Genomic DNA, 72,089 nt, shown 5'->3' with positions numbered 1-72,089 from the left:
GACCGGTTGCCTGTGACCCACGGTCCGGACATTACCGGTTCGTTTGGGGGTTTGGGTAATGGATGTGGGTCTTTGTTTTTTTTTTTGCTTACTGCAGGGTAACATCTGGCACTAGCACCGCACCGGTTGCGTTTGCCATGGTTTTAGTGTGCGGACTTCTGTTATTATTCCAGCCCAGCCCCTAAAGGTGGCTGGCAATAAATTATGCGATTATTTCTCACTTTTACACCCGACTCCTACGGTTCAGTGACCCTTTGTCGTTTGCGCATGAATAATGTACAAGTCAGTGGTAGTGTGACACTACAAGGGATCTGATTGATGGGTCGGCGAACTGTTTAGTGTAAAATGGGAACTGTCGGTTGGAAGTATGAAAATCGCCCAACGCTTTCTTACGACGGCGAAGCAGTCGGTCCTTCTGATGTGCGTCGGTTTACAACGGTTCGAAAGCCCTCTTTCTAACGCCCCGGTCAGGTTTAGTAAGTGAACAGCCTGAGATCATCAGCCTCCAGCATGTTACGCAAGCGATTCCGAGCGAAAACCGTTCGTTTTGCATCGAACCGGGCAAGCTTATCCGTGTCCGTATCTTCAGTAAATCGTCTGCGAAATTGGTGGCCTGATGATGGCTTTCATATCTTGGCGTTAGGTAAGATCGCATAATGAGTTTCAGTGGGTCGATTTTACACGGAGCCCAATCGTCGTGATTTGGAGAAGTTGGTAAGTTGGTTGATAGGATTATTTTTACCTCGCGCCTACCAAACAGCACCACAGATCCAGCTTTTTAGTGAATGGAGAGTTGACTCTCTGCTGATGCTCACTTGTATCATAATACCGAGAGCGCAGGTGATGGTGATGAGGCTGAAGATCGGATAGTGAAAGTAAAGGGTCATTAAACAATCTGGATGAGAGGGCAAGTTACGATTGTGGGTCATTTTGTAGACATAACGTTCTTTCTTAGACAAATGATATCATAGCACAGTAAAGGTAGTTTATTACTTTAATATAAAATATGAATTATTAAATATGCATGAACTTTAAATTGCATTACAAAAGCATGAAAGATTGCTAAACCTTTACCGCAAATTGCAAATGCATTTAAACGTTATTGGTGCTTCATGAGAGTGTTCAAATACAAGACATTGTGGAATTATTCTTGAGAATTAGGGATCTTTCTTTAGCCGTTGTGTTCGATTGTATTGAGGTTTGAAGTCAATAACTTAACAGCTATTTTTGTGCGTTCAACGTATACTTTTCATTTAAACAAATTCTTAAATAGGGCATTACTATTCGTAGGATAAAAAAAACCTTCAGATGATGGTGTTTTTAACTGATATCCTCAATAGGTTTTGTATTAGAATGTTGACTAAAATGAGCATCAATGGGTGGAACCCGGACGATTTAGTAACAATAATTTCTTTGTTTACTTTAAAAAATGGTTAAGAGATACATTCTGATCAGTTTGTCGTATTATAAACTGAAAGGAATCGCATATTTATTTTAAATATCGGCGTCTATTTTAACAGGCATTTATAGTCATTGACTTCTTTGAAAACCATTTGAAGATGATTCTGTTTTAGTACACATTTTGACTCGTGGATCAAGAAATTTGCCGACCACTGTTCTATCCAGTAAACAGTTAAAGCCAGGGAAAGGCTAAAATAGTACAAAATGTTAAGATCTTCTTTCTTCCCTATTGCGAAAAACAATACGAAACGCAACAAAACACACCTGCTAAACTGGCAAGTCATGATATTTTCCTGCTGTGAAAGAGCTAATTTATTTCGCGGTGAAAACAAATTGATCAAATAGCTCTTTGTACTGCAACGTGGTTGTAAAAATGCGTCAACGTACAACTGCGACGTCATTGCGACTACGTACGCCCGTGTTTCTAGTTTATTTGCATCATTGGGGTTTTTTTTTAGCCCGCAAAGAAGCCAAATGATACCAGCCCAAACAGGAGGAACTAATCGAAATCAAGCGGCAGTGTCGCACCAGACCATACCAGCTCGGGCCGCAAGCAACGCCACAGCCTTAACCAGATTACGAGCTGGCCGGTGAGGCCACGCAGCCAATGGTGCACATTTTAGCATTCCTTCAGCATTCACGTGATGTTGTGCACCGGAAAATGCTCATTCCTGGGCAGGCGGAAATCTCTCCCATACCATCGAATGCACAAACACACACACACACACGGTTGCAGGCGGGTGTTGGACGCGGTGATAAATAATAAGACTGTATCTCTCCTGAAACCTTGTTTCGATTGTCCTGCCCCATTCCCTGGCGTTGGGAGTGAAGAAGAGACGCGATTAGGCAAGGCGAAAAAGAAATACAAAACGTGACCATCCTTAAGCTAGCGATGTGGTTCGTCTCTGTATATCACGGTTGGGTCGTATCGCTATAGGAAGTGAACCGGGTGGGTGGTTCGTGTGCGCCGTACACCGGAAGGGAAAACCAGGAGGCAAATCAGTGGTATTCGATTCCACCGTTTCGTGCTTTATCGTTGCAACATTTCAACGGTGGTTGCAAGATTGTTAATAAGCGGACGGTTGGTACCGAAAACTGTAGAAGCAGACCGATCGCCAGGAGAAATCGCTCCATCTATTCGCGCTTGGCTCACTGTAGCTTCGTTTGAATCGTACGCCCTTCTTCTTCTGTCCGATTGAGGAGTAGAAGGGTGGATGTATTATGGGTGGAAGAGATGCAGGGGGTATTGGTCACGCAATGAGTAGCGCCAGGCCGTGGTTGGCAACGCAATGCACCACGCAATGCGGATTGCATATAAAAAATTCCCCCACGATATTTAAAGATTTGGTCATTTAATCCCGACCATGGTTTATGTACGAACAAAAGATTCCTTTTGTCGACTGTGTATTGATAACTTTTCAAGGATATGCATGAAATTCCACACAGAGCAAATGTTCAATTTCGACTTCTCGGCGCAAAATTAGCATTTTATGAGCTTGGGCGTCACAAAACCGCATCCTCCCGATCGTAGGCATTCATTTCAATTAGCGATCGATGAGAATCTTCCGAATGAAGAAACAGGTTTTCCATTAAATGCTACAAAACGCTTCATTTGCATTACGGCAGCTTATTTGTAAAGCCACAGTTTGCCACCCAACGAAACCGGGCCGCTGACATTTAGCTGCGCTTTGGGTTCCGGTTCTGCCATAAAGTCAACCGTGAAGGTTAGGTTCTGCAACTGTCGAAAATATTTAGCAGTTTTGTTGTACAGCCACTCTTCGGCTGGTGCTCAGTAATGTGCGAGAAGGGCACTCTTTAATAACCCATTATTGTTCGCCTGCTAGAACGGCACGAGTTGCGCTGTACATGAGGGCAAATTGGTATGAAAACGAAGAGTGAATGGCACATGTTTTGATATACTAGCCCCCGGATGCTTTACGACTTTACGATGCATCCACTAACAATCTGAACCTATTATACGACAGTACGGTACTTATCTTGCGCTAAGTGCCTTTAATTCACTGTAGTACCGGTACCAGTTTGTTCCATTTCTTTTACTGGCTTAGGCGCTTGGAGCTCTTTTCTTTTGAAGTATTTTCTAACGATTATTGCCAATAAACACGGCAAAACACCACATTCCATAGAATTTGAGCAGCATTCGTATGGTGCTGTGGGTGTGTGTGTGGTGTGTGGTGTTTTAGACGAAGATAGGAAGTGGCGAAAAATCAATCTACTGATGAGTCATGGTTTTGATACAAAATTAATGTCAAACAGATACGGAATAAAACTTCAATCCTGTCAAACAATGTCATGTACATTGTTAGAAAAAAAGGATTAAAAATCAATAAACCAATTAGTTTAAAATTCAAACGGGAATAATGCATTCAGAAGTTTTCCTAAAACAACGGTTGATATAAGAAATCTTGTACTACAATTTTACTTGCTCTATTACCAGCTTTGTTGTACAATAAATGAATGATTGTTTTCTATATGTGTGCAATTATGGTAAATTTTGATTTCTTCTATGTTCGTTCTGTTTGCGCCTAAATTTAGATTACCTGCTACACATAACTTCGAGTTACAATTTTAGCAGCATGAAATAAATGATCAAATGAACTATTGAACCTGTCATTATAATTAATTCTTTCATCAATCGTTTGCCATGAAGGAAAAGTGCAAGGAAAGAGAATAAGCTGTATTGTGGAAAACAATGAGCTGTACGAAGGAGCTTTGAATACGTTCAAAAATCTATACAATAAAAGTTAAATCACACTTGTAGTCGAACAACTGCTGATAGTAATTGTAATTTTGGAGGCGTAGAACTGAAGTCTTCTCTATCGCAGAAAGTAGTTCCCCAGATACGAAAAAATATTTTGATGTCAGGTCTGAATTTGCAGTCCATACAATGGCCTTGCCTGGAAGTCCAAATATTCCAATCGATGTGATGTTTTTTTATATATGAAATGAAGTTTATTTTAAAGGAAACTCTCGTTACAATAGATTTCAAGGGCAATGTGTAAATAATTGTAAAAATAAATCAATTAGGGTTTTCTTTTTCGTTGTTTGTTGATACCGAAGAGAGTTTAAATCGACTACAATATACGTCATCGCTTCCACACGCTCTCCTGTGTTAGACGATTACGGTGCAGTAAGCAACCTGCAATTAGTTACATAGTTCACCTACATACAGCCCAACCAAATGTGTGTGCATTCGACAGCTTTTCTGCTTTGTAAGGTGTACCATTAGCAGTTACCAGTTGAATGTGTGTGTTTTTTTTCAATTTGTGCACACACTTTAGGTTTTTCGTTCCGTTCTCCATTTTGCGCGAGTGGTGAAAACAATATAAGGGTTGTTGCAGTTCATTAATTTTTTATGACAATTTTTAACTTTCTTCAACTCATATTTTGCTGTGAGCTTAGCGTCAAATCGTTTGCTCGTTGGATTAGAGTGGAGATAAATGTTGTCTCCAGTTAGCAATCACCTACTTTAAGATGTGTTTCATGAAGCAAGGAAATGGAGAATCTTGTACGTCTTCCACAAATGATTCATCAGAACACGAGGAGGTCGTACGAGCAACACAATGTAACCGGCTGGCTGGACTTATCAATCGCCATGCCGCCATGGAGATAAAAACGCCCACGTTTGTTAGCGAAAACGTTAGCCCATCGTCTTAGATCCCGACACCCGGGGAGTGTGAGCGATCGGCACAAAGTGTAACAGCAAACACCATTTCACAACCCTGCGTAGTCCATTGAAAAGGCCTTCCCCACGGTCAACCGATTCGATCGAGCAGGGGGTAAGGTGTCCATTTTATTTGCCGAAGAAAAGACCAAAGCCACACATAGTTTATCGGCTCAGCTGAGCAGCAATATTGCCATCAAACGTGTCTCTTTGGAACCGCTCAACTGCATGCTAAATGTGCGCAGCGCTCCATGGCCTGCGGACCGGTGGTTCGGTGTGTAATTTCGCCGAGAGTGGAATCAATAATTAGCTAATTGGATAATAATTGGGCCTGACCGTGTGTGCAGCGCGCTTGCACGTACCGGCAACCACCTTCGCACTATTAGCATTGCCGCTGCACGAACCAACGCTGAGCCGTTGTTGCCGTCGATCGCCGGACAGTTGATTTCATTTACCAAACTTTCGATAGTTGCGGGCTAGCAGTTGAAGTTGCTGAAGTTGATATCCTGTTTGTTGCGACGTACTGGTTGATTGACGCCGCAAATTCAACCGCAGCGAAATGCTACATCCTTATCAGATCCGTGTCCGTGCAGGCGTGTTGACCTTGGGGGGGAAATATTGTGATTGATGGCTGTTGGTGGACATGATGCTTTCGAGCGAAACATGCACAAAATTGCACCCCGTCTGTCAAGTCATTCAACGGACAGAAAATACATGAATTCTCATTTATTTCCATCAGATCTTCTACGTTGTAGGGGGTGGGGTTGATCGGATGGGATTTCGCGACGTTTGCAGAATGGCGCACCTTTTAAGAAATGCATAAAATTGGCGCATATTCCCGCATCCGCAGCATTACAGAACGCGTACAAACAGCATGACATTGGATTTATGTCAATAGCCGTTAAACATGACGCGAACACATATTCCACCATTTCATCCACCAGGCATGGTGTTGGGTGGTTCGGTGGAGCAGCAAAGCAAGAAAAAAATAACATAACCACTTTAAATGTTAATAGCACTGCGGTTGAGTGTGGTCAAATTTTACGCTTCCTCTTCGGTTGGATCGTTCACGCAGATGAACAGCGAGTTCAATCGAGATCGTGGAACGAGTTCTAGCCGGTGTGCATTAACTGTCAGATCAAATCGCACTTGCATTCTGTGTGCACGCAACATTATGGGTTCTTTTATTGCTATGCGTTCAGCTTTGCAGTTGCACTATCAGATCGACAGCTGCATGCCTGTGTGAAGCGGTAAATGGAGCAGCTTGTTCTATTTTATTATTTGCAACTTTGCAGTCTGCTCATAAGCAGCCCCGTTTGGGTTCTAACATGTGCGTGCGAAATTCGGTACTTGATTGAATCGCTACCTGTGGTGCTCAACTTCAGTATCTAGCGGTGTGTTCCGAGTTAATTGAAAGCGGGACATGCGAAGCTGAATGTTCCTTCCATCCTTCTTCCGCACACACAATCGAACGGAACGGAACGATGATAATGAGCAATGGAGAGAGTGAGAGATAGCGTGGCATAGCGCACGTTTCCGCCACGACGTCCGCGTGTGTCACGCTCCCGGATCGCGTACCGACACGGTTGCGGTTCACGTGTTCCGACGATGAGCTTTCCTCGCTGCACTTTTCCGCACTTTCACCGGCTTGTGAAGGGAGAGCGCACAAGTCTCGAGGGAGATCGAGGGGGAAGGGAAGGTGGGGTAGGGGGTGGTTATTCGGTTGCTCTGTCAATATTGATTTGCGGCACGTATGGTTTCGGTACACCCCGGGTGCAATTAACGTGGTGCACCGAGAACGCGCGAGGAAGCGATATTTTAATGGGTGTTTTTCACCTTTTTAGCGCTGCACCGTAAACACTTGACCTGCACTTTGGTGAACTGGCGCCACGTATACGGTCGGAACAAAGTCGAGCGCAACAAAAGCGAGCTTTTTTGGGGGAAAAAATTGGTTACCTTCAATAATTCGGCAGTCATTCTTAGCGAGTGTAAATCAACTAGTGCGTAATAATGTACCAGAAAGCAATGTGCATTTGTCAGTTGAAAATAAGTGGTTATAGTGTTGTATTTTTTTTACCAAATATCTAGCCGTACGCCATTGTTTTGACATACATATTTGAAATGGGATTTTAACTGATCATCTGTTAAGTGCTATTTGTAATGAAAAGTAAGGAAAAAAGCATTAAATTGAATTTCTCGAAACTCGAAAAAAACATTAAATTTTCGGTTTCATTCCTTAAGAGAAATGTGTAAGTAATTTCGTCACGTTACGCCAGTTGTTCAATCGTGGGAAATTCCGCACCAAGCTTCCTACGTCTGTAATCAACATCGGATGATTGTTGATAAAAACGCAAACAGGCGATAAAAAGGCCGGATAGGTAAAACAATAACAACCCCCTTCGGTGTTTTAGCTTTTCGTAAGCTGTTGGTAAAGATTATGACACTCGAGCTTGTTTTGCTGCTTCAAGCAATCAACCAGCAGCATTCTTTTTATCGCCACACATTGCTTCCTGAAAGGGCAATGGGTTAATTGATTTTCAAAGCAAAACCAAAACAAACCCCATAACCGTTCAGTAAAAAAAGTCGTTAGTTAATTTCACGAGACGCACATAAAAAGGTAAACAATATCTATGAGACCACAAAAAAACGGAGAAGAACTCATAACTTGGTTGGTGAAAAATAAGAAATGGTTCAATAAGCACTATGGAGTAGCGTATACAATGCTTGTAAATTGCGTGCAAATTAAAACTCACCACAAGGTAAGTGACCACCAGGTGGCTAGGAGAGGCTAGGAGACGTAGAACACACACTTGGAGTACACTATCGGCCTTTCATTCTTAAACTTTTTTGCGCATCGGGCATGTTGTTAGATTTTATCGTCGTTAGTATGACTACCTTTTCGATAAAACACATTCCTTGTCGTACACCGTCACCGAGTATTTGGGAAAGCCAGACGGGCTGCTTTATCGTCCGATCGGCGTAAGAACGATGTACACGACGCTCTGCGACGGAAAAGTGTCGTCGGACATGTAGTGTCAGCAACAAGATACAGCCGTTACATTACATTACTTTACACCGCAGGCTGCTGGTCCACTAGTGGAAGCTTTTCTATCATCGTGTGACAGGAAGATTGAAATTTTAAGAGAGTAACGAACAAGGTTCATTTGCTTCACCGTACAACACCGTTTTACGGCGATTGATAAGCGAACGGTACCAGTAATTATCGAACCGTTGTGTCATGGTACATTGGAACTGTGTCTGGTTTCGTATCCTGTAACGAGGTGATTTGCTAGGCGTTTATCGTTCATTGCCGTGTGATTGGGGAGCGTGTTTAGTGTTTTATTCGAAATCGGTGATTCGTTCTGTTTGTGTAAAACTAACAACTTTCACATCTTTTCACTGTGCAAGAAAGTTTTTTAATTGTGTAAGTATTTCATAAGATTGGCAAGTGTTTTGTTAGATATGTATAAATATATAAATAACAGCATTTGCAATTGCACAAGAAACTCAACCAACCAAGAACCAAGCTTAAGCATTTTATCCCGCAATCAGCAGAAAAATAGGTGATGCCGTGACCAGGATACGCAACACATTTTCGCTTATACCCCAGATTGCCACGAATAGTACTTCTAATAAATATGGTTTAAAACGTTATCTTTATTTATCCTGATCATGGCACCATGCGTTCTCGATCGTTATGGGAAAAACCGTCTAGGTCATCCTTATTGAAACACCAAGACTTATCTTTACTTAGTGGTAGTTGAATAGTAACAACCTCCGAGTGAATCTACAATCTGAATAGGATTTGGTACCCATCTTGGTGTTAGACGACCGACGCCACCGCTAAACGTCTTATCAATTCTTCAAACTATTTGTACCCTTTTGGAAACAAAATGAGATTTTATCATTACTTTAGAGCTTCCCTCGTAGCTTGCACCTGTTCTGTCGTACTTTCATTGATCTGTGAAGTTGTTTCGAAAAAAAAGGGTAATTAGTGACATGAACCGAGACAAGACCTTGAATCTTGTACCGTCCGGTTATCTTGCTTTTTCTTTCATTTTTGTTCTGCGTCGCTTGCTTCGGTTTGTTGCAATGCAAACCAGTAGACTATCAAGGCTATCCAGAGCGGTTATGTGTATGGTTCCCAGCCAAACGCATCAGGGGCGGGCACTGCTACTCGCCGAATTGGGAAGGGGTGTTTAATTTCATTTGCTACTGCATCCACTTTCGTTTGCACTATTTTTTCTTCTTCTACGGTTTGCTTCCCTTTGTTCACGTTCTTTGGCAGTGTTTCTTCTGATGCATCCCACAAAAGGCATGCAAGCGGGCCTGTTAGTGCGGTGGCCTGTGCCGGTTCCTTTTATGTAGTGCTGCGTGCTTCCGAACTGGCATGACTTACCCTTAAATGTAGGCTACCACTGTTTGTAGATTTGAGATCGCTGCCCGACCAATTAGGCCTTTCGTGTAGAAAGAAGCATTTAAAAAATCGAGGTCATATTGTTGATGGTGGCTGAGCCTTTCGGAACCGTGTTTGCGATTTTGTTTTAATATTTTCCCAGTGAAAAAAACATTACATTTCATTTTGGGAACTAAACCGTGACATGTTGTCGGAGATGGAAATTATTTCACGTCTTAACATTGTCGTTACACACTATGTTTACAGAATCTCATTTAGAACTATCATCGTGCAGGGGAAAATATACCGAACGGCTCACAGCAAAGCGCGCACAAGACACCACAACTAACAGCGTCTCAAAGACTACGAGATCGATAAATTATTTTGCCCTTGCTCGACCTTGTCTACTGATCACCATGCGGTTTTGATCGATCGCCCCTGCCTGGTACAGCAATAATTGCATAATGTCCTGCAGCTGTGCGGTTTGCTCCCCTATCCTTAGCGAGGGGTGTAAATTCGCCTAAGCCCGTCCAAACTATTATTAATTTTCTCCCTGAACCCCTCTCCTTCCCACCCTCTCCTTTGACTACCATTCGGAGTGCCCTACCATTTTTCTTCCTGGCTGTGTACCAGCACGGCTATACACGGTCCTTCAAGGCTCTCATCGAGGTCGGACCAGGTGAGTGGAAAAAATATATAGGTTAGATTAGAACGCACACCGCCACACATATCTTTCGATCCGGGGCCGCCGACCTTCGAGCGTTTGAGGCCTGTTTTAGTTTGTCGTAATATGTTTGTTATTATTAATCTTTCACTTGAATTTATCGAACTGCCCAGAAGTGTGGGCAGGCCGGTGTTGTGGCGCACGCTCCCATCGCCCTCGAAACAAACGCTCGGTCACCCGATTGGCTCCTTGCGAACGGCGGAACTGGTTTGGTTTGGCCGCGGTACTTGCACCGGTTCGCAATGGTTAACGCGGTTAAGTCCGGTCCGAAGGCAACCTTCACGCATTTGATTGGGTTTTTCCCTCCCTCTCCTCCTCCCCTCCCCTTCTCTTCGCTCTTCTCTCCGGGTTGGTTAAAAGCTTCACTAGGTCACATACGCTCCTTGGGGTAGTATGACGTGTTGCTGCACGCCCGGTCATAGTGGTAGCGAACTAGTGAACAGGCATAAAAAACATAGACTAAAAGAGAACTGGTGCCTTGCTCCATGTTGTCCAGGTTCGATATTTAAGGAGGCTTGGTTCTTGAGAGACTTATGCAACCAGATCGATGAAATCACTTATTATAACATCCGGCTTTTTCGATCTGGTCACGTTTCGCCCGGAGGGGCACAACACACGCATACTAACAGAAAACTGTTTAAATGAACGTGAACGCAGCGCAGCGCGGCTTATCAGATTTAGAGACCACATGAGACGGTTTGATTCGCCTGTAAGTTGGGTAGCATTCGTGAAAATTGGCTAGCACCCGACGAACACTCTTAAAGCAGCATGAAGAATTTACCAACACGAGCTATGAAAGCAAAACTATCTTCGCTAATTTTCATAGTTCATCACGCACCTTCTTCCTTCTTCGCAACCTTCGCAACCGGATCCGGCTCGTTTAGTGCTCCACTTCCGATCGCCGAAAATAAACACCGCCGAAGATGCCGCCAAAACCCAGCGTTCCTGCTACATTCATGCGAATAAGTGAGCGCTCATCTTGCCTCGCTCTTGACATTGACCTAGTGTGCATAGATGTCGGGTAGATGGACCCATGGAGTAGGGATGTCGTGGTAACCACCCGAAAACGAAAACCTCACTAATCGCGCGATCGAAACACCGTCACCGAAACAACCCGTCCAAAGAGGCCTCGAGTTGTCCTAATGGCCCAAACGCATGGTTTGCCGTCCCACGTCAAGGTTTACCACCTCGAGCACCTCGTTTCGTGCGTTCGTGCACGTACGTCTCACGCAGTTTTTGGTGAACAGAAGAAAAAACAGCGAGATCGCTACCGATCGCTGCAGCGAAGCCCTTGGGAGCGGCCCTGCGTGTGACGTCCGTCGCGGAGATCACTTGATCTTGTCTTGGATCAGTTAACTGGCTAGTGTTGCACCTTTGGCTGTAGATGTATCTGACGATTCACCCCAACTGGTGATGACTTTCTGATCCTTGAGCGTCTAAGTACATCAGTTTCAGACGCAAGAAGATATGATCTTTCCGAGCGTTCCATTATCTCGGACGGGTTTCACGCAAAACAAAACTTAACTGCGAACGAGAGTGCAAGTCTAAAGCGTACCGCTCTGCTATGTTGAGGTGCGGGAGTGGTATTTTTTTTTTGTTTGGTTTGTTTGGTTCGCGACGTCGATACGGGTCCCGAGGACGTTGCACTGGAGGTCGAATTGAAATGCAAAAAGGCCCCGGTCTGGGGTGGTGTAACTGCACCAGATACGCAATTGCTGGCGCACGACTCGACCTCCAGGATACTGCCTGTCGGGGTTGGGCCACGGTAAGTATGCAGAGCCGTAACTCACCGTCAGACGACGAACCGGGCGGGCGCCCTCCGCCGAAGTGAGGCTACCATTCTAGTCAGGTAACTGTGCGGCGCTGCCTCGGCAAAGCTTTGCCTGCAATTCCAATTGGCAGCCAATCCTCCGACAATGGTGTGCGGGCATCAGAGGTGAACCCACCGTCACCGTCGTCACTGTCAAGCTTTTTGCATATCTCCACCGGTATTATGTCAGACGGGAGGGGTGCCTGTATTTCTTTTCTTGTGCCTTTATCCAACACGGTGCTGCTGCATTTTATAACACACGGCTTCGTCTCGATGTTGCGTTGTTGTTGCACCCTTGAAGAATGTTATTAATCGATTACATTACTGTTGATCGCTCCATTTCAGTCGCTGTGCAGGCATATTTTTGTAGCTGTTTTGCAATCTGTTTCAGGTGTATTTTAAGCAAACGTTTAACATGAAAACTACCCGAAAAGAGGATTATTTGCGCAGCAAACAAAACTATGGGCGATTGAATCGAGGTTGAAACAAACTGACAGCTACAGGCACTATAGTTGGAAACTAGTGCTCCCATCTGTGTGCTCGAGAGTGTCCAAATAAAACGAATGTCTGCGCTGCTGTTCAAACAGCATCATTCGAAGAAAACGCCTTTCTGTTGGGATAGCAGCGCGACCGCGCAGAATAAGCTGTACAAACTCTGGCTACGTGTGATTATCTGATTATTTTATCTCCCAAAGTTGCGAATTCTCAGAAAAAATCTGCACGCTTCGCCGTGTCGTTGACTGGATGGTTTGTTTTCGTCGGGAAATTCCTTGAAAAAAACAATACGATCTAGACTAAGCAGCCATAATGTTTGAGAAACATTTGCGAGTGAGCTACTGCAGTGGCGGAATAGGAAATGTCGAGAAATTTAACCAATTTTTGAATTTCTCCAGTTCGTGCATATCGGTGGTTAGCTGATCAATTTTGACTGTATTGAGTGATGCTTCTCTCCTTGGTGTTACACATGAAACGCGAGTCCGAGTAGTTATTTCTGCACGCAAATTAGCACGTTTCTGGTCGCCCGAAACTCGCGCCACAAGCCAAAGGGAAACAAATGCGTCAACAAGCTGCAGCTGTGTAGTGCGGTCTAAACTGTCTAATTGATGAGCAATGGTTGGTTTTAGCACAGCAGCCGCATCTGTGTTACGGGGCTTTTTTTTCTCTCCACGCTTTACGCCCGGAAGGAGGTAGTCGGACAGTGTCCATAGAGTAACACCACAGCAGTAAACAACACAACACTCTGATGGGCTGCTCGTAACAGGTATCGGTCGAGGTGGTACGCATGAAACTAATTTTAGTTATTGATGTTTTTTTGTCGATATTCTCCCTCTTTTTCGATTCCTTTTCATGTTGTCTTGGTTTTGAACATGGTCCCGGAATTACCCTACAGTAGAAAACATTCAATATATAGCAAACCGGGATGATGTATCTTCGATGGTGGTTTCACATTAGCATCAAGGTGTATGCGGTTTGGTAGTGGAACCAAACGCACACCAAACAACAAAAAAGGCAAAAAAGTGCCCAAACTAAACGAACAATATACCAAGCGGCACAACAATACCGCCATCAACGCGTAGCATTAATAGTTGGTTGGGCCTGCAGGGGGGTGTGCTGCGTTCGAGTAGAAGAGGGTTGGCTAAATAAGGGGCAACAACAACAACTCAAAAAACACTCAGCCACACATACAAAAAAAAATAACACACACACACACATACAAGATCTTTGAGGGCCGCTCACGAAACGCAATTATCAGGTTTTTGCCGGGAAAGACCAGTCGTGGGAGGTCGTAGTGGTGCGGTAACTGGGGTGCAGGGTGGGGAGTCCGCGGGATGTGCGACCGAACGAGACGGTATGGTGCGCGCGACAAGTGGCGACGTTGTTTTGTTGTGCAGCACTACTGCTAAACGAACGTCTCTGTGGTGTAGCAGTATGGGGGATGGTTCGTTTTAGGGGATTTTTGTCTCCATCATTGTAACGTCTGGTCACTGGTGGCGCGGTGGTGTAGTGGGGGCTGCGGATAGCCGCTGCGATCACTCGCGAGTTCCATCCACGCGTGGTGAGCGCATATATATAAACGTCGAAGAGAACCTATTTGCGGCAATGACTTGTAGGGGAGGATGGGGGGGGGGGGGGGGGGAGGGGGCAGGAAACAAAGAGCCCCGGATCTCTTCCAACCCTTATCCAACCACCCCAAGGGGTACTGCGGTGTATTGGTGTGTTGACTCTACATTCTTCGAGAGCAGTCCCCGGACAATCGGAACTCTCCCCCTCCTTCCTCCGTCCCCCTCTTGGTTCTAGTATTTTGTTAAATTGCAATGTCGACCACCGACGCGAACCACGCCGACAAGCGCTCTGCTCAGTGTCGTTTCGAACGACGACGCGAGGTGGTGCGTTTCGCGAACTCTCTATTCCAGACACAGCCGTTTTGCGCGCTGTATACGCACGGTGTGAAACGATTAGTGGACAGTCTGGCACTTATGCTGCCCGATGTTCTAGTTTGCCATACAAAACGTACCGAAACATTCTAGGCGCACGTGGGAAAGTGACCTTTGGTGTGTGCGCGTGTGCTTTTCGTGTAGTACAGCAGTACAACGCGACCGGAACCGATTCACGTGTATCCGCGTCCACGTCGAACATTGATCGGTTTAGCTGCAGACGCAGCGGAAGTGTCACGGTGACCGGTCAAAATTTATACCGCTCGACCACACTACGCAAGGTATGCAATCGCAGGTTGTGAGTTTACGTCGTTATGGTGGATAGTTTTGGGAAATCGGCTACGCTACGATCTCGTTGTAAGATCACATCAAGGGTGAAAAACTGGAGCAATAGGCCAAGATGGAGTGATGAACCCTGCTAGGATATTCAGTAGTAAACAAAAAGACACAGCCAAAGCAAACCCAACCTAAAAGTGAAAAGAAGTTCAAGTGCATATTTGCGGAAGCACTGAATGAAGGAAAAAAGAGTTGTGTAAAGAGGCGAACGAATGCGCATAACCAATGTAAGCAATTGAATTATAAAGCCTGACACATGAACTTTTCTCCGCTCGGTCTGATGGTTTCAATGGGGGTAATGATAACCGTCGGCCGGCGCATGCCTGGCTGTGTGTGTGTGTGTATGTGTTCGTGTGCACTATGCTTAGTAACGTCGTACAATTGGCGATCGTGGCCGAAACGTGTGTGCCGACGTCATGTTGTTTGTTGCAGCTGGTTTTGAAATTACCGGAAGGAACCAAACCACGATAAAGTGGTTAGGTGATGCTTATGTGTGTTTGCGTGTGTTTGTGTGTGTGTGTGTGTGTGTCTATAATCCCGATCTGTAAGCGACGTGTCTGTTTGCTAGTTGTATGGCCACTAAGCAAGTGTACTAGTAGGGGGCTCCAGTGTAGTGATGAGAAAACTCTAGCTCCCGAAGTGAGATTCGACCGATCTGGATCCGCCTTGGGAGATAATGGCTGCTTGAAGGATTTACTAAAATCGGGACTTGGGATCTAGACGATGCTAGATTTAAGATTGAAACCGGATCTATTCCAGTGCCGGTTATAAGCAGTATGGAAACGGATTCGATGAACGTTTTAAATATTTTAACAAACCGGTACAATCGCAACTTAGTGAGCTAATTGTGACAATATAATCAGCTGCTTGCGGCGATTAGTGCAAGTAGTGTGGTAGTGCAACGTGGTTGGCTATACGTACGTCAGCTAATTTGTTTTGCCCTCTATCACCCCCGAGCCGATCCAACTGTGTAAAGAATTTCTGGGATTTTCTGTCCTCTTTCCAGCGTTAGCTGTGAGATAACCTACACTCTGTGGTACTTGACATTGCTTGAGTACATGCTGTTTTACTCCTACATGCATGAATTATATGGCCGTTTTATTCATCCTGCCTTTGTGTCTATTTTCATTGCAGTGCGGAACTTTAAAAGTTCCCGACTCTTACTCCCAACGGATCATGGACAGCTATCATGTACAGACGCATCAGCAGAACAGTTACGGCAGCAACTGCTCTAATGCCACCAGCCGGCATGGTGCCGGTACCGGAGCAACGACGACGACGCTCTATACCACACCACACGCCTACCCGGTGGCCACGTTCAACTATGCCACGATGAGCTACGCTCACTCGGAGGGTGGCTCCGTATCGCCACCACCATCACCCCGTTCGAACAGCTCCAACTCATCGGCGTACTCGTCGGCGTCGTCTACGGCCGCCTCCCTGTCCGTCTCGTCCGGTTCGTCATCGTCGTCGTCGTCCGCTTCCTCGACCTCATCGTCCTCGTCCTGTATCTCATCGGCTGGTTCGGAGACGGGCGCATCGTACGAGCATCTGGACATATCCGCCCAACGGTTGGCGGTGCTGTCCTTCGAACAGGTGATGAAGCTGAACGACGTCATGAACGAACCGGTCTCGATACACGGCCGCGGCAACTTCCCAACGCTCGAGGTGAAGCTGAAGGATCTGGTGAACATTGTGCGGGAAAAGCTCGAGACGGACGTGGTCGCCGGTGGTGCTGGTATGACGGTAAAGGACATTCGTCTGAACGGCGGTGCAGCTAGTCATGTGTTGGCGTCCGAGCCGCAGCCATACAACGATCTCGATCTGATCTTTGCCGTCGACTTCAGCACCAGCCGGAGTTACGATCGCGTCAAGTCGGCGGTACTGTCGTCCCTGCTCGACCTGATGCCGGAGGGTGTCGTCAGGCGCAAGATAACGCAGTGCTCGCTGAAGGAAGCGTACGTCGGCAAGATGGTGAAGGTGAACAGCGATGGCGATCGCTGGAGTCTCATCTCGCTCGGCAACTCGCCCGGTCACAAGAATGTGGAGCTGAAGTTTGTCGATACGATGCGCCGTCAGTTTGAGTTCAGCGTGGACTCGTTCCAGATCGTGCTCGATTCGCTGCTGCTGTTTTACGACTGCGCCGAGATGCCGATGATCACGGAGAACTTTTATCCGACCGTCGTCGGTGAGTCGGTGTACGGCGACTTCCAGGAGGCGCTCTACCATCTGCAGAAGAAGCTGATCTCGACGCGCCAACCGGAGGAGATCCGCGGTGGCGGTCTGCTCAAATACTGTAACCTGCTGGTGCGGAACTACATGCCGGTCGATCCGCAGCGCATCAAGACGCTCGAACGGTACATGTGCTCGCGGTTCTTCATCGACTTCCCGGACATCGGGCAGCAGCGCAGCAAGCTGGAATCGTACTTGAAGAACCATTTCTTCGACGAGGGCGAGGAACACCTGCAGCACCAGTACCTGATGCATTTATTCGAGGTAGTCGAACAGTCAACCGTGTGTCTGATGGGGCACGAGCGTCGCCAAACGCTCATGCTGATCGAGTCCCTCGCAATGGAGATCTTCTACCGCGACCAGCAGCAGCAGCAACATTCGGCCGGTCTGATCAGCACGGCCACCGCAGCGGCCAATGTACAGTCGGCGGCCGCTCACACTCAGCAGCAACAGCATACAACGCTTCAGCTCCAGACGCAAATGTCCCATCTGTCGCTGTCACCGCAGCAGCTCTCCCCGCAGTCACCCACGCTGATGGCCCATTCGCCGAACCATCACCATCAACACCAGGCGCAATCCCAACAGCAGCAACAGCAGCAGCAGCAACAAACACAACAAGCATCTCCACAGTGTCCGACATCGGCACAGCAAGTACAATCCCAGCAGTCGCAGCAGCAGACGCAACAGTCGGCGGCGATCACCCAGACGCAGGCAATCGCGCTGGCCCCGCAGCCGGGACTGCTGTACGCGAACGGAATCTACTACGCACCGCTCATTCCCTACACCCAGTGTACGTGTAACAGCTGGATAACGACGTGATTGGTGAGCCCGCTGCCGTCGGTGGCAGGCCCGGGTAGCATTATCAGCATTGCAGGCACCGACCATTCGCCGGAGTTAGCCGCCGAAACATCACCATCCCCACCATCCACCCAGCCAGCACCGTCGCCGTTACCATCGCTACTAGCTCCACCGTCAACAACTGGTGGCGCACCCATCGCACCGGAGTGTCCGTACGCGTGTCGTCTTTCAGCGCCACTACTTCCACAGTCGTCCTGCGTGGTGAACGATGGGACATCTTCCGGAAGACAGCAACCCATCCCGACCCCAACCCTATCGATTTCTGCGGCCGATTTGCAACCAACCGCGACAGCATCCCTGTCACCAGCCTCACCTACACCATCATACGTGTACGCTGTCGCTGGAGATCTTTGTTACTATTACTACCCGTGTCAGCCAGGACTGCTGCTGGAAGAGGGCGTCGAGCGATGATCATTAATAGCGTAAGTTGCTGAACCCTTCGGTGGCTGTGACTGTGAAACGCGAAGAAATGAGAGATCATGCATAAGCCACAAATCGATAACAAATCATTAGACAAGGATGCATTACAGGTCGAAAATTGGAGAGAATCTTTCGCAAGTTTGTTTGTTGTTCTTTTACATTCTGATGAAATGCCGTCGCTCATCGATGGCATAATTAACACACGTAACGGATGGGGGTCACGTTCAGAGTAACGATTCTCAATGCGTGCTTGCAGTGCTGCAACTGCGTCTTGAACGCCGTCGTTCAATACCACCCAAAACGTGCAGTGTTTCACTCATTATGAAACCCTTTAAACCAACGCAGAAAACGCTAAAATAGCCAATTGGCGATGAGAAGGATTTTAACAATATTTACGGAAGGTTAAAATGATAAACTAATGATACAGAAAAAAAAACTTACAAACACAAATCATAAAATCTAACGGAAGTGGAAGCAAACATTTGAAAGAGAAGGAAGGAGGCACTTAAAAGGAAGAGGAAAAACTTGTAGTACAAGAAAAGAATTATATTGCGTAGCGTGCAAATTTCAAATATCTGTATGTTTATAAAACCGTGGAAATATAAATTGGAAGTATTTTACGAAAATGCATCAATCAGGCAAGCGAACAATAATATTTGAAAAAAATGAACGAAAAACAAAAACAAAAAAAGTACACAAGAAGATCGTGAAAAAAAAACCACACACAACATTCGCAAACGGTTCCCTCCCCAGGTTCACCAAGTGTTAGCACGTGGACAAAGCATGTTCAGTTTATGTGATCGAGTTCAATGTTTGCACCTTGGGAGCAGTGTCTTTTGCACTCTGCTCTTAAAGTAGCGTGATTTGTGTTTTTCATTTCATGTTTTTATTAAAAATTAAACACTCCAGAACCCACAGTTTCTTGTCGTGTTTCGACACTCGAGTGATATTTGCACGACGCTCGCGTTTGCAGTGTCTGCAATGTGATGGGCAATTGGGGATCTTTTGCTGCTTCAATTACGAACGCATCGCCAATCGACATCATCCTTAGCAAAAGTTTATTTCGGGGATTTCCCTGATTTGTTTAACGCGGGAGGAAACAGGTCCGCCTCCAGTACAGGGGGCGGTAATGATCACTGTGATTGTAGCGAGCGTGAACAGGAGTGAACAATTTTGTGTGCATTTGTTTTGTGTGTCGCACACCGAGCACGGGACAATCGAACCGGGCAAACCACTTAACGACAACAAGCAATTCATCCCGCCAGACACTTGCGCGGGAACGTGTTCATTTCGATGTAACTGATGGTGTATGTCCGTGCGTGCGTGACTGTGTAGTGTCTACTTCCGGTGTGCTAGTCTTTCCTTTCAATGTGTATTTTTGCTTTGCATCTGCGCTTGCACTTAACAATCGCCGGGTTCACATCACCAGGACCGCGCAAGGCGCCAGATAATCCAAGATGCAAATTATCCTCGTGCTGGTGCTGGTTTGTGCCATGCCTGTCCGTATCACTAAAGCAACCATCCCATAGACAAAGTCTACCCCAACACTCCCAAAAACTACGGATGCGTCCTGTTGTTTTTGTGCCACAAGGAACAAGCACAGATCTGCATGTACTTAGCAATCGTTTTTATCTCGCCCGTACGATGAAGATGATACACAAGGGCAACATTTTAACTGATCCCTGCTGGAACAACGACCCTGAACGGGTGTGTGTGCGCCGGCAAATGTTGTAAATAATTTGTAAAGAAAAACATGTATTTGAAGACTGCTGTTTACATAAGAAAAACTAAAACGAAAAAAAAGCTGAAACAAAAAACAAGGAACAAGCAAAGATCAAAGTGTGTGGATTCATTCGCACGCTTAAATTGTCGCGCGGTTAAATCTCGCGATGGAATGTTTGGGTAGCGGGTGTTGCTCAATTGATTGTGGGCACCAGTAAAGCAACAACACCAAACGACCCGGAATCAATCAATAACTTTCTAGCGCCGCGTTAATAGACAAGACAAATGACGACAAAACGTTGTAATGAAAGATGGGATGGGACACGCACGAAGTCGCAACAACAAAAAAAAAAAACAGGATCTCACAGAAAGTTTGCACGCGTAAACCGTCTCTTGAAATTCACTTCAAGCAAAAGTGCCCGCAAAGTAAAGATCCGACGATGAGCACACCCGTTACGAAGCGCTAGAAAGCTACAGATCTATACATACACGTATAAATATATTTTGGGAATGAATGTTTGAAGCTGTGGCTTCGTTTATTTATCGGAAGCCCTCCCTTGGCACGGTGCGTGTACGGATGGGGTGGTTCGGGTGAGTCGGGAGTTGGGACGTAGAACAGATGAAAAATCGAACGATCGAAACGTTAAGATGTGCTGCGACGTATAAATATATCTAGATGTAGACAACTGCGGGAATTATATGGTGAGAGGCAGCGAAGCGATGCTGGCGAAGAAATAGAACATCAGGATGAGAGACAAAAAAACAAAACAAACAAAAAATCTAATTACTGAGACATGGCTGTGTTTATTCCTCCTCACAATTTGTTTTTAAGAAGCTATAGATACCAGCGATGCGTAACGAATGTTGAACGGGAACGTGAGTGAAATTCGGGCTTAGAGTGTCTACCAGGTTGGAGCTGAGGAGAGGAACGTTAACAAAATGAGACAGTAAAAGAGAAATGGTAGACATTGTTGACATTGTGGGGAAATCCCCGCCAGCACGAATAAGGAAGAGTATTTGGAACAGACGATAAGCGTAATCTAACGCAGCAACAATAACATCAATGTTCGGTGGAAGAGATCATGATGCAAACCAAGCTGACAGTAAAGCTACTACTGTAAACACAAGAAATCCGATAGACTGTTGGGATTTTGGTAGGTGATAATATCGGCGCTAGGAGGAACACGACACTCACTGTTGATGCATATGCTTTTAAAAACTAAATAGTTGTCCAAATGTTTAATGACTGTGGCTCGTGACTTCCGGGAGAATGGGAAGAGAGATAGAGAGAGAGAGAGAGGCAAGGGCGCAAGCAGGTTGAGACGAGATTTCAGAACTGTTGTAAAAGGAAAAAAAGAATGATGCTACGTATTTTACTTAACCAATGTTGGAATGATGGTAAATCTGACTGGTAGAAGCCGTACAACGAGATAGAAGGATTCTGCTCTCTGCATAAGGTGCAGGTTTCGGAAGCAGTATACTAGTATCTGAAGATGGACTGTTCGTGCGAAGAACTCGTAAAGATGACAGGCAGGCTGCATGTCAGTCAGCAGGAAACCACCAGCAGCAAAAACACATCAAACTTTCCAAACAGCCATGCCGATATGAAGCAACCATAAGGAACACATGAAGGTGGAAAAGAGAAACCTCTACGGTAATAAGAATAGCAAAACAAGAAGAAGAAACAAAAAAAACAAGCACATATAGCAATGAAAAATAACAAACAAACAAATCAATAACAAAAGAAGACACAAACACACAACACGCAAATGTGGAAACCATTACAACGGACAACATAAAAGATAAAGTCACTACAAAAGGTAAAACAAAGCAAAACAAAGGGAAAAAACGACGTAATCATCATAAAATAGTGGTTAGAAAACAAAACAACAAAAGAAAACTTACAATGAACTACTACTATACATTATGCGATTTATCCAAAAGCTCTATCGCGCAACGAATGCGTTAGAATAAATCGATGTCTTGCCAAATTTTAGGGAACCGCAACACTTTCTCTGTTCCGCTTTTGCCCGGGACGAGAAATATACACTGAGACGCTGAGGGTTAGCTAATGACACTCACCTTCAACTCACATCCGTGCGATCTTAGCGACTGCTATATTAGGCGGGAAAGGAGTACCGTATTCTTGTCACACTGCGTTCAGAAGGGTTGTAACGGTTGTTCGCTGCAGAGAGATTTAAGCAAATCACAATGCATTCTGATTGTGACAACCCCTTTCCCATGTTGTTTTGTTAGGTTATGATACGATGTTGATTAATTGTTAGGTTTAAATGTTAATCTTCACACAGGATCCAGGCTCCACCAACACAGACGCTCAGCTATCGTTGTCGTTGTTAGGTTTTCGTTTCCTATTTCCGTCTGGAAAAACGGGAACAAAGGAGGGATTGGACGTTTGTTTAAAATTGCTAGTGCTAAGTCCAATGTTTTGTTAAGCCACACCATGTCAAGGCACAATTTGTTTGGTTGTGTGTGACTCCAAGATTTCCTGTGCTTTTCTCTCTTCCCGCAGTCGGAATCGTTGAAACTGAATGGTTAACCCGAAACACGGTGTCACACCGCAAGCAACCGCAACAACAAGGCTACGAACTTCAATCTAAATTACTGACTCAACACAATCCCTGCTTTCCAATCGGTTGGCGGTTACCAGCGTGTTATCCGTCTCATCTACATGATAGGTGATAGCGGGGCTCACGTTGGCCAGTGGGAACGGGTTCATTTTTTATTCAACACCCATTTCTTCATCCGATACGGTGACGTGGTTAATGGAACGATGACTGATTTCACCATCCCTGACGTGATTCGCATCCTTGTTTGACCTTACTTCCGACAGAATACGGTTAGCTCGGGTGGGAAGACAGCTTAAACGGAATGTAGATCCTGATCCGCGGCAGGGAACTGTCCGAGACAGCCGAAGAGGGCAATCCCACCACACACAAAATGAGACAGCGTTGAGATGAACAGAACATTTTTGCATTCCTTTGGTTCTTTAGTTTGTAACTTCCATTACTACTAATACTACTACTGTCCACGAAACGGCACTAATCGGCGGTGGGTTTTTAGGTTTTTTGTTTGTAAATGCACACCTTCAAACCGCAAACAGCAGCAGTCGCCACTTCGTCTGAGCGAAAACAAATTTGGTGCAGTGCGAGTCGAACAGGAATACAAATGGAACCAATATAACATAGAGAAGAAGAAAACAAAACAACAAAGCATCGACAAAGGCAATTCACTGGCAATGGAATACGCGGATGTATGCTACCGTGACGGTACACAACTAATATCTATGAACGGAAGAACAAACAAAAGTGTAAAGAAAGCCTCCGAGTCAACTATCCGGTTAGGAGCTTTTAAACAAGAAACTGAAATGAAACAACAACAAAAAAAACACACACATAATAATACCTTCTACTACATTAAATGAATGTCGATAAACTATACGAAAGTGAAATACGTATGACGAAAAAAACAAAACAAACATACAAAGAGAAAAAAAAACAAATAATCAACAAAAACAACAAAGGCAAGGACACTGATTGTGTTAGGATTTCTGTCAAATTGCGTTCGTTATCTGATGTGAAGATAAAAAACCTTACACACACAAAAAAAAACAAACAAACAAACAAAACAAACTATATTGCAAGAAAATGCAAGCAAAAAAAGTACATTCAAAACTGTGTGAAAATGTGAAAAAATACATGAACTTGTGAAGTTATTACAAACTAGAAATATAATATATACATATATAAATATATAGCTAAGCAGTAGATACCATAAGAGTAAAGCATCCGTATTGCGATTTAAGGGCACGCGTTTTCCTTTTTTTTCTCTCCACCCCTCCCCCACGAGCACCTACACGCCCTTGGGTGGGGTGTTTGTCCGGATTGTCCGGTGGAGGTACAGACGTTCCTTCATGTTTTGCAGTTGGTTCGAGGACGATTGTTACGGCAGTGTATATGTTAAACGAGAGCGCAAGGAAGCGAGAAGGAGAAAACATAACGAAAACCCATGGCAGCGATTTGAAAAACGAAAAGGAATAAGGAGCCACTCTTACAGCGTCTGATGCATTAAAGCGTTAAGTGATCGATTGATCAACAACACTCAACAGAAGTCAACAAACAATGGTACACAGACATGTGCACCACCCTTAACACACAGCCACAGACCAGACAAACACATACAGCAATCAAAACATACAAAACAGGAGTCAGGAGCGGAACTTAGGGTGGAAAGCTTTAGGGAGGACACACAGGACGGGATGATATTCGCTCGTGAAGCTTGTAAATTGTGAACGCGCGTGCTGTAAACGTAATTATTGATGCAATATTGTATCGTATGTGTGCGTGTTTCATTTCTCTACTGTTAGAGATTGAGATTTAGGGTGAGAGAGAAAGAGAGAGAGAGAGAGAGATAAAGTGAGAGAGAGAGAATGTTCTTTGAGAAAAGCGAGCGGAAGCGGAAGTGCATCCATGTTGCGCAATCCATGCATATACGCACGCAGGAAGGAAGGTTTGTCGCTTTGAGTCTTTTGATTTTAACTTCCATAAATCGCTCAACAATCGAACGCAAAAGACAGCCCATCTAAACAAAACTCCCCCTCCACTCCCAATTATTCTTCCATTCGCTTGAAACCATCCTACCATACCTACAAGCGGCACTGATGCACTCCCGCCGAGGCTACCTATGCCCAAAAGAGGAAAAAAAAGCGTAACAGTAAAGTGCAGAACAGATTGTTCAATCTGAGCAAAAAACAATCCTGCAAAGCTAACAAAACATAAAACAAAGCATTATGGGATTGGATGGGAATGGGAACGAGCGAAAGTGCGATCGTGCGAAAGGGCGTAGAGAAAGGAAGAACATGAAGCATGTGTCATTATATTAAACATAATTTAATTTACTATTATTACTATTTGAAATAGAGAAATAAAGATTAGTTTTTTTTCTGAAAAATACCAATAAAAACGATAAACAAAACAAAACTGATAATGGTGTCGCGTTATGATTATTGCCGTATCGGTTTGCTGATGTGATGACAAGAACGGAGATTGAGTTCATAGTTTTCATTTCACTTTGTATTGATTCAACGGACTTCACTTGATTCTGTTTAAACATTATTAATTACGCAAATCTTGGTTTGTCAATAAAGAAATGCCTTGAGAAATTTGTATCTCTCTTCAGCCCATATGCGGCTGACAATACGACGAAGAGCCGTCATAATTAAACAAAAATCTTGGTCTATCGGTAACATGTATTCATCAACAAAGAATAAAGTTGAAGCGGAAGCTTTTCTGTTAATGAGAATGTTATATTATGATTATTGGATTCGCAGTTAACTAGCATTGGCTGAATATTATTTAAACATTAAAAGAAATTGTTATTTTACACTTGTAGGACATTGCTCACCTGTGATGCCTCACGTACATTACAAACAAACGTGACCTAAGAAATGAAGGTTAAAGGGAAGTGAGAAGTGTTCCTATGTAATGCAACGTAATCGCACGTTACAAGTGGCGCCGGCAAAACTACGCTCCATTATGCAACTAAGCCCAAGGTTTTTTTTTTTTGGTTTTCTTTGCTGGCACCGATCGTTTCCTCGTGGATGATGAGCTGAAGGAAAGGCTTAAAACGAAAGCAGAGAATGGAACGAAAAGGCACGGTTGAAATCGGTCGACGAGACAGCAGGGAGAATGTTACTGCAGGGCCCAACTGACCTACAATGGTAGCTGACACTCGATCACTGGAGCAAATAGTATGAGGAGTGAACCCTTACGTGCTGAAGATGGCATAAATATTGATTTAGAAATAAGGTAAGTTTAAACTCTAGAACAGTATAGTTTACTTCATTTTGAATTGTTTAGAATGTAGCATATTAAAACATAAAAATAATTGGACTTTTTCCTACGGGGGTCACGACTTCAAGTGTCAAAAACGGATTTATTTCTGGAATGTGCTAATGTTGAATTGGTATTTGAAATTTTGGAACTTTTTCGAGCTGAAATTGATTCTGTTCGAAGCATGCTCGACGGACACGCTGAGTGCTTTGTACAGTTATTTGTTTAATATAACAAATGTAATAATAATATTAGCACTAGAATATGTCGTTATATTTTCACGATATTTCCTCTAGTTTTTTCTTACTTAAAAGCTAACTGATTCTGTTCAATGCATTCTCGACGGACAGAGGTAAATCTTTGCTAAAAGTGTGAACGATATGTGGAAACTAGTTATATTGAAATATAAATCGAATACCACTGAACTCTCATGTGTAATTGTAACGGTCTCCGATAGCACATTAGACAAGTTTCAAACGAAAGATCTACCTCCATGATTCCAAGACCAAAAAGGGATATTTTAGCGAAATTCTTAAAATAGGCGTAAATAAAATTTAATATACATCTTTATCTTCACTCTTTCTTTGACTTTCTTCGACTTTATGTTTGAAGCTTTGAAAATGTGTGTATTGAGAAAGAAAGGAGAAGAATAATTGGTAGGTAAGGGATGAGTAAGTACATAAGAAAAGAAACGATTTTATCTTGCAAAAGCTAGAGAAAGATGAACATATTTCACATCTATCTTAAAACTTTTTAAGTTATTTCCTTACTAGTTTCCCAAAAATGGGTCCAAATTTGCCGCTGGAACTCCAAACTCTTGTAATAAAGTTGCCATAACGACGACGAACTTCGATAAACAAAAACAGCTGCCTTTGAAACTTTCGGTTGGTGTTTAGGTACCACGATCAACATAATAAAAAATCCTAAGCACAGTTCTTGGACATGTCGTCATCTGTGGTCCCTCAAGGTAGTGTACTTAGTCCACTTCTTTTTTTATCCTATTAATGACATCAGTTTATCCCTTCCTTCGACCTGTCACCACTTATACGCTGATGACAACAACATCTTTCATTGTATTTCCTTTACTTCTGATTGTATGGTCCTGCAAAATCTTTTAGACTATTTCGTTCTCTTCTTGGTGCTCTAATAATTTCCTATCCCTATATCCCGATGAATGTTCTATTAAGTATATTTCCCATTGCTCTAAACCTGGCCGTTCTAACGAAAAAAAAATAAATAAAAAAAAAATCCTCTAAACCTATCTTCGATACTCCCTAAATCAATGTACTCTTAATTGTGCCTCTGCCGTCCGTTTTCCATAATTTAATCCGTGTTTTATTGTTGTTATTAAAGCCTTATGCAAATCAGCTATGAAAACCTTGGGACTCTTTTGTAGAATTTATAGAGACTCCTATGACGTCTATTGTCTTAAATGTTTGTATTTTATTATTGTGCTTTCCCCGTTGGAACATGCGTGTGCTGTATGGAACATCGTACCTTCGTTTCTTGAGTAGCAAGAATTGAGAAAATTGCTATGAGATGTCTATTGGGCCGTTCCAAAGCTTCGCTCCCGTTCTATGTCGAGCGTTACCAAATCCTAAGCCTAGATACGCTAGATATCACGCGTAATAGGACACAAGCACTTATTGTTGCCAGCCTTATTTTAGGTAACATCGACGCTTCTGATGTCCTATGCTTAATCTCTTTCTATGCCCCCTTCCGCAACGTTAGAACTCGTGATCCCCTGTATTTAGCATGTCGTTGCATCCAATTTGATTTTTAATTTGTCTCTATTTGCTTTCCGAATACGACACTCTTTCTCAAACTTTTAACTTATTACTTTGCCTTACCAATTTCAAGAACGAACGAAACGAAGCGTTCTCCCCCAAAATGATTCGTAGAACCTCAACGTGCCAAAAGTACTTCAGGGTGCAGAGTGTTATCGGCATCGGGTATTCTATTGCAAGCTATTTAAACCGTCGATCCCAACTTTAGTATTTAATAAGTTTAAGTATAAGCTCACCGCTGACCTATGCTATCAAATATTACTAAAACTAAGTAGATTCTAATCATTCGTTTGTTTGCTAACCACATCATTAAACAACAATGCATTGATCGATGTAAGAGAAGTCTTAAAAGTCTCTGAAGAAATGGTTCTAGTAGCCCTTAAAGTATTATTTTCAGATAAATATTGTTTTAAAAAAATGAATATTTGAACAGACACCTCTGCCAGTCATGCAATTTACACAGTCTTTTCGGTCAGACAGATAGGCCAGGATAAACTTTATTCACATGACGGTACACGATCGAAGTCAAAACCACCAATCAATTCTAGCATTTGGTTTTCCCTCAAGGGTTAACTACTTCACTCGGTTGAGCATCTCGGTGATAATTTCCCTGCAACCCAACGCTTATTAGTTTGACAGTCTGCGAATCATAAAAGGAACGCTTCATCGGAAAAAGTACAGCGAAAAAGTCGCACAGACTGTCCGATTTAAACACACCTCCCTCGTCCGCAACCGGATCGAACAGCATCGGAAAGCCATTACAGGGCCAACGAAATGTTCGGGACGGGGTGGTAAGACGGGAAAAACAAAACAGTGTTGCTCGGCGACCAAGGGAACAACCACCCCGCTGTATGAAAAGCAACACGATCGTTTTCGTCTTGCCGAAAGGTCAGCTAGTGATGGCGTGATCGCCAGGTCGAGATCCCGGAGCAACTGTTCGCGTCGTAGGGAAACGGACAGGAAAATGGGTCCGCGCACAGCAACCGGTGGCGTCGATGGTGGCACAGAAGGTGAGGCGCAAAGAATCGCAAATACAAAATGGCAATGGGAATTCGGTTCGGCTACGCATTGTGCGCGTTTCCTTCGTGTTACCGGTTCCCGTCGTGTTATGCGTTGGTGCGTTGTTTCGTTTGGTTCGTTTGTTGTATGTCTTTTTTTTTGCATCTGGTTTCTTTGTGTGTTTTTTGTTTGTCTTTTATGGGCCGGGCTCATGCTTCTGTCCACTTTTAATCACCTTGAGCTAGTGATGTTGTTTTTCCTGTTTTGTTTTGAGTTGTGTGCCGTTGCCGAAAAGTATGCTACGAGTTTCTTTTTTCATTCGTTCTGTTAAACCTTTTTTTTCATGAATTACTGCTGCAGTCACTAGACATGGGAGGTGTTTCTCATATGATTTACATTGTGCCACAAACTAATTACAGAAATAAACATCTCTACTTACCCTTCTTGAACATCTCCCGGTGTTGGCTGCGTGCGTGATCTGAACGTATGGCTGCGTGCGTTTAATTAGCGATCTCTTCAGCTTCGCGATCAACAGTGTCCGACGCGTACGGGTCAGCATTGGTGGTGTTCTTAGGATGGTCATGCGTGTGCGTGTATGTACCCTCGGCTGTACGCTACCGTCACCAACAGCATCGGTGGGTATGTTGGGCGCGGTCCCAGAGGGTGGGCAGGTCTGCCCTTCTCTCACACCGGCACGGCGACACAACCGGATGGATCCGGGGCAGGAGGGGAGAAGGAATGTGCGCGGGGAACATCCATCGATGTCGAGAAGTGAAAGGCATCGTTCAGACTGCAAGTTCGCGAGGGCCTAGTCAACAGCGTCCCCACGCCCAGCGAGCCCCACACCGGTTGCGCCCAGAGGGCGGACAAAAGAGAACGGATATCGCAAGACTTCCTTCGCACGGACGAAACCAACCCCCATTGCTACCTCTCCCCCACCCTCTCCCCTCCCTCAACACCCCCCGGGGTATGGCGTGCAAGTGTATCCAGTGCATCCGATTGGTCAGTGCAAATTCGCTCTGGAGGCCCTCTTTGTGTCACGGCGTTGCATTTACTGTTGCTGGTGTGGTTGTTTGGTTCCTTTTCGCTTCCCAACCCATCCGATCCTCGCGAGGCTTTGCGATGGTGAAATGTAGTCCAAATGCAGTGCGCGGTTCTGGACGGGAAGACCTTGACGGCAACTGTTATCCGAGCCGCAACCTTTCGGGGATGGACGACGGGGCGGCCAGGGAATGCAGTTTAATCCGTGTCTTACGCTAGTTGTTAGGGGTGGGACGGCATTTTGGATGGGCAAACAAAGGGCATTCGATGGTGCGGTTGGAGATGGAGCGTGACGTGGTTTAGCAGAGTCGCCATGCCAACGGTTCCGTTCTCAAAAGGCTATGATGCTTTACAGAAGGAATATGCGATGGAGTTGATTCTTTGTGATAAAAACAGGGTTTATTATTCGATTTTATCATTTGTTTTACTGAACTCCACCATTAAACATTTCTTATGCGGGAAAATATTCTTTCATTAAATTAATTTTAATTTTCAAACAAATTAGCTTCGTAAAATTGTTCACCAAATATAATTTAAAATCTCCGCTAAATACGTTCTTGTTGGCTATCCTCACAACTTTCCATAGGCTAAAATTACTAGAAGATAATCGAGATCTTTCCTTAACAGAAACATTCACAAAATGTACTACAATATGTGTGTAAAATAAAGCTTTTCCATAATTGCCCCGAGTGAGGATCGAACTCACGACCTTAAGATTATGAGACTTACGCGCTACCTACTGCGCTATCGAGGCGATGCATAATCTCCGTCCTGCATTGCAATCAGCGCTGCACCGTCCAACACACAACCTTTTTCCCTTTGCACTAATTAAATTTAGAACGCCCCAGTCGGTTTACGGCAGTCCGTAAACAAATGTTCCGGCACCAGGTTTATAATTAGAAATACCTCCTGCTCGATGGTGATATGCGCGGATCGCTTGATCGTTCAAACTGCTGCTCGAACTTCGTGGCAAGAGGCGTTGATGATAAGAGGCATTACGCGTTATTGTAACGTCCCGAAGGGAATAGAAAGTTTAGTAGACAACATCCCGTATTGTCTAGTGGTTAGGATATCCGGCTCTCACCCGGAAGGCCCGGGTTCGATTCCCGGTACGGGAAGAATACTTTTTTTTATTTTTTAGCAGGGATTGTTTTAAAAAAATATTAAACCCTATAGCCAACAATTCAATATTATTTGTTGACAAAGTGAAAGAACATTAAAACCAAAATGGATCTATCACAAAAATGTCAAACATTAAGCTATTCGTGATATTGCTGCTTTAATAAGTGAATTCAATAAGTTTAAATACGTTAGCATTTCGAGCGTTCGTTCGTAACGTTCGTCCAATTTAACTGTATCAAGTTGAATTAGCCAGCAATTAAGCCGTTTCTTATGAAATAAAAGAAATGAAATTGCCTTAGAAATTGCTTTTATTATAACTCTTCAGCGGAACGAAAAAAACCGTTGCTAAAAATACAAAAAAAAATCGGAATAATAAATAAACAATGCATGAAATGTGTGTCTTATTATAATAGAAAGTGAAAGAAAATATTTGTTTTTTTTTTTTTTGCAAATTGGTAATTATTTATTCAACTTTTCATCTCTAGAATGCTAAGCATGTCTTGTTTCAGTTGAAGTTGGTTTATATTTCATTTAATTACATAGTGTTGTTATATTACATTTCTCTTCATTCGCAAAATACTTTATTCTATGCAAGAGCTGTATTTAATATACTTCAGTACCCAGCATGGTTTTAATTCAAAATAATAATAAAAAATGCATTTTTACGGTTGAATGCATTGTATATTGATAAAATTTGTTTGCAAATTTTAGTAAATAAGCGTTGGAATGTATTGTTTAACAAAATTTGAAGAAAAAAAGTAAAAAAGAAAATATTTTCAAATGAGGAAATGAAGTTGTGTTCTTCAGATATGTCGAGCTCTGAAGATGGCCAAATGGAAATAATGCTCAGTGATGGATCATTTCTAGAAGAAGTACAATGTTTTATGCCATTTGGATTAAAATTTTGTACCCTGGGGTTGTAATAGGTTAAATAAAATAATACATCAAAGATTACTTTATTAAGGATTGAACAAAATGGTACTACATATAATTTGAAATCATCATCACAATATAAATTAGAGTCGTGAATATATAACTATTAGAAAAGTAAAAAGAGCCGAAAAAGAAGATGAATAAGTAAATAATCAACAAAGCGTTACTTTAGTACATAATTTGAAACATTTGCCCTGAGAGCTGTCCGTGGTTTATCGATTTGAACTATAAACCAAACAGTTCTACAGACCTCTGAACTGTACTGTACGTTCAAAACTACACCTACAGTATTAATTTCGTAACATTTCTATCATCGTAACAAAAGATGGTGACCCGCTGATAAGCATTCGGGGTGGAAACATGAACAAAACATTCCCTACTTACAGCATTTGAAAACAGAATTTCACAAAAAAAAGAAAAACCTGACATCACCTTATGACATACGGGGTCAATGTTTTTTCGCGCAACAATCACACTCATTCATTGTGTTTTGCGTTTGAACCTTTTCCTTTTGTTCGGTACGGTTGTCTCCAGCCCAATGATTCTCCGCATAATTGTACGCTTACACGGGCTGCCGACACCGCGCCTGCCCCGGCACAAACCTTCCGCAACATGGCAACACTAATTATGATCATTGTTTTTGGTGTTAGCCTTACGACGGACACATTTTCCACCCTCGGCCCGAGCAAATGGGTGTACCAAACCTGTTGTGCACGGGTCGGGCAACGAAAAACGCGAACGTCACTTCGGAAATGAGACGCCCCAAAAACAATAAACACACTAAAAGCTTCCCAAACATGAAAATGAAAGGGTCGAAGGCCGAAATTCGCCGAATGGAACCCAAGGGCGGGTTGGAGTGCAGCGGTTTTCAACCCGGAGTACCTGGTTTTGGACATTCTGTCAACAAGTTCAAGTTCAATGTCTGCTCACCGGTGGACCGCATGGAACAATGCACTGATGTACATTTGAATAATAAAGCAAGTGTTACCACAGACCAGAAGACTTGCCGGATTTTGATGCGTTATAACTTCGAGGAAGCATTATGCACCTGGCATTTCATTTCAACAAAAAAATCACAGCAACGTGCTTTTATCCAGACGATCGTTCCTTTGTTGATCTGCAGCGATCGGTCAATAACCTGAATAAGTGGTGGTGGGTGAGTGACAGGACCCTTCATTCAATTGCAACAAAACGCTATAAGTTGTTTTGAAAGCCTTTTTAGAAATATACAGTATCGTATTCGGCCCGATGTAGTTAAATTTAGAGTGAATAAACATGTGAAAAAGCACATTTACCTTTTATCATATAACATTGCTCTTAGCCTCTTTTCTTAGTTAAATAACGTAACAATTATTTGGTTATGGGAACGAATAAAAGTTTTCTGGAGTCAAATAAAATCTCGTTTAAATACAAAAGATCTATGTAACCAAAATATTGCATGATGCTTGCATATGCTTAGGAACGTTAAACATGCGGGTTGTCTTGTTCTGGCCAAATATTTAGAATCTGCACCATGATTGTCACCCACAAATGAGGGACACATGTGTATGAGCAAATTTTCGTTGTATTGCTCTTTGATATACCGCATTAAATGATCAACGATCTTGATTTTCGAAACAATTATGAAGCAGTCCATAAAAGGCCAACGAAACTTTTTTATTCTTCGTCCCAATTGGAAAAATATGACAAATATGTTTTAAATTGAATTTTTATAATGTATTAGATATTCATATCATCTTGAAACTCCTATAATAGAATTCATATTTAAAATATCATAAAGAGAACAAATAACTTCATAGACTTCTAATTACGCATACCCGAGATATGCGGAAAATGCGTTCCAGAGAAACCTACGTGTCTCGAATATTCGCGTATCTCGAGTTTCTTGTAAAACATCTTTTATATGTCGTAATAAGAAATCGTTACGTTACTACGTTACGTTACGTTACGTTGCGAAGCACATTCAAAATTGATGTTCATTAATTCAAAATTTCATTAATTTCAAAAATTACAATAAAATGTCCTGAAAAATTATTTTTATAATAAGAAAACGTAGCGTAATTTGCATTTCAAAAATTGAATTCTGCATGCAAAAATTCCGTGAAATGTCTTATTTTTAAAATCCAAGTATCTCCGAATCCGCGTAAGTCGAGAACCTCATATTCGGGTATTGACTGTACTTTTATAAAATTATGTAACTCATACTTCTTTAAAGCAAATACATAAGAACACATTTGTTTTCTTAATTTAAAATTAAGAATTAATGGAATTTGAAAACAAATAATTGGAAGCATTTTTTATCATTTAATCATCATGCAAGCATCTAATCATTGGCAATTGCATTTTAAATATTTAATGTAAGCATACTAAAATAAATTTACTCTTTCAAAAAATATTAATCTTGAGCAAAAAATTAAAACCAATATGGAGATACCACAGTGCGCGTTCAAAACCGGACTACGGTACATCAGTCGGTCAACTCAACGACAGTTAAATTAATATTGTTTCGAATTTTTAAATTGTGGTGCTTAATTTTGACATAGATCTTACACGTTTTTGAAAACATAAGTAATGATAAATGTAAATGTCCTAGCTTTTAATTGGTGAAAGGATCATGTTAAAAAATTTGAAAAATTTAAAAATTATAATTTAATGTTTTAAACATCGTATAAATTATGTTGTTTAAAATTTAGAAAGCATTGCAATAGATAGGTTTAAAATAAAAAAAAACTATTATGAATGGGGTGCCCCATACATAATTGCTTGTTTCCACAAAAATCAATCTTTTTGCAAAACGTTGCAAAGACCTTAGCAAAGCAAATGGCCACATAGCATACCACAGTTCTAACCGCTTTTGGTCTAAATTTTCCTTCCACAGCAAAGAGCATTCTTTCAATTTCCATCGCCCACTACAAGCGCCTGAGAGCAACGTGGGTGAGAGAGTTTTCCATCCTCGGCGCTCCCGGCTCACATGCTTCGCAGCAGCCCTGATTGTCCTGGCGATAGGAATCTTCGGCACGACAAACTCAGGCGCGTGAGTCGTTCAGTGGCCGTCGTGCGAAACGGAAGCCAGTGCTAGCGTGCCCGTTCTAAGGCATCACGAGGAAGAAAAGAAAAGAAAAAAAAAAGGCGAAACCGAAACCGCACCCTCCTTCATCATCCCCACAAACGCAGCAGGACCGAACGTGTGTGTGTCTGTGTTTGTGTTCGAGTGAGCAGTGCGTGCGAGCTTGTGCGTTCCGAGTGTGAGTGAGTGACAGCTTTCCCGAAAAGCTTTCCTGTTCGATTTTCCCATCCAAGCAAACAAACAAAAGAAAAGTATAAATGACAAAAAAAACCTCATCTTAGGGGTTTATAAGGCCAGTGTATTTAGGGTCACTATGGTTGCGAAATTAATCCATCATCTGTCAGTTCCGACTGACGGGAAGAGTTTGTAATTAGTAAAAAAAAATCCTTCCGTGCCGTGCGCGTATGGCAAAGTGCAGTGTGGTGTTAGAGCGGGGTTGGAGCAAAACATGGAGGATGTCCTCTCGCGTTGGGGTGCTTTTATATGTTTTTTCGACTAGAGTCTATTTTTCTGCCATACTGCTGCTCTATAACGAGAAAAAAGCTTCGTCTACTCCTACGTCCAGTGCGAACGAGGGGAAGCACGGTCCCTCCGCCCATGCAAGTCGGGGCTGAAAACATCAATTGATTTTCCACGCAAAGTTTTCCATTTTCGGTCCGGTAGCAATCAAATTGAGCAGCACGTCCTCTTGATGAGGCAGTAACAGCAAAACTATTAAACGTGAGAAGAGCAACCGATTGAATTTAAAATTAGGCCACTGTAAGCGAACGTGCCGTGTTTGATGCTCTTGGAACGGGAAGAACCAAAAAAGCACGAACCTCGCAAACGCGGGGATGGGATGGGTGGATGGCAATTGAATAACCTTTCTTCACCGTGCGTGCGTTTCTTTTGTGTGTTGTGCATGTGTCAAATCGTGCGAAAAGCATTATCAACGATCGTTACGTGGCGATAATCGTCCGATGGTTTTACCGAACGTTTTGCGTGGCGATATCGCTTCCACCTTCTTTTGCTTAACCGTGCTCGTTGGAATTGGTTGCCACTTGGCTTTGATGTTTTCGTGCTGGTTTTGGTTGATGTTGTTCTTTGTGTACCGTTTATGCTCTTGCCAACATCATCATCATCATCACCGTCATCATCATTAGCATCGGATTTTGCTAGTGCTTCCCGAGTGCCATTCTGAACGGAGCAATTCTGCCCAAAGGACACAAACGTATCGGAGAGTTCCCGCTCCCGACGAGGAGTCCTAGTGCTTTCCTAGTGTTGTCTACCCTCGCTACTCGCCCTACTCTTTGGGAAGTGAGAAAGAGAGAGAGGGAGAAGAAGTAGAGAGAGAGAGAGAGAGAGAGAGCGAGTGACAGAGAGCAAAAGCTTATGTAGGACGCGTTATGACTAGGTTACATTAAAGCAAAACCAATTCAGCAAGAACCTCTGACCCTCGGTGGAACCGAAATCAAATCGAATTGGAACGTTTTCTTTAAGCGCACAAAACTTTCCAGAGCTTGAAGTTGTTCTGCACTTGACATACGTGTGTGTAGCATATTCTAAATACACAAACGCCCGAAAGTGGAAGCGTGTTCCATGCAACAGATGATGAATGGTTTCGTGTGTGACGTTTGTGAATACCGTGAACACACACACCCCCCTACGGCTGGCTGGAAGGGTCTTGAAGGTAGTGGCATGTTTTTCCACCTTCAGACGGCTGTCACTGGCATGCCTGCGTCAAACAAAACACCTCTAATTGCTCGCACCGATGGGCTCGTTACGCAAGGTCCCCCAATGACGGGGAAAAATCGATACCACATCAAAACATCAGGTGAACATCGGGTTTGAACCACCGAGTGAAAAGGAGGCGATGTTTAGCATTGAGTTTGGGCAATTATTCGTCCTGGCCATATCGCGGGGACGAACTTTGGGATCGGTTGCTGAGAAGCAAAGTTCTTATGGGTTACCCATAGTTTGGAAAGATATTGTTTATTGAGGATGAAAATTTGTTAGTTTGCAAGTAAAATTTGTTATTAACCCCTCAGGTAATTTTGCCGATAAAATGGCTTATTAAGTTTAGTATTTTTCTCGTACATGCCTTTCCAGTTCGGTGAATTACAGTGACGGACAAAACAATTAAACCATCTTATTTTTGTTTTGTTTTGCAGCCTACGTAAAACCCTTAAGAGGTAGATCAAAACTGACGATAGATAGCTGATAGTAAACTGATAGAAACAGTGTTCGTGAAGCATAGAAACAATGTGAAATCCAAATTCACATGTTTTCATAATTGTTCATAATATTCGGCAGGATATCTGTTTTTCGGAATTACTTGTTAATGTCTTTCGACAGACAAGTAAAACAAATGATTTGATAACAAATCCGTGCAAATATAACGTAAGTTATGGTAATTAACATATATTCTTCATTATTAATTTAATATTGCACAATGAATCTAAAAATAGCTTACTTCTGTTGAAATGTCCAAAATTATCAATCATGTGCGAAATGTTTAAAAGACATATTATCTACGTTTCTTTTCTTTCTTTGCATAACTATTACCGATCCGTGAAGGGCAACCAAATGTCCTTTGTGAATGGATTTGAAGTAGCAGGTGGAACCATTGTGAAAAGGAGCACATAAATTTGTTTATTTTATTGAATGCAATGGTGAACAACCGTGAATTCAACTTATTTATAAAGCTTCACATAAAAACCAAAGCCCTTGCAAATGAAAAAAAAGGACAACAATGGTCATGGCACATTTCAATTCTCACGGCCCCGAAATGATTCGATCTGCTCCGTTGCCCATGAAATCTCGATTGGAGGCAAATCGCTTAAAAAAGCTAGAACTTTATTAGGAGGTCCGAATATGTTAATTGTATGTCAAGAGCACGAAAAAAACATGTTTACAAGGGTACACCTTGTTTCTATTTTTGGTCTATGTAAATTAATGTTTTGACTGTCGATTACGTATGGCAATGTCGAGTGTAAACAAAAGGTCCTGTTATCGTCACTGACTACCGATTTGATCATGCTGCTGCATTGTCCCCTTCAATGCGCTGCTATAATTGTAAACTTCACCCAAATTCAGCTCATATCTTTCGAACATTTGCTCTCCATCAGTTGGTCTCTCGCGCTGAATAGACATATAGCTACAAATTGGGAACTCTTACTCCTCTCTTTAGTATTGCTCATCCTTCCCTAGTAGTCGCCCACGCTCGGAACAAACTGTCAATAGAAGCGCTTTTAAGCTTTGAGTTGAAAGGAAAAAAAACGCTATATTTGTATGATGAATGTACCGTGTGCCCACAAACACAACGCAAAGCAAAGCGAACATGTGGTTTCTACCTTCATTCAGTACAGTCCTTGAAATAATCCATCACGTACTGGGCGCCTCCATCGATGGAGGCGCCTCGTGCCCGCACGTGGGTGTACGTGTGCAGCAATGCTGTGAGTGTGTGTGTGGGCCTTTCATTCTGACAGCAAACAGAAACAGTTTCAGCTCCCTGCTTTCCAGGGTATCTGAACCTCTCTTTCTACTTCCCTTTCCCTCTCGTTCTCACCCTTAGTCCATACCGCGAGGCATTTGTTTCGCTTTGCTGTACGTCAATGTTTTCTTTGCCTTTTACTCCTCCCCCCCCAATATAACAACCAGGAGCTTTTTCCCATGTGGAAATGTGAAAAGAGTAGTGTGGGGAACGATTTCTCTGTGTGTGGGAGCACATGGAAGGACACCAGAGCACCGTTTCTTGCACTGGTAGAAGTGAGCCCCAGTGCCCGTGCGCTTACCTTTTGTGCTATTTGTGCTTGTTCCGTTCGTTTCTTGCTTGTAGCGATATTTCTGCTGAATGGAAAGAAGTTCATCGTTTGTGCGGCGGAAGAAGAATAAGAGAAATTAGATGTTAAAGAAAGAAAAAAATAGCAAAAGGAAAATGGCACTCCAAAAGAAACCATTCCCCCTCCCCCACCTACAATTGCTGCATACCGACAAAAATTGGGTGGCAAATAGAGAACAGAAAGCTGTGAGGGACTGTGCGATGCGGTTCAAAAGGGAAAAGGTCACATTCTCTTTGATCACTATTCTGGGCATCTGTTTATCGTGTGTGTAGAGTGGTATTTGTGGCATGGCTAGGCTGATCGTTTTGCCATTGCCATACATCTAGTAAAGATTTAGCAACAAGAAGATTTTTATAAAAAATATTCATTTATTCATTTTTTATAAAACAACAAAATTCTGTTTAATTAATTATAATTACTAATGTTATTTTATTGAACGATTTTCGCAATAAGGTAAATATAATTTGTTGAAACGTGTAAACAACTGAACGGCAGAATAATATAATTAAAAAAGGAACATTACAACACAAAACATCGGATTATTATGAAAACTTAGCAATTAAAAGATAATTTGCGAGCTAATGCTAATAATGCGAGCTAATTAAAGGATAGCAAAAAAAATATTATAGCAAATAAATAAATAAAAAGTTTAAACCACGCTGAAGAACATGAAAAACCAGCCGGTACACAATGCATTGTTGAAAACTTTCACCAAAATGCCTAATAACAAGAACATTAACTTTCGTCGCTATATCTCGCATCACTTTTAAACAATTCCAATAATGGTCACATAATCGTTTACAAGTCATCGTCGGCAGCCTCGTTGAATCCTCACCAGCCAGACTACTCCCTTACATAAAAAAAACGTTCCCCAATTGCTCCTTCGCCAGATTGCAAGATAAATGGATGGTGTGGAGGGAGTGGGAATACATCCAGTGTTCTGATTTTGGCCCACCATCCATCGTTTGGCACAGATTATCTTCCTGTGGGCAATCATTTAAAATGCATACACAAGACGATAATGGAATCTGGAGGCGAGATTGAGCTGGTGGGTGGGACGAGTTTGCACTGCTCCACTCAGCCCGGCTTGCACGTTTCTACCGCAGCAAATGGATGCTGGATGTCTTCTCAGACATGCTGGAGCCGGACGGTGCGGCTTTTAGCGAGTGTCCTTTTTACATTCGCGCACGCACGCTTGTGTGCATGTGTTGTATGTGATGAAGCAGAACGTCGCCATCAGGACGCTGCCTTTCTTTGCCTCTTGTCGGGTTTTTTTGACTGTGTTTGTGCGCTTCTTCCAGCCAACAGCCATCAATGTGAGGCCCATATTCGTTATTGTAGCTCTTTCCCATTCCCAACCAGCGAAAGAGTTTAGAGCCGTACAATGAAGAAAAAAAATGGAGCCTACTCAGCGGAGCAAAAGCTCCCTCGCTGGTTCGTTACACAACCGATTTGTACCCAATGACGACCAGCGAATGATAAATTAGGCCAACCATGCTCTATACTCCATCCCGCATGTATTTGTCTGCACAGACAGAGTGAAGCACTGAAAAGAAGGTAGCTTTGTTTAAAATAAATGGAATAGGATGTTGATCGAATTTGAGATAGGAAAATATGATTGCAGCCCCGACCATCCCATGCTTGCGGACCGTAAGTTCGGCAGAGTTTTACCCATTTTACAGAGGTTTATTTCTGGAATGCAGTACCAGACCGCGCAGTGCATGGGAAATGGGACCGTTTGTGTGCTTGACATTTCTATTCGACAAACATTTTTGTTTCGCACGACCGGCAGCGGGTGTGCTAGTGGGATTTTGACTATTTCTTTTCCCCCAGCGAGATGGCATGGATAAACATTGGTATTTGCAATAACTCAATTCTAGCTCTGCAGTTGGAATAACGTTACATGGCTATGTCGAACAGCTACAGTTTGTATAACTTATTGCAATGGCACTGAGCTAGGAAAGTTTAGGACGTTTGCAATTAATATCTCAGTTGCACAGAATACAATGATAAGGATTCATTTGATAACTGCTGAAGTTAGATTTGAGTTGAAACAACGCTTTTGGTAAGGAAAATAAAGTAAGTAATCATAAGTTGACCAAAAGTGTCTGTAGTCTATAAATTCTACATACTAACTCCTACACACATATATATATATATATATAAATATATATATATATATATATATATATATATATATATATATATATATATATATATATATATATACTAACATACTACACTTTAGAATTTTACTTTCACATAATACCATAAACAGATTCGTAGCGTTGTGTTTAACATTTCAGTGCAGATAGAACTAACTCGAGCAGGGTGAGTCATAGTCAACCTTTGAGCGGAATTAATGAATCTGAGTCTGAATTGATGAATTATCAGAGATTTATGATTCCACAGACAATGATGCATCCTCAGAGACTCTTGAATCCTCAAAAAATCCTCCATATTTTTCAAAAAAAATAATCCTCATAGATTCCGGAAACAATATTTTAGGCTTATTTTGTTCTTTTTCGTTCCGAAGCGAAAACTTTTAAACGAATGAAATAAGTTGCAAAGACTGATCGAGCTTTATTTGTTTGCTAGTGTCAATTTTTTGTTATCTACTGTCTTCTTGACTATATGAAAAACGAATATAAACAAACACAGAGTTTTTTTTTGGAAATAATGTAAGTTTAAGACTTGAAAGCAATAAGTGAAGTAGTTTGAATAATGATCGTTGTAAAACTTTCATCAAAATAGAAGAATTTGAATTAATGGTGATTTGTAATTTGTTATGTTAGCATCCGTTTTTGATATTTAAGTTCAAAATATTGAACGGCATTTTACTGTTAGGAATTATTCGTCTAATAGATACGATAAATCCAGTTCATCTTTTCTGCTTGATAAGCGTTCTTGTCAATGTTCAATGTTTATATTCTTGTTGACAATGTCAAAATTATTCGCAAAAAATAGTTTAGTGTAATTATTCATATCAATTGTTTTGCATAGCGACGAGTTCGCTAGTTTATCAGAAATTCATTCATACATTTGTGTTTTGATGTTTCGATACTTATCCTTTCAAGTAGGATATATGGCAAATTGGACTCAACGTGCATAAGAACAATGAAATATGTTGATGAGGTTCTTCATCCTGAAACTGATGACGGTAAAGCCATGTGTTCTACATAGAGTGACAATCAAGAAAAAATCTTTGCTACATTTGGATCATTCCACCGTACGCTGTCTATGATTGTGTTGGTCCCAGACATATGAAGCCAAGGAATGCCGCGGAATGGCACGCAAACTTCTCCTGGGGTTACAGTGCCCAAAAAAGATGTTCGTATAATGTTGTGCCAAGCATTCGGCCTAGTTAGTCACATGTCACGAGCTGAAATGTAATCTAATCGTATACTCCGATAGTAATGGACTAATTTGTAACCGTGCGACAGGCACGACACAGTTGTTTGACACATTTTCCTATGAGTATCTTGTTTTAGTTAGATTGAATATACTGTGGCAAAAATCTTTATCAACTAGTGTGTACAACAATTAACCATTCGGTTTGTATACATCAAAATTTTACAAAAAAAACTCTCTCAATTCCTCATATAAATTATAAATCCCTTACTGCTACCTACCGGTGTCGTTCAAGGTGAGCAAACCATGACAAACAGGTCGCTGGCAAATAAGTAAAACAACTTATTAGTTCAGTTTTTGCTGCTACCTGCAGCCCCAAGGCTTTTCGAGCACAAGCCCTTGTTTAAACTGCTTATCATATTTTTGCATGCATTATCACTACTTGGTACACACTTACCTGCTGGGTGCATCGCGCTGCAGGTGCATCATCAGTCACAACGCACCCCGTTCGGTGGTAAAAAGTCTGATCGTGAGGAAAATTCATCGCTACGTGTTCTCCACCGCTTTAAAACGCTTCGTTGTAGAGAATGAGAACAATATCACACACAATTAACTTTCCATTTAATAAGCGCTTGTCACTCGAAGCCGGATTGTGTGTATAAGTGTAGGTGTGTGTGTGTGTGTGTTTTATGGGACTTTATGCGTGTCAAACCTATTAGCATAATAATTTGCTTTCTACTGCAGAATCTTGCAGTGTGCCTCATTCTGCACTTCTTGTCCACGTGTGAGTGCGTTCCGCGTCCTTGTGGCACAGTTCCGGTGATTTGTTACATCCGGCTTCTTGCTTCCGCCGTACCACATCCTGCACATTGCCAGGAACTGCTGCACCAAGAGTGATAGCTTTCCGCAAAACGTTGACATTAACGCGTCATGCACGCTGCAGCGCAAACGGTAAGTCGACGTAAGCGAGTTCACGAGTACCACCAATCGATAAGCGTGCCATTTGTGTTGGTTTGGGTTGGGTTGAGGTGCCCAACTCGAGAAGTTTGTCCCTCCCGTTGGGTCCACGTTACAGCGGGTACGGTGTAAAGAATGTTGTCTACAAGGACAAAGATTTCTTTCCTATCGGAAACTCATCCACGCGCCATTGCAAGCGTTTAACACATGTCTCACACTCACACGATCTACGGCGGTAGAGCTGGAGGTTTTGCATTACTGTTCGTATAATGTGCAGAAACGTGTTAGGCTAATGGTTGTGATAAAATTTCCTATCGTGGGGCGTGCCATGAGACAAGCATCTCGGAACGAAAACAACGTAATGTGCGACATGATGCAGTGGTAGTGGTATGTTACTATTTATCGATCGAATTTTACACCGGCTGATATAATGTTTGCTTACTCGTTTGTTTCTCCCCAAGACATCAGAACACCGGAGCAATAGAAGGAAAAGGACGATGAAAAGGAGATTGATTACAATCATCTTAAACACTACTCAAGAACTTGTCGGGGTTTAACCTCGCGGCACGTTTCCTGTGACTGTTTGAACGTGCTACAGTCATCCTTTTACATGTTATGCTCCAGTTTTCCTATGTTGGAAATTTTTCTTACCCATTTCATGTCACTCCACCGTGTTTAAATCCTTCCACCAGGAAGTCAATCTACACTGGTTGCAATCACACTTTGCTCTTGGAGTTTTCCAGCGTACAAACGCTCGTTATGGCGTTCCGGTGTCGTTCAATTACTTCACATAAATCACCTGACGAGACGGGAAAACACAACAGCTCTTTAAACTGGCCGAGGAGGCAATTTTCCATCTAATGTATTAGCAAAGTACGGATTTAATTGCGGGTAGTAAGATTTATAATTAAAGCCGGCATATAATGTTATGATTGCATGTTAACGAAATAAGTTGCAGAAAAGACGAAGGGATTTTCTTAAAGAATCGATCTCTTTGTTATCCATGAAATTTGGTTGAAGTTACTAAAATACTGTACAAAAACTCCAAAAAAGTGTTGGAATGCTATGACAGAAAGTTAGATAATAAGAAATAGGACTTTAATTGCTATATATTAGTAGATTCTTTAATTGTTAGTGGTAAACATTATCACGTCAAGGCTAAATTAACACTATTAATTCAATGCTCCTGCTTTAGTTATACAATCACAAAATTTGGAGGTTAACCTCAAAAAATACTGGAGAGCCTCGTGGCAATTAAGTTTAACTGCTGGCCAATCACACAATTCCAACATTTCTGCACTGCCTACCTTCCCATGTTGCCTCTCTTTGCAATGATGACGTGGCGGAATAAGGTTGTGGTTTAAGTGAGCTTAAACAACCTTCAAGGAGGCCCATTGGAAGAGTTTCACCTGCTAGTTGTTTAAAAAGAGCAGCTGAATTAGACCAAGACCACTAAATGGCATTATGAGATTTGGGTAATTTCCAGAACTACTTCCTCCTTATTCCTATCAGTAGTAATCAATGCTTTGGTATACATTTTTCACACACACACAGTTTGACCTAAACTGGACACAGTTTGAACCTAAACTGGAAATGTATTGCAGAACCATGCATTATCAACTTTTTGACGCATTCAACCATCCACTTCTCCAAAATGTCTAATTATTCAAGCTAATTTTTTAAATTCAAGCCAAAACACCCTGGCTGAGTCTTGTATAAATGACTTTGAGAAGAATGTTGCCGATTAAGGTATTTTACCTCATTATTGTCACTTTATACACAAAACTTACAGGAAAATAATGTCTTTTAAACACCAACCCTGTCTGTGGGTAAACCCCATCCGTTATGCGCAAAATAAAATCTTCATTCTTTTCTTGAGACCATCAAAGACATGCGAGAAATAATTCGAATTCATTGCAGAACCATTGAGGAATGTCGGATTTCTGCGCTACCTTCAGTGTTTTCCACACAAATTTACACGCAATAACGCACTTTAACGTGGCCCGACATGTAATTAGATGTTAAGAGCAACCCATTCCACGAGCTGAGTGTATGTGTGTCCATCGCACGCGTACGGCGAGAGTGAGTGTGTTGCGGTCTTTCTAAATCGGAAGACTATATAGCCGGACAAGAAGGGGTTGTTTTGCATTAAACCCGAAACCCCAACCCCGATTAGTGGTTAGAGTTGGGCACGCGAGAAAAATAAGATTTTGCACCACCACTGCTTTGTGCCAACTGCTGGTTGGTGGTCCACCCATTTCGCTCCAAAGGTGGTTCCGCTGGATGGCAATGAAGAATTTTAATATTGTTATTATCGACCAAACCGCTTGCCGTGTTGTCCGTGCGCTGTGTGCTGAGGTCAAGAAGGTTACACACTCTATCTGCACCAGCAGCGTTGGATCAGGTGTGGCAAAGCAACGACAACAAGTAGAGAAAATAAGTTGGCCATAAATTCTACAGTGGAAGATGTGTACCGGTGTACCGCGCTGGTACACTTTGCGAAAACTTGGTGAATTATTGTAAGACGCCAGAACAGCGACAGCTTGGTCGATTTCTTATTCAACGATTTGTAGTTAAGTAGGTAGAATAGGATATAATTTTTTTAAACTTAATGGAAGAAATCTTCACAAGAATTAGGGGAGATCTTTGGTGAAGTTTTAATGTTGAACTAATTTGCGCAAAAGCAACTTTCCAGAACAGCTTTATCTGAACTTTGAGGTCTGTCTGGTTTGTTGAGGTCTGTTATCGTTAAATAAGTGTACAAACTCACATCATTAGCTCAAACTTTAACCGCAATATGAAGAAAACTCTCAAAGTGAATGAAAAATGTCGCTTGATAGCTGACACTATCCCCATCACATATGTACACGGATATACAACAGAAACGGTTCTCATCTCCGGTGATACGCAATCAGTTGCTGCTCGCTAATTAACTGATATTTAATTTTAGCTAACGGAGTTCGATACAGCTGCTAAAACGCCTCGCGGTCCGTTTTATAGCTAAATATCCTTCCCGGGGAGGCGTGGACCGCGTTCGGTTTCAGTCCGTCAGAGACACAGAGCATGAGACTGAAGTATCACGTACCTGCTGGCCAGCGCAATATGGTCCACCGTGACGTTGGATATCAGTGAGTAGCATCTCGCAGGCTGTTTGAAGCCATCTTCCTGCCGGCGGGCATCCCATCTCGCAGCGCTACACGAACGTTTATAAATGGCACTGGCTAATTTTAATGGCTTAGGCACCATCCCCCCTCAGTCCCCGAACCCGACACACGTACACCCCAAAACACCCGCATCATCTCACACACGGTCACATATTTCATCCGAATCGAAACATCGCTTAAATGAACCCGGTATGCTGCCACACTTGTGCTGTTGGTTCTGAGCCAGATAGTAAAAGAGAACTTTTATAACGTACCGTAACAGCTGTAAACTACCCAGCCATGTTTGTACACATTTATAGGCAGTTAATTTCTTGTTTTTATTTAGTTAATGCTCTTAGTTCATGAAAATATGCTTTTTTTCTTATGTTCTATAAATATCCCTTGTATCTTTATGGGCTTTATCTGATAATAATTTACCATAACAACCCTAATATTATTCAAATATTGTGCATATTCATAACATAATTCAATACGTAAGTATTTATAGTAATTAAAAATCTGTGCAAAACACTATTTGTCAAAACATAAATAGTTGCTTGTAAATCTCAATTAGGTTTCGGTTTGGTTTAGGTTTGTTAAATGCATAATATTTCTATTGTAGCTTATAATTTTTAATGAACAATTGCGAAACTAGTAAATCGTCATTAATAGTAAGGAATATTTAAGTTTACAATAACTTTCTATCTTTAGCGTAATAAAATCTATTATCTGTGTAGCAACTTGGACAATAATATAAATATAGTATAATGTATGAAGTTGCACAACATAATAGATAAACTTATAAAACATATTTTTTACCCGAAATCCTTAGTTTCTTAAACCAATTATAAACTTCTTTTTTTTATTCAGAGTAAACGACAGACGGAAATCCATTCCTCATACAGAAGTTCTTTTAGTCTAGCAACCAATACGATTTAAATGGAATGTCACCTTTGGTTGTAAGCAATACGGCCTATGTAAAAATGAACATTTTTAGCTTTTTAGTTAAGTTATCAGTTTAGTTAAGTTAGTACGCTACATCACATTATCTACAATATCAATTACAAAATTGGTTTAAAATACTTTGTACACAAATAGTACAGTTCAGGTTTTATTAAATAAGTCTCTAATTCTTATGGCACATTTTTAAACAAATTTATGATACGATTTTTAAACAAATTTAAAATTGAGAACTAATTTTTCATCACTTAAAACTATTCCAGTAGTACTTACCGTGCTTTTCTGCGCTGCAAGTGCCATGATGCGTTCGACCGGTATTTCGTTGGCCAAGATCAGTGCGCCCCGCCATGCTCGCTGCTGCATGTGTTTGGGCGTTGTTTTCATTATCATTTTACACTGTCCACGCGGCCTGAAAATAACTACACCAAATGCACGAGCCAACGGAGAGCGCGGTAAAGTAAGAGAGAATCGCATGTATACAAACTAAAGAGTCCACGGCTCTCTGTCTATCGAAGCAGGCTCGTGCGATGGTGTGCGATATAAAATGAGCCGTGGGTATAGCGACATCGTTTGCGCGTGGTGGGTCAAAGCTCGAACGGTTTCGATGCGTAGTTGTGTCGCCATGCCGCTTTGCCTTTTGTAAGGTGATTAGGGGCGTCAAACTCTTGTAAAAGTATTTTAGAACAAATATTTGTTGCTTTCAAATAATTTAAAATTGTTTTTGAGTTTGTTTTTCAAAATTTGAAGACACATTTGACATACTTTTTGTATACATACAAGGCTCAAAGCGTTCCACAAAAGTCGTGTATGATAGCCAAAAATAGTATTACTTGGGCTGAGTTGAAAAAGCTCAAAGAAAAGAATTGAAACGGCCGAGTAAGCCGAAGCCTACTTCACAGCAAACGAATGAAATGTGACGCTTTCGCTTTCCTGTGCTTTGCACTGAAATTAATTTCGTTTCGACATCCCTGTCGCGCGGGCAAAATACACGGTTTGCGATCGCATTGCAGTGTGTGGCGTAGTGTGTGGCACACTTTGACAACCGGTCGCAAAGCAGCAATCAACAAAGCATTGCTGGTAGTAGTGATAGGACCAGAAAGCCGATGACAACGTCTAGCACAGGTTGGCCTGTTCACAGAGCGAATCGTTTTTTGCTTTTCACCAGTTTCCCTACAACCTATCGGTCGTGCAGTTCGCGTAACGGGTCACATCCCTTCGGTACTGTTTTTGTTAACAGCTGTATTTGATGTGTATCGCCGTGCCCGTGGTTTAAGATCGATTGTTTTGTGATGTGAAATCGGTGCTACACGCTAAAAACATTACCAAACAGTGTGCTGTCGGTGTTGCGCTGTAAAGTGTATTAGGTATTGTGAAAAAGACTCTCACTGTGGTGGATTCATTTTATTTGTTATCGATACAAGGGCCCTTCCCTTCCCACCGCGTGTGGCGCAGCGATCGAAATCAACTATCGGCGTAATAAACGGTACGATAGGCGCATGCTTGCCAAAAAAGTGTGATCAATGTGTAGTTTAAGCTATGGGACTTACCCTCCTAACATGACGTTATTGCTCATTACGCACTCCCACACATCGGAATGGATGGTTGTTTGTGTATTGGATTAGTCATACCTTTTCGTTCGCTGAGTGGGTTTTTGTTTGGTGGGGTTCTGCTCAACCTGCCCGTTGATCCGGGCGCTATGGTGTGGGATTGGTTGTGTGCAGACGGCTTAACGGTGTGTCCGTCGCATGCTTTGTTCTCATCACCGCTTGGAAGGTGCGCAGTCGAAACACGCGCTCTACGCACACTGTGCTAACGACGCAAACGATCGGACGCGACAACAACTGTTCAATGTGCACCCAACCGACCGCCATGTAATCTCGGTGATGCATGATGGCGGTCGGATGTCGCCGTAAGTTCGATCAAACAAATTGATATGACGTACGTATTGCGAGGCACCTAGCGAACGCGCGAACCAACGAAACGATGCGTTCGCGCCTACAAATGCAAAAAGGGATGGAACATTACCTTCCGCAGCGTATAGCAAGGGGTTGTCGTTCGTGAGGAGATTCATTTGTTTGCTGCTTGATTAGCGACAGCTAGATAGATAAAACGGAACTGCAAATGGGAAGTGAGTGGGTCGCATTAAAACGAGTTGCAATTAAACGTTTAGTAGTGTGATCAACTCATTGAGGAAGATCTTTCTGCTTCAGTCGATCGAGTGCTGATCGAGTGCACACATGCATACATTCACAGTTCTCAGCATACCGGTTTTTCATTCTACTGTCCAAAGCAAAAACAGGAAAGGCGCAGAGAGACAAATTATTTAAGCTTATCCCCCATGGTAACGCTGTATCAGAGGTTTCCTGTGAATTTAACTAAACTTTTAGCTAAGCTGTCTGGAAATCTAAATTGCGTTAAAGATTAACGTCCTTCAACCAATTTTCACTCCTATTATCGATTGATGATTGTTCGTCAATTGTAGCGCTATGATAACATGCTGCAAATTCTAATAATGATTTATCTCTTGTATGGCTTCTTGCAAACGGCAAAACGACAAGAATAGTGTGTCAAGTTTATTAAAATGCAACACCTGCATCAACAAAGTTCCTATTGTATTGGAACATCACATTTGACAAACTTCGTCTCATTTCCACAAAACTACACCGCGATCAATAGATTCGAATGAAAATTTACATCGTCAAGGTATGCGTCATTATAGTTGGGCCATAGCAACCAAATGTAGTTCAGATATTTTTGTCAGTTTAAGCTACACATAATGCTTTCAAATGTGCCAGGTGTTGACACAAAGAGGTTGAGTCGAGCCTAGATTTTCATCTTTTGAGCACGGTGGTCAAGAATTCTTTTTTTTCGGACGAGAACCTGGTTGCGATGCTGCAGCCAACTAATGTGCAACATGACTAGGGGTAGCTCCCAACAGGGGATAGCATTACTAAATCCATTATGGACATCCCACGCTTGCCAGATGCATCGTTCGGGTTAATTTTAGGGGATCTACAAACACGGACAAACACGGACCCTTCCCTCGGTATTCTTTGAAAAAAAAACGCCAAATTCAACGCGGCGTACTTAAACATTTAGTTTTTGGTGCAGTTTGTTGCCTCCAGTCTCCGAAACCTCTACGTGTTTGAGAAGGACGGTGCACCAGAACATACGGAAATTTGGTCCAAATCTGGTTTCAGAACGTTTTAATCAATTTTTTTCACACAGTTTTGAGGACTTTAAGCTTTCCGGATTCTCAACGAATAAATGGACATCGATTTGGACCAGTTCAAGACGGTAAATCGCTAATCTCGAATAAAATTCTCATGCAAGTCGTGGGTGCCGCTTGCTTTTGGCTCGAGCAAAGTGTGAAGCTCGTGAAATAATACGAAGTTAGTGTATTTTCTAAAGATATGTTGTAAACGTTCCACATAAACGTTCTAAATGCAACAATCAGACACAAATCAGACACGCATACTATATAGTATTTCAATCCCGTTTCGGATTTGTATTTGAACTTATTGATCATTGTGTAAGTTTAGACAGTTGTTTTAAGGGTTAAATGATTAGAAATAAGCATTCCGTTTAGGATGTAAAAGTCTAAAATTAATTTATTGGTTAAGCTGGTAGTTAAAAGGATCATTACATTCCGAATTCCTCAGTCATACAAAATATTCCGCTTTGTTGTGGAGCACAATTTTTGCTTTCGGAAGATAGATTTCACTGTCAAGAAAATGAGTAATCATTCTTATTTTAAAAACAAGCACAACAACATTCAATAGATGAGATTGTGAAAAAAATATATTAAAATTATGTTTATACATGTATTTACGTGATTCTAGTGGAATTGTAATTCAAATGCATTTTTGTCCTGTTGCACACGTGTTATATGATAGAACTTTAATATTTAATCTTCATTTAAATCTGCTTCTCGTTTTGTCCGCTACTGTAAATTTGCGAATTAGCAGCTCGTGATGTCGGTCAACAGCATCGCTCGACCAATTTGCGTCATCGGAACTCCACTAATAGACGAGGGTCGAAACAGCATCACCATTTGACACATGCACATATTTACGCACACCGGTATGGCGAACATACCGGACCGGCATCATACAAAATTCTTGCTTGTTTAGCTGTAGCAGTAAGAACACAGAAGATCAAAATCGAAACGAGTAATAATTCATCTTAGAAATTCCATCGAAGATAAACCGGGTCAAACCGCAACAGTGTGGTTAGCGTGGTAAAACCGAGATGCTCTTGTTCCCTTCAAACCGTCCAGGCAAAATGCGAGAAAAAAAAAATAAGGACCTCTCCAGATCATCGACATTGGTGATGGTTGATACTGTCGGTTCTGTATTGGACATCCGTTGTTTGGCACAAGATTTCTAGGGTTCTTGAGATATTGTCTACTTCACTGCACAATGCTTTAGACACACGGCACAAGGCGCGCCACCACAAGCACGAACGCATCTGTAATATATATTCGATGAATATTTAATAACACAACTTCCAGTTCCCACATCCGTGCGGGTGTGGGTAGTACAGGAAATAACCATAACCACCTTCAGGAATGGAAGCTACAGAACGTATACTAACAAGAAAATGGTAGCACCTTATTGTGCGTTTCCAACAAGCGTACTTCCTTCCATTAAAGCGCCTTTTAGGGTTGTCTCAGCAAAAGCACCCACCGCTGTAACCACCTGTAATTAGATGGAATCACCTTCCTTTTACCTTCATCCTTTCAATAGTACAGCTACACTATTGATGCTAAAAACCGTTTGCTACATTATGTTTTGTCGTTTTCTCTTTGTTCTTCGCGTACGTTTCATTCCATACAACTTTCGCCTCATTTTCTACCTTACGGACGACCATCGGGTCGGTGGCATATATCGCCAAATCGTCGACATCGCCACCATCACACACACTCATTTCTTGGGGATCGCATACCCGGGGGCTGTATCCGCGCAGAGCGATGAGACTAGTGTCCGACATCTACAATGAAAGCATTGAAACATCACTAGGAGGAATCGCGAAGCATCTAACGCAAGTAAATATTACACTGGTTTGTCATAAGCTTACGTTACTGTTCAGTTCGAACGACGGGTCACTTAATTTTGTTTTTACGTTACCCGATTGGGTAGGGGACGACCAGGCACGGAAAGGCGAACTTTTCGTCATCAACATCAACGGTCCAACGTGACCTACTGTTGAACGTTGCACTACAAGCTTACCGGACAACCGCGCTTTATATGGCTTCATCACTAACATGCTCTATTCCGTTCTTGTATTTTCAAATAATCCTTCCATCGGAATGACGTGCCTGTATAGACGGAAGAATCGCGAGGACTGCCGAACCAACCACGCCAACAGCAGCAACAGCAGCAGCAGCACTTTGTCACCTTAGGCAGTCTGAAGCGTTGGGGCGAACAGTCGGAAGACGACCGTGGTCAGCCCCGTCCACGTCCGACCGATTACAGCCAATTTGCGGCGAACTTTGAAGCCGGCCCGAAACACTCCGTCAGTCCGTTTCCGTGCGATGCGCAGATCAACAACCGTTTCGTAATCTGGTACGTTGTCTAGCACTTCTGACCTCCGAATCGATCGCCCCTGTCCCGTTACTGGTTTGACTGCATTTTCCAGTGCAACAATGTACGCAGGAAGTACTGTTACCGGCCATTTATGGAAGTACTATTTGAATTCGAGCGACACTTTGTGTCGAATTTAGTGTTACATAGAACTTCTTGAAAAATGTACAATAGTTTGCGCCTGTCCTTGAATCAAAAATAACCTTCATTTGGGTTGGGACCAAAACAATGTGCCCGGCCGCCGTCGGAAAAATGGGCATCGTGAGTGGGCTTATGTATGTGTGTGATATTCATTTTTCCCGCTCATCCCATTTCCGGTTTGGTGGAATTGAAACGGAACATATTCAAACAAGATTGGCAGGTATTGATTTTTCTTCGTTTTGTTGTTTTTTTTTGCTTCCACCTCCACGAGTGGCGGGAGTTTAAGGACAGGAGTACGTACGAACGGTTAAGGCCATTGAGTGCTCACAGGCTTTTGATGAGCCGTAGAGCGCGCGTAACATTATCGTTTTCGGTACCCAGCTTGACATTGCTGACCCGGTACGTCAGGATACGTACGGGCTAGGGTCACGTAGGAGTAACAGAGGGTTGGTTGTTGAGGTCCAAAACCCAAAATGCGGTGCAATTGTTAGCGAACCATTCAGTATTGATCTTTTCGCCTAGTGGATTAATTTCCAACTTTAACCTATTTTGCAGGGAGGGTGACATCTCGCAGCTCAAAGTCGATGCCATCACCAACAGCACCGATGAAACGTTGACGGAAAAGAACCGTGTATCGAAGAAAATTTTCGGCCGTGCCGGTGCTGCACTTACCTCGGCCATCGTGCACGACGTGAGAAGTAAGTATGGCTTCCTATCGGTTGTTGTTCCCGAGATCGGCTTAACCAACAGCATGGACTTCCCCCACTCTCCGGAGTGGGTTTAATTGAAGTGTATACATTTCCCAGTAACATCGTAGTACTGCCCGCTAACGACGTGGACAAAGTATTTTCGCTTCCGTGTCTAACGTACTGCTTCTCTTCCCATTTCTCACCGCTATCGCGTAGGATGTAAAACTGGCGAGGTTCGCGTTACACCAGGATTTTTCTTACCGTCGAAGTACATTATTCACACCGTCGGTCCCATATACAGTGAGAAGTACAGGACAGCATCGGAAGCGACGCTGCATGCTTGTTATCGGTAGGAAAGAAAACCATTTACAATGCAACGGCAATATGGTCGTGGGCGACCGGTGTATCGGTTGACTTGAATTTCCAATCTGACGGGAGTTTGTTTGCTTCTTCTTTCAGTAACGTGTTGTACAAAGCAAGGGAACTAGGATTAAGAACCGTAGCCCTATGTGATATTAGCTCGGTGCAGCGCGACTTCCCACCAGACACTGCTGCGCACATAGCATTGAGTGAGTGCCCCGTATTGAAAATGCCCCGTAGTTCCGTGTTTCATGTTTAAACTCGAAATCCTCCACTTCTAGGGACTATACGCCGTTTTCTGGAGCAATACCGTGCCGAGATTGTGATAGTTTGCCTTGAATCTAATGCACGCAGTATCTACGAGGTACTAGCACCGTTGTACTTTCCGCGCGATCCGCTCGAGGAACGAAGTGCTTTGTGGCAGCTGCCGAAAGACATCGGGGGACTGTATGGTGAACCGCAGCTAGCTGATCGACAGATTCGCATCATTCACAACCCACAGCATTCCGTCATGATAGAAGGTACGTACGATAGTGCAGCACCGTGTTTCGTTGTTGCCCTGCAACAAACGAATTGATTAAACGAACCGTTTCATTGGGTCGATGGTGTATATTGTCAGCATGTTGGAACAGCGCATTTTCGAAATTTTATGAATTTCGCTCCATAGCTCGAAAACGACACAAAAACGCTTGTTCTTTTGTGTAACTACGCCACACATTTGTTTAACATGAATGTCACACAGTAAATCGATTCATGGTCCGGAACATTAAGGCTTCCGTAAGGATAATGCTCGTTTGGTGATAGTTTTTCTTTGGATAAAAAAATACAAAAAAGTGCTACGTGTCGACGGATCTGGGCTTTGCTTGTACGAATAATTACACATTATGGTAAAGGTAAACATTGAGAACGATTACCTTCGGTTCGAGAAACAGTCATTGTCTCTACGCTTCTGTCTAAGCTATCGTAGGTTGTGTAGGCTTTTTGTCTAGTGTTCACTCCATGCAACATTACTATAAGTCCATGTTGGAAACGGAAAGGGCAGATAAACTGCTTCACTATTAGAACCATTAGCGAGAAGGGTTTCTTATCACTGCTCAATCATCAATTGTAGGTCACTGTGTGAAAACTCATATATTCGTCGTTGATAGCTACAGAACGCACGGTACAACGGTTGTCATATGCCGCTTTGTGCTGGCACTGTTTCATGAACCAATCGATGCAATACATTGTTGCACGGGACAAGAGTTAATCATTTACGCAGTGCTTTTATGTAGCATGTGTCTTTCGAACAGCAAACGTTATTCGTGTGCACTAACGTAGTATCGAAGAACTGGGAAACATTTGATGCAACACGATACACGATTTTGAAATTATTTTAAACGTATTTCCTCTATGAGACATTAATTGGAGCCGTATACTACAAGCCATTGAAACACATTCAACACATTCAAATAAACTAGGAGATCGGGTTTCAGTGATAAGCACTTGTTGTATGATCTATATTTTATGTAAGCTTATTTACGTTTATTAAACGTTCAACTCTTCTGCAAGCATTGATGATAAGCTATTATAAAGATAGGCACGTGTTGACTTACCTTACACTGTTATCTTCCCGATATCCCGTTTACGTACATCTGTTGGTAAATATGTTAGGGAACAGTTCTTTGTTGCCTGTCATAGCAACCGAGAACGAAATTAAAATAGTATTGAAATATAGTTTTAGCTAAATTCGTTGAATGCTGATTTTTTTCGTTTAATTATTGTATTACTTTCATCCTGTGGTACGCCCTATAGTATGTGGTACGTCTATATAGTACGTCCTGTATAACAACCCAATAGTTGAGGAGGCAAAATTTTGTCGTTGTCGTCTATACGATCATTTCCCGGCCAGTTTCACGAAAAGCAATTTTCTTGTTGGGGTAACGAACTACTATTAAGCGAGTTTAATCCGGTGACTGCCATAATTGGGTTTACTAAAATTATGTTTAAAACGCAGCCGGAAAGCAAATCTTTGTTGCTACGAGAAAACGATTAGGATGGGAATTACCAATTCTGTTGAGCGAATTTCAGATACCGCTACTTGCGCAACCATCTGAAGTGCTCTTTTGGGATTTGGGTTATACTCATTGTTTGGGATACTTATAGACGATCGTAAACGATCATATGTTTTCTTGTGTTGCACATTGTATTTCGTATTTGCATTGCGGGCATATTAATCTTGTTGCATGTTACATCTTCTGTTAAACGAAGATAAAGCAGGGAATGCTTTAATTATTAATGTTTGAATTCGAACTTACTCAGAGAAAGCCGGTTGGAAACCGTCAAGTGTTACTTTTGTGTAGAAATTTATTCTCGTTTTTTTGTTTCAACATCGCACGATTAAATAGTGATATATATTTTAAATATAAGTTACAAATATCTTTAGAAAACAAAACAGTAAAATAGCGTAATTGCGGTTGATCGCTCAAAATGGGTTACATACCGCGCCTACAGTTAGACAATCCGCATAACATGTTGCATATTGCAGATGCACTTTTTTTTTAGTTTGATTTTGTAGTATCGCTAACTAATGCAAATTCGGTGTGTTTTGCATTCAATTAAACATTGTCTTGCTTTATTTTGGTGGTCATTAGTTTGTAAAAAATGATTTATTATCATATGGTAAATTGCTGCATATGATGTGACATGATCATATGTGATAAGTGATGTGATTTCTCACTGATCCTTCTCACCACTGCTCGTCATATGCGGGAACATGAGAGAGCAAAAAGATGTAGAGATGCTGAACGATCTTTGCTCTCTTCGGAACCGAACGCATTCTTCTTTAGGCGTCTGCTATCAATTCGCTGGTGAGATGAACGATCGCTGTGTCACTTGTCGCTAACACTGTGTCCCGAGTAGGTGGTGGTGCGTGTAAGGAAACTTTTTCCTGTGTTGTTTTCAACGTAGTTGGCAGCATCGAGGCCGTTGTTGTTGTTATCGTATCTAGCCGTACCGCTTAGTCCGTTTACAGAGTGCGCGTTTTAGTGTTGTTCTCCGATGGCAAACATAATATTACTCTTATCAAGTTCCAACTGCTGCTGTTCCCAATAATCATCCAAACGTCGCCAGTGAGCTGAAACAGCAAAAATTTGCTGAAATAATTGCATTATATCCGTCGTCAGCATGATAAACGATTCATTTGAATTTTCCTGTAATATTGCTGACTTGTGCATATATATCCTTATTACTTTCCCTGCTCATGTGTTACATTCGATTTCAGCCGATGACGATTCTGACACGAGCCCACACGATCTGGAAATGGGGTCCGACGTGGAGTATAGCAATATTAACCTTAGCCTGGCAGCTCAACTATCCGGTGCAGCTCATTCCTTCACCCAAATGCAGGTAATGTATGGTTTAGGGCAGCTAATTTTAAAAAAAATCGATATCCTTTAAAAAGAATATTTGTACAAGCACAAATACAAATATCTCTAGCAGCCAGAGAAAGCCAGCATTCTGAATAATGTAATAATGTTAGTAATAGTAATAGTAATAGTAATAATGCTGCAAGTAAGATTTAATATGGATAAATACTATACTATCTTTTGCAACATGGGACAGTATTTGCTGGTACTGTAGTGATAAGATTCTGTTTTACCCATCATATTACGATGTTTGCCTTTTGAATCCTTTCACAAGTGTCAGCTTTCCAAATCCAACCTCAAACAGGTGTGACGTACGTGGATTACAGTGTGCTACTTGAATGTTTTGAGGTTTACCTCTCAAGGCAATAAGTAATGCAATGTTACTGTATGGCACGTTGATGGTACATTAGAAATTAAACTACACAACAGCTTTAAATTATGAGTAATATCAGAAGATATGTTATAAGAAATATCCTTTCGTCCGATTCCTGTTCCTATTCCTATTTATCCTATCCTATTTATGATATCAGAGGAACCAATAGATAAGACTAATGAAATAAAATCAATTATTCACAACGTATGAAACAGGCATATGGACTGTATATAGTGCACTAAATGGTAATACACAAGTTCAGTTAAGAATAAAGCTGTTGTTCAGTTTAAAAAAGCAATATTAACGTTTGTATAGTCTTCCAATAGTAGCAATGAATACATTTTAATGTTTTACCATCGTAAAACCTTTAAGAATTAGCTGGCTAGACGACGGTACGCCTTTTTATATTGGAAGTGAAATGATTTATCGTATATTCATGAAGTTCCCATTTCTAGGGCTTACATTGCCTGCGTTGATACTAATAAAAATTATTTTGTTAACAGGGAGATTTGGATCGGCAACGTTTGCTAGGTGATCGACCACGCATGGTCTATGAAAGTGTGCTTGACGATGGCTTGGAAGGAATAGAGCACCAGGAAAGGTAAGTGAGCTTGTTTGTCTTGAGCGTTGTTTTCTTGCTTAAATTATTCAGCGATCTATATTATCCAACAGTTTCGTTGCTTTGTAGAACGATTCGTTTATGCCAAGATTTATTTACCGTATTCTGCTGTGAAGTATACTAGTACCTTTGCTGACACACAGTCGATATAGTTGAAGATATAGTACGGAATATTTAGATTTCGCTTTCTCTGATACCGTAATCATGTCGCTTATAGCTTTAAATTACGAAATGAACTGATAAGTACCGTCACCGTAAGCTTATTTGAAATGGCGTGAGCTTCCATCATGACAGGGCGCGCGTTTATCTACAAAGCTTCTATCGCCACTCGTTTGAAGCTCTAGCGCGAAAGCTTCTAACTGTGCTGCACCGCCAATTGTGTCGATTGCTCGAAGCTGCGTGCGTGCTTTTCATTATCCTTTGATGAGCTTTCAGGATGTGTATTTAATGAGCCTGTAGGGGTTTGTCATTGCATAACTGCCGCGAGTTAAACGATACCTGAAAGGGGACTTTGGTTCTGCAAGGTCAAGCTGGCAATGTGCTTTGGTGATTGCTTCTTGGAACAACGTATGGGATGGCCTGGTAGAAGCGCATTGGAGTGTCTCGCTGTTAGTGCATTAAATTATTAAACTACAACCATACCCACACATCCACAATGACCACACAATGCAATCCATACCGTCGTGCACTCTGTAGGGTTTTGATTTGTGGACATAATGTACGGGATGACCCGCTTTCCATGGCCAATCAAGAAATGGTTCAATCGATGTTCATTGATCGCTTGCAGTTATCATCACTAGGCGCGTGTGTGAATATGGGTCCGTAATTGAATTTTATTCCGTACATGTCTCGTCTAGCAGCAGTCAATGCCCATTTCTGTACGGAGGATGGCGTGAAAGTTCGAGTTCGTGCAATATAATATCTTTAGTAGCTTAAGAGACGGATTTGAACAAAGGCAGCAGAAAGATAAGTTGTCCTAACCTTTTGACGCCGTACTCTGACACCTGCCGCGTCGTATGTGTGTGGCAAGTATGGAACACGTACTTTCTGACGCAAACGTTCGTAAATGGAAAAGAATTGCTTCCGGTTTGTTAGGATTCGTTTTTGTGTTATAAATAGTATCAGTTTGTTTTTTTTTTGGCTTAAACCATTCACTCCTTAATGTAATCCTTCGCCGAAAATAAAATCAGCCTATTCATACAGTACCTCAGCATTGGGGGAAAATCCTTATCGACAAACTGGGTGTGTAGAATTTTGTTGTTTAGATATTTTTAGAATACATTCAATGTGAGAATGGTAGTATTTTTCCCCGTTAAAAATAAGTAACACCCGCGTACGAGGGCAGGGCATGATGGTGAAATCGATGAACCTGCTTCCTTTGCGTCATCGTTCGACAACACTCGCTTGTTGCTGTTAATTATCGTTACTCACGTCAATGCTTGTTTCCTCAAGGATAGTTCTGTTGCCAGTAACGACTATTTATGATGTTCTAGTCGAGTCATGTTCTACATTATCACTCTTTGTGTTCAATAGTACACCAAGTTGCCGTAACGCGAATATATAGCCCAATTTATTCCAGGCGCTGGAACTGCCTGCACAGTAATGCGCAGCTAGTTCCTCTTCTTCGGGCTGAAGAAAGAACCATACGACACGTAGTAAAATATAATTTAAATAGATAAAATGAAAGAAGTGATTTACACGTAGCGCAAAATAACACTTAGATAAAGAAAAATCCAACAACCAGATAACCCGCGGGTGGTAATATTTCCTTCCCAAATTGCACAAGTATGACAATGGTTGTTATCCTACGGCGATAAAACAAACCGTAAGATAAATTGTATCTTATTTAGCGCATGACGATTCAACATTCCGATTTTTTAAAAGCGACGATGCAGCATCATCTCGCTACCAGCGGTCCGAAAACGAACTTAATCGCGTCGCCACCGTATCATCTCTCGCAACCATCCATCTGCAATACGACGGTTATCATTCTGCAGTAGTGTTCAGATTAGGCCTCATAATCATAAAATCTGCGTCATTTGGTGCCCGTGCGGTCACTAGCTAAACTTTCGGTTCATATAGCGTGTTGATTTTTTTTGCTCCGGTCTTTCGTAAATTTGAACCCACCGCTGCAGCATTTGTTTGCAAACGAGATCTTAACACAACAGACGAGATAACCAGGTGTCACGTTGAATGTAGTGCAATTGAATGTACCAACCCTTGATTCGATGTACGGTTTGCTCACTAAATCCTTCGTATTGCTAGTAACTGCTGTACTTGTTCCGATCTAACTTGTTTCTTAATCTATCGGTGCACAAAAAAAACTGCAAACAAAACCACATGTGTGTACGCCTGCCAGCGATAGTAACGAAGCAACATTTCGGCCACACTAATTCAATATGTTTTCATTTCTTTTTCCAACACCTTTTCACCCAACATCTGCAATGTTTAGTTCACCTTTGTTGGTGGATTGCGAGTGAGTATTTGCAAAATTTTTCCTCCATTTTCCCTCCTATTGACGAGTGTATTATTACTTTATCAACTTCCTAGAGCAGTATAGTTAACCAGTTACAGTAATCCCGTGTTTTGCTCGTTTTGCACCACGAGCCACGAAAGTTAGCTTTACGTTTGGCCACCTTCTTTACAGTAGCGTTAGTCGTTATGGTATTGGTTCCCTTATGTTTGTTTCGTTTCGTTTTGTGTCCCCAAGTACATTAGCTAGTTTATAGTACCGAAGATCGAAGTTTGTATCGAAAGTTACATCATAGGAATGCGGTTACTGATTGATTTTAATGTATCTCTATTTGTTTATCTTGCGTATTCGATTCACCACTTTCGAAACCATTTTCGAGATGCATGACGCAAATGGGACCTGTGCCCCATCAACCCGAAATTTTCGAGTTTCCCGCAGCCCTTCTTTGCCAATTAATTATGCTATTATGCTATGCTAATGCAAATTTTTACATCATTTTTCAACTCGCTTTAAACCGTTTGCTTTTTTCCTGGTTACATTTGAATATCTTTAATTGTTTTCTTGGTTGTGTTCTTGTTCGTGTTGGTTTGATTTTTATTGAAATTATGTTTGGCCTTCTTCTATCTTGTTACAATTATTATAACTCACAGCTAGCAGCTCATAACTCGTATTTGCTTTTCCAATTGGCTTAACAGTTTTGCACATACTATGCAATCGCTTCCACTGATTTTATGTCTTAAGAAAACGTCTTCAAACTGCTAACCCATTTTGTCCTCTAATGTTTAAAAACGTTTCTGAAAACAATTGTGACTGCTTTTCTGACGTCACCGTTTAGGGGTTTGTTCAATGCATGTCCTGATTAAAAAACCATGGTGAGAAACAGTAGTAGACACACTTCACCGCTCACCGATGAGTGCGCTATGGTGAGAAGTGAAACAACGTGAGCGTTCTCTCGATTATTCGCGACTCGGAGACTTCGATTGCTCTCTGTTGGCATTTTAATATTGGCGGCTTAAGCACAAGAGAGAGGGAGGCAAAACGCAACCAACAGTACACAAAATCATATGTTGGGTATTTTGGTGTGGTGTGCGAGACCGAGGGGAACTGGGGACCATTGGGTCACGCGCGCTTTCGCTCACCAGAGAGCTTGCCGTGTGTGCGAGTGAGCGTCTGGTGTAACAGCGATCATGGGCAACCCCGCTACTAGTATCGCATGACGTTATGTGCTGTCAGTCAACGAACGACACTCGACTTTTCAACAGTTGAAATTAAGTTTTCCTCGGGTTTTGGCGCAGTAGTGGCGAGCTTTAGTTGCGTTCGACATATTCGATACCGTTTACGGTGTGTTCGTACCTTCGTTTGGTCTCGTGATTTCGGTTGCGGTTACAATTTGTGCTGCCTGACCCACTAGCTTGTTGTTGTGGCTTTTGGTGTATGTTTTTGCCGTGCTGCAATACAAATCTCTCCATCATCTTGCCCACCAGGCCACAATCGCGATAAAAGCTACATCTGCCATAACGACAGTGTTCCAGTGTGGAAACAGAGTGTGGCGTGTGTGTGTGTGTGTCTGTGTAGTGCGTGTGGGAAAATTCATCGATTTCTCACCATCATCATCATTGTCCTTGCAAACCAGTGCTGGTCGTCCTGTTTTTGTGTTCTTCGTTTTTTTTTGTTTGCGTCGTACTGCGTACCGTGTTCAACCTGCCGGATTTTCCCGCTGATCGGGAGGAAAATTCTATTTTTAAACGATGATAGTTTCCTTCCCATCCCGCGTGAAGTGAGCGCTGAGCGTGTTTTCTCATTACGCTCGCGTTTTTCCGAAGTGAGCGAAAACCCCTTGTGAAGCAGAGAGGATTTCCCTTTGCCGTCGACGACGCTTTTCCGGCATTTGAGCGAACTGACAATTTCGAGCACGAATCGGCGTGGTTGTACCGCACAAACGGCGCCGCCAACAGACGACCAACCAACAACGCTCACACTCACTGTTTTCCCTCCAGCCGGATGCGAACGGTGTATTGGACGTGTGTTTGGAAAAATCGAAAGTGAAACATTTTTGCCGCTGAAAACATTTTCCCCAATTAGGCGACCTATTTGGGAGTATTGTTAAACAACTACGCACATTGGCGAAGGCTGCATCATCATTCTGGTGTGCCGGAACAGTGAACTGCTCGTTCGTGTACCAAGCAATTCGATCTCTGAGTATCGGCTGTGCAAAATTGCCGGCCGGGAAAACTCGAGTGAATAGACGACAAATAGTGCTGTGTGAATCATTCTTATAAAAAAGGTGTAGCTGTGGTGTTAAAGTGCGCACGGCGTAAAGAAACCCCCATTATATTTATCCATCCAATCATCACCGGACTGGTGTGCGCCTTGCGGTGGTAAACATGGCCCAAATGGTGACAATGGAATCGATCGATCTGAGCGATGCGACCATCAGCATACCGCCCGAAATCCAGGTGGACCAAATACACATCGAAACACCAGAGGAAAGGTGAGAACCAAAGCGAAAGATAGCAAGAATAGCTCGTTGCCCCGTTGAATGGGATGGTTGGTGAGAAGGACGTCCGGTGGTTCGAGAGGAACCATCGCAAACCGCGGGCAGACACAATTTTCTGGGCGTCTAAAAATAACCCATGCATCAGTGCCAATCTATACATCTCACTCTCTGGAGGCTTGGAAACGAATCGAATGAACCCGGGTTCCGCTTGGCGTACTGGTGCAGCCATGGCCCCGTGCCAACATTCTGCCAGACCGAGTTCGGAAAGCTCCACGCAACCGATCGATCGATTGCCCTTAAAACCCGGTAACCGAAGACGCAACGATGGGGCAAGCAAATGCAATTGTGATAAGAAAATGGATTCGTACGAGCGCGATTAGAAGGCGCCACCTCCGCCTCAGCGCGTGCGAATCGGAGCCGCGCATTGTCATGCGTTTCCTACGCTTCGTTACACTCGCCCAAGACGCAATATCCGTCCGTGTCCTGGAGCGTTAAAGTATCATTATTTGCTGATATTCATGAATCATGTTCGGCACTTCACCCTCGTATCTCACTCTGCGGTTACACGTGGTGTAGACGGTGGGATGTGCACGGGGCTAACAGCAACAAACATCCATTAGGATATTGAATATCATCTGCGAATGGTTGTGTCACCGAAAACGCGGCACAAAACACACATATTAATAATACATCGAATTGCACACGGGTAACCTCCGCCGGTCACAACGGTGGCACCGGGCCGGGAAAATGGCCGTTGGAAAATGATGACGGTGGGAAATTACTTTGGCAAATGAAAACGAATACGGTGAACCGTGGTGGTGGTTTTCTCATTTCCCTTTGGCTAACGGGGTACAGCAGGCAAACAAACATGAACGGGAAACGATTGCCTTCGGAAGGGACGTAACAGGGATACATGAATAAATTTTATATCATTTTACGATCATGTTGAAATTGTGGAACTTGTGGATAAGAGAGAGAGAGGGAGAGAGAGTAGAAAAAGAGAGAGAGAGAGAGAGAGCTCTCAAAAGATCCTTCCGATAGGGATACCGGAATCAAGGAACAAGGTCATAAAATTTAATTTTTAATGGACTCTGCCCAATTGATGGAACGATTTCTTATCTACCTTACAATATCTTTGCCCATCTTTTGTCTGCTTTTGTTATTATAAGACTTACTAGGCTTTTAAATTTAAGAACATGCAATAATCCGTTCGAAAACATGCGAAGGAATTCGGATTTCGATGAGATATACCTGGCGCAGAAGTGCTGGACCATGGGATATAGCATCTTTGGGAGGAAAGAATTTGGAAAACTAAAGTTGCAATGGTTGGGGCGGGCAGGGGGCCAACATCTTATTCGGACGAATCTTCCGTAGGTAGGACTGTTTAACCAGCAACGGATGAATAAAGTCATCATGGCGGCCTAGACCTCTTGAGGTTGTAGTGCCATTAAAGAAGAGAAAGCTACAGTAGTAGGCTTTTCTTTAATGAATATTGAAAAAGAAATGCAAAACATTGTATTTCCCATCTATGCTTTAATTCATTTTCTAATTTGTTATACTAGTTAATAAATTTTTTGTCGAAACGCGGATTGCTTTAGAGTCAATTTTGAAATGCAAACACTGCCAATACTCCATTCTCTACTGCTGCTCGCACATGGCGGTTGTTTGCTGCGGTATGATAACCCCGCTTTCCTAATTAGGCAACCGATGTTAAATACCTTGACGGCATTAGCACCGCAAATTGTACTGGCACAAGACGCACGCCTGTCGGATCGGCCAACGGCTGGCTGCGAACGGAGGGACGTTTTTGCCACGAGTCTCGAAAGTGTGGCCAAATGTAACGTTTTAGTCTAAACATGGTAATGATCGAGTGGAGCCACCATCAACTCATGCGCCGCGTTGAAGATCGTCTGCAAAACCTGTCGAAAACATCCATTTCTGTCTAAATGGATGGCAACCAACAACGCACGGGGCAACTTGTTTTTTTTTGCGTTGGATAAAATAACAAAATGCTGTAAACGTTCGAGTGGAAATAATTTTATAAATTCCCATTTCATTCCTATTGGTCCCTGAAATTCGCTAATAAAAACCCCAATTTACACTACGTTACACGCTGGATTTTGGTCTATTTTGTGAATCCCAGCTTTTGATGAAGTATGAAATGAAAATTATCTTCCAAAACTGGTGCATGAAAAATATTGTGCGAGCTTGTATGTGTGTGTGTGTGTTGCAGGTCTCATGGTACTGCTAGTCATTAGCTTCACCACCGCCTTTCACGTCAAACACGGCATTCTCCTCTACGGTGGAGCTCGCAGGCAACTGTTTTGGGTGCGTTCCACTTGAAGGCTTTGACCGTCATACGCATTGTGCACCGGAAACGTGATAGGTATAGGTGTCGGTGAAATCGCACCATGACCTAACCGTGACTTTGCTTCCTTGCGTTTACAGCAACTAGCCCGTTGCAGCACCTAATGGAGGAAGTGCTGTTCTGTAGCAGTTTTTCGTTTGGAAGCATTTTAAATAGTGTTTGGTAAATCTGATTCAGATTCCTTCAGGCACATGAATCTGAATCAGAATCATCAAAGATTTGATTGATCATGATTCATGAGTTGGTTTCATGAGTCTTAGGATTCAACATACAAGAGTCGATTCCTGATTTAAATGACTCTTCATTATAGATTCATATGAATGACTCTTCTATAAAAATCCAGTTCTGGATCATAGTTTTAAAGCAATAAACATCGTTAAGACTGAGCTATACAGGCACTGTCCGAGATGCGCAATTATTGCAGAACGCTATAACCCAGGAAAAATCCGCGTATCTCGAATTAGATCGCGTAAGATGAATCCGGAAATAAAATTGTTTATACTTCAAAGTGAGATAGTTGACTTCCTTCTCTACACTTAATTTACTAGGCGCACATTACAGGACGCACAGCAAATTAGGCGATTTTTTGAAAGAACTTATTAAACTAAATAAAAAGAAATGTTTTATGTTTTAAGGAAGGTATTTTTGACAAAATTTTCACCTTTTTGCTTAGGTTTTGTGCTATAAACTAACTCAGCAGCCAAATTTCCTAAAACCGCGTATCTCCGAATCCACGTATAAGAGGAACCGCTTATCTCTGAGACTGTCTGTATTCCGGGTTATTATGATTTTCACATGTTGGACAAAAGCTCATTTGATGTCAAAAATGGCCACATTAATTAGCAATCTGCCACAATTGTTTCAAACTGTGACGTGAGAACTATCGTGCCTGCTCGACGTTTTATACACGTTTTACGTCTAACATTTACATTACATGAGGAGTAAAATTAAGAATTTTGACATTTTTGTCTTAAAACATTTTTAAAAAAATAAATCGGGTACAAAATGAGAATGAAATTCAGCAGCGCCAATTATCCCCCTGTTACCTACATGATGTCATGTTTTCCGAGGTCGCTTTGGCCGAAGTTTTGCGTACAAAAAAAAGCTTCTAACTAATATCACCATGGTTTATAATATTAATTTGCTAACCCTTTGGGTAGAATTACGTTTGAAATCCGTATATGTTTCGTAAAAATTATCGTGAATACTTTTGTAAATTAAAAGCTTCTCGTATACATGTTCATTAAGTTGAATGAATAATTATGCAATAAAATTGAAATATGAATGATAATTTATTTATTTTTAGACAATTTTTTTTATTAATACTTTTAATAAATTGGATATGGAGGCAACGGTAGCCCTTTAAATTATTGAACCGCTACTTTATAGTACCCCCTTTTGCACTCGTACCCGTAATCATTAAGGGACTCTAGACAAACAGAGTTGGTTTATGAAACTGTTCATACAACATGACAACGAAGTTAAAGTGGATCATTCAAAAATGATCCACTGTACTGCGCAATTACAATCACATCTGGTTGTATTGTCCTAAGATTCCCTTATCTGGCCACTCGGAAACATTAATCGATCGATTGCGTTCGATGATTACTCGGCAAGAGAAAGAGCGCACAAGGTTGACGATAGCATGGTACGTAAAAGTCCATCCATCGTGGACGTGAGCTACATTAATCAGCCTCATGCGCGCTCGGGCGGGAGGAGTTCTTGTGCCGGCGAGGTTTCCAGAGCGGCAGCATGTAAAATGTCCTTCAAGCGAACGATCGAGCTTGTACCACCGAAGGACGACAGGCTGAAATTGGTAGCACAAACCTTCCCGACCAGGCGGTTCGGGGTGTCCATTGCGGTGCAGCTGTTGCTTGCACGCCCATCTCTTCTGTGGGTGCTGTTTTATGCAATTGCTCTGCAATACTTTACCAATTCCCGAGCGTTTTTACCCACCAAGGGTAATTCGTCATTACCGTGCTGCGTGCTGTAACGCTCGTACGATTAATTGCCTTCTTGCCAACTATCTTTTCCCTGCTTCACTTACCAGCTGCCACTACTCAGGCATCTTGAACGTCTATGTCAAGGTCAGCTTAGGGAGAATGGCGCCGAACCCATCTCATCTTCAGCGGTATTTTGTTTCTATGAAGTTGTCCTGCCTTTAAAAGCGTTCCGGTTAGGGTTGAAAATGTCACTCTTTTTCGATGTAAAAAAAATGTTTTTCGTTTGCACGCCTTACATCTCTGCCTCTGGAAACGATACACACAGGTGATTTAGTGCATGCCTCATCTTGTCTTCTTGCCATCAATTGGTCTCGTTGTTAGTTACGCGCAAAGTGAGACCACGCGTTCGTGTCATCTGGTTTGCTTTCTATCGATTTTTGCGTTTCATTTTTGTTATTGCCTTAATGTTTCTATTCCTGTTCCACATTTCAGGCCACTTTGTGTTGGTGTATGTGTAGCCTATATAGCAAAAATTGGGACGGAATGACGGTCAAACCGTAGCCTTCCCAACATCGTCGGCCATTTGTGCCGATGCCGTCTTGTCCGCATATTCCCTACCGCACTACTGAGATGATTTCTTCTCTCTTCTAGTACGACCACAGAGAACTATTGTCCGGAGATGATCGGCCAAGTCCTGGCCACGCACGTCGGCAAACGGACCCGTATTCTAGACGGCTCCTTTACGTACGTCGAGCTGATGAAACACTACCACTCGTCGCTCGACGAGAGCGAATGGCAAAAGGAGAACCTGTTAGTACTCATATGCACTACCAAACCAACCGTACCTCAATATGTAACGCTGTTCCCTTTCTTAGCTTCGGCTTTGTTTGGTTTAGTTTCTCCTTTTGTTTGGAATGCGTTTTCAAATATGCTCTTCTCTTTTCGATTTTATCTGTTTTACTTTGTGCAGTCGGTCCGCATATGGCTTTTGGCTTTCCTTAGCATAGAGGGTTTTTTTTGTGTTAACCTTTATTTATGTTTTATTTGCATATTTGAGTAAAAATTCGTATGTTTGAAATAGCAGTTACATTAATTCGTTTGCAAGCATTAGCGCAACGGTAGTGTCATGCTGTAGCTTTGTTTACTCTTGGTCACCAATGACGAAGCGAAGCTGGCTGGTGACTAATGTGAACAATTATCCATTAATTAGCAAGCTTACGTTTATTGGGAAGCAAACGTCAGCCTTATGCAAACACTTATACAGTGTTAGATCATGCAGACTGCGGGATGAGATAAGAAAACTATAAGAAACCCTGTGCACAAAGTAACCCTTTAGTTTCCATGTTTCGAGTGAAGCAAAACTAGCGTTTTGTAAAAATGATTTGATATATTTGTATCGCAAAGTGTAGTTTTACCCACAGCATGCTCTGCCAAGGGCCCTTTTTCGAAAAGGGGGTGGAAAAAAGATCCTCAGTCCTAAACAAATAGACAGCCAAAGTTTACACTAAAGCAGGGGGTTTTCTGATTTTGGGTCTAAATTATACTGACTTTTGTTTGAATTTACAATGAAATCACGGACCTTACGCACGGTCACTTTTAAATTCGTGATTCAATTGTGCAAACATTCTACACTACGGTCGCTGTGCCTCGGTGCCGATGGGTGGTAAAGTAGCCATAAGGACGAGGAAACTAGTTTTTCACAACCTACAACCCACTACATCTCCAACCCCTTGCGAGCCATCGAACGGAAGTGGCAGGTAGGTTGGAGTTTTAGCATGAAACCACACTTCCGGTCACTGCTGCTTCCAGTGTGTACCGTTTTCCGTCCGTTTGCCGGACCGGATGCTTGTGCCCGGGTTAAATGATGACCCAACCGTACACCAGCGGACGTCGACGGCCCCCGGAAAAGGTCGAATCGGCAACTGGGTAGTGAGTAGGCAAGTTTTGCAATCGATCGCTATTTCATGGCCACGGTTAGCCGTACGGTGCTGTTGCTCCTTGGCAGATTGAATCCTGCCTGCCGTGAGGCCTGAATCCGGAGGGCAGCTCTGACGCCCATTTACATACAGCTTCAACTTAGGTTCCTCCGGGGCTGGTTTGGAGAGACCCAGCCAGTGGTATGGAATGGGTTATGCAATGAAAATTGAGACCGTACAGCAGAACGGAGGAGATAAGAAAGGGTAATGTTTTTTTTTTTTTTGTTGTCATCTCACACCGTAACCTTCACCTTTTGCGTATCAACAATACAACACGACGGTGGTCACGTTTCTCCTAATTATTGCACTTCACGTCCGCGCCTCACCGGGCGAGCGATTGTTGCGTTGGTGTGACTGACTGTCGGAAAACCCTTCCAGCGTAAATACCTCCGCATCTCCCAGTTAAGCGGATCCAAACAAATGCCACCGGTGCAATCATTAAAAAGTGAAATAGTAAAAAAACAAACCTAGTTTTGCGAACAGGAAAATAGCTGTCATGTGGAATTGGTTGAGACGAGCCTGGTTGGCGCTCAAGTGTTGCCCTTTGGGAGAATGCGTAACAGCGTGGCTAGTGCTCGTAGCTTATGGACAATATTTCATACCATCTTCTCAGCAGCATTCGCATTGGGACGTACACGGTGATTAAATTACCCAACCCCCAGGAGCGTTGCTGTTATACCGTATTTGGATCTGATTTGTCGCAGGATGTTCTAGTTGTGCGGGTGTTTTTTTTTTGTATTATTCATCTCCCTCACATACAACTCCTCCGCCGACTGCAACCGGGTGATGATGAATCGTACAGTTTGCAAAATAGGTCAACGCAATTGATTAAATTACGTCGGGCACAGTCGAGCTTGAAACAGGCTTGTTGTTCTGATGAAATGCACCATTTATATGCGCGCCGCAATGAGCGGTTCCTTGCGCAGGATGACATTCCGAGCGTCAACCACAGCTTTCCACGGTGATCAATTCGAGTCTGGCCTGAGAGCCTGTTCTTGACGACGATTGTTTATGTAAGTGCACCCCATAAGGGGTGAACGGAGAACGCAGTCAAGCCGTTTGTTGGGGGCTGGCACCATAAGGCACTAGGAAAAAGTGCTAAAGCTCCGGAATTGATTGCCCGAGGAGGCATGCGTTGTGTGTTAACAATGATTATAAATAAACAATGATGATTACGGTCATGTAACCATTAGCAACGCAATTTAATTGCGCCAAGTTGCTATTTCAAAGCTGTTGAATGGAGAAAATTTCCATTCATTTAGAAAAAAAACTAGTAGCAAATATAGGAAGGAACTTAAATCGTTCGATATCTCTAAAGCTTCAGCGAAATGTTGCTTTGTACTGTTGGCAAATATCATTCAATTGTGTTTTTTTTATTCTTTCCCCTATCGCACATATTGTTCTGCAGATACGAACGACTGTTGAGACGCGCTAAAACGGAAGACCTGTCGGAAGTTTCGGGCATCGGATGTCTGTACCAGAGCGGTGTAGACAGGCTCGGCCGACCGGTCGTAGTTTTCTGCGGCAAATGGTTCCCCGCTCACAATATCGACCTAGAGAAGGTTTGTGTAGAAGCGTTTGTTGTGGCTGTGTTTGTTCACTTAACTTAATTGATTGCTTTCCATCACAACAGGCCCTGCTCTACCTGATATATTTGCTCGATCCGATCGTGAAAGGCGACTACGTGATCGCTTATTTCCACACGTTGACGAGCTCGAACAACTACCCATCTCTGCAGTGGCTGAAGGACGTCTACAGTATACTGCCCTACAAGTAAGTAGAGGCCGGTCGCCAACCGGTTATTTGAAGGATTGTTTGATTTCGAGCAAAGAGCGATAGGATGTCGTCCTTAACGAAAACATGGGCTATATACTAATATGTGGCCTATATTCTGTGCTACGGTTTGCAGGTACAAGAAGAATTTGAAAGCCTTTTACATCGTGCATCCCACATTCTGGACGAAGATGATGACCTGGTGGTTTACAACGTTCATGGCACCGGCAATCAAGACGAAGGTGCATTCGCTGCCGGGCGTGGAACATCTGTACTCGGCCATCGCAAAGGATCAGCTCGAAATTCCTGCTTACATTACCGAGTACGATATGGCGGTAAGTGTCACGCGTTCTGTGCATTACCTCAGGAAGCTATCAACCGTTGATGTTGTACGTTTCTTATTTCCAGACCAACGGCATACACTACTTCCAACCGATCGCCAACACATCCTCGCCAGCATCCTAAGCACCGGCGTCACGTCAATATAAACCCTCCTCCTAGTGCACCTTCCGATCCGTGGTTGTTAGTGAATCGATTAGTGTACGACGTTTTGCACCTTTTTGCACTACCAACAAACAAAACAAAAACAAACACACACTTACCGAACCGAACAAAGCTCCGAGCGCATTTAACGACGGTACCACCGTTTCCCACCCGAGAGATAGTGGCGACAACGTTTTCGCCCCAACAATTGGACTCCCACTTCCTCGCGATCTCCAGGCAACAGACTGGGATGGGAGAAAATCATCGCAAACAACAGTCACTATTATACCGTTTCT

General features: G+C 42.5%; 2 protein-coding genes and 2 non-coding genes across 4 annotated transcripts; 3 read left to right on the top strand and 1 right to left on the bottom strand.

Moving 5' to 3' along the window:
• Positions 1-15,924: 15,924 nt before the first annotated feature.
• Positions 15,925-18,025, top strand: LOC128712702 (terminal nucleotidyltransferase 5C). Its single transcript, XM_053807589.1, has one exon. It carries the CDS (start codon positions 15,925-15,927, stop codon positions 17,893-17,895), a length of 1,971 nt encoding a protein of 656 aa, XP_053663564.1. The 3' UTR covers positions 17,896-18,025.
• Positions 18,026-30,433: 12,408 nt separating this feature from the next.
• On the bottom strand, positions 30,434-30,506 carry Trnam-cau (transfer RNA methionine (anticodon CAU)). The gene has a single exon. It is a non-coding gene; the product is annotated as a tRNA-Met (tRNA).
• A 292-nt stretch (positions 30,507-30,798) lies between these two features.
• Trnae-cuc (transfer RNA glutamic acid (anticodon CUC)) lies at positions 30,799-30,870 on the top strand. Its single transcript has one exon. It is a non-coding gene; the product is annotated as a tRNA-Glu (tRNA).
• Positions 30,871-46,066: 15,196 nt separating this feature from the next.
• On the top strand, positions 46,067-71,775 carry LOC128716088 (protein GDAP2 homolog). Its single transcript, XM_053811008.1, has 15 exons — positions 46,067-46,131; positions 52,075-52,153; positions 52,435-52,673; positions 53,388-53,530; positions 53,738-53,870; positions 53,981-54,090; positions 54,163-54,402; positions 57,144-57,268; positions 58,165-58,262; positions 60,733-60,756; positions 68,213-68,371; positions 70,946-71,099; positions 71,171-71,310; positions 71,447-71,645; positions 71,719-71,775. Exons 1-15 carry the CDS (start codon positions 46,067-46,069, stop codon positions 71,773-71,775), a joined length of 1,965 nt encoding a protein of 654 aa, XP_053666983.1.
• The last annotated feature ends 314 nt before the right edge of the window (positions 71,776-72,089 follow it).

Source organism: Anopheles marshallii, chromosome 3, assembly GCF_943734725.1.
Source record: "Anopheles marshallii chromosome 3, idAnoMarsDA_429_01, whole genome shotgun sequence".
In the NCBI taxonomy this organism is placed as follows: domain Eukaryota; kingdom Metazoa; phylum Arthropoda; class Insecta; order Diptera; family Culicidae; genus Anopheles; species Anopheles marshallii.
Note: the sequence above shows the minus strand (reverse complement) of the source record. Positions and strands in the feature narration are given on the sequence as shown.

Excerpts from the sequence above, each read along its gene's own strand:
- LOC128712702 (XM_053807589.1), top strand. The coding sequence starts at position 15,925 with ATGAATTATATGGCCGTTTTATTCATCCTGCCTTTGTGTCTATTTTCA.
- LOC128716088 (XM_053811008.1), top strand. The coding sequence starts at position 46,067 with ATGAGACTGAAGTATCACGTACCTGCTGGCCAGCGCAATATGGTCCAC. Across the intron at positions 54,403-57,143 it reads GCATTCCGTCATGATAGAAG|CCGATGACGATTCTGACACG; the intron begins GTACGTACGATA and ends ATTCGATTTCAG. Across the intron at positions 58,263-60,732 it reads GGAATAGAGCACCAGGAAAG|TTCACCTTTGTTGGTGGATT; the intron begins GTAAGTGAGCTT and ends TGCAATGTTTAG.